The following is a 63,378-nucleotide window of genomic DNA, read 5'->3' as shown; positions in this document are numbered from 1 at the left end:
AGTTTAAACAATTAAACACTGTTGAGTGTACAAGTATTTCACCAATTATTGGTAACCATTATTAATAATTTACTAGAATGGTAAATTTCTCTATTATCTTGTCCTGTAAATCTTTCTACTCAGGTAAAAGTGACACGTTTTTTAAATAGCAAAGAAGTTAAAAACTAACAGTTTTTTATTGAAAATAATATACTTATTATATTTTTATTAATATTTTTAAAAAAAATAAAAGTTAAGTTAATTATGAATCATGTAGGTAAACAACAAAATTTCTACATAATACATTCAGTCAATTCCTACCATGCTGGATTTGCTGGAGGTCAGCATCATTCAAAAAACAAACCACTTATGGGTGAGAATGATGTGAATGCTTGGACCATTCTTCCTTCGTTATTCATCAATTCTGATATCATCTCTTTCTACAATGGTCAATACGCAATAGTTCTTTCAATCATAAACAGGTTTACCACAGAGCTATACGAAAGAATGGCCAATTAAGAAAGAAACAAAAAAGAGCAATAGTTGTAGTAAATAATTTTGTATTATTCCTCGCTAGCTAATGGAATATGATAGTATTTGCATTGAAGTCTCTTTGCTATGATGACTTGTCCTAGCCAATTTACATTTCTTTGTTTTTTTTTCTTTTTAAGAATTAGTCATGTCATATTGAATAATTTTAATTTTGATTATATATGGTTAGATTGTGATCAAGATTTAATATTTTTTTATCATATAAAAAGAAATTTTTTAATGTCTAAACGGGTGTGTATATGTAAGGAGTGTATTTAGTGAGAATAGTTTTTATAGTAAATGTGAAAAATTTATAAATTTAGATCATGTAATTATATATTGAATAATTAAAATTAAAATCAGTAGTAACAAGATCAGTTGAAAATGTATATGTATTTTTTTAATAATGATTATTTAAATATGATTTAATAATTTATATTCACTCTTTTTTATTTTTTTTTACAAAATAAAATATTCTTGCACGATTAATTTTCCATGCAAATCAATTAATAAAAAGGATAATTTTAAAATTTAAACCATATTATATTTAAGTATACGCTAAAAAAGATTTATGAATGAATTAATTTTATATTAAAATAAAATTACAAAACATATTTCACCATAATTATAGTTAGATGAATAGTTAGACACACCTATAAAAATGAATTTATTAAATTTATTATATTCAAATAAGTATAGCCAATAATTATTTTATCATAGTTATGCTTTAAGACTACCTTGTATTGATCTATTTTGTTTTATGTATTCAGCAATTATTTAACATCATTTCATAAATTTCAAGTTAATTGAAAGTTTTGATTGTGTTGTGCAATATCTTGTTCTAAACTTAATTTCCAATAATATTTAAACTATTAATTAAATCAAACATTACTAGAATGACAGTAAAATATGAAACTAATTTTGGAGTAAAAAGAAAGAATATGAAAATTAAACAAAAAGACCTTAATTTTAAATATAAAGCATGTTATTATTATTATTGTTATTATTTGATACTAGAATACTCGAAATTATACTGTTTAATTTGAAATTCAATTTGATTATACAGTGTTAATTATTTATATATTTAAATTTAAATATCTTTTAAAATAATTATTTTATTGATTCAAATTATTGAAGCAGCTAATAGTTGTTTGGTTCAAATATATGATCTGATTAATTTATAATAATGCTAAAGTTGATTGATTTGATTGTGTTGTTTTTTCTTGTATAAAATCTAATCAGCCTTTTTGTTTTATTGGGTGAGTAATCTAATCAGCCTATATCAACATGCAACAAATATTAATTAAATGACTCAAATTATTGTAAGGATATCAATTAATCGATTCAAATATGTTTTTCGCAATATTTAAATAATGTTGAAATTAGAGTTGCTAAAAATAATTAAGATTAAAATTATAAAATTATTTTAGAACAGAAATAAAATAAAGGTGACAACTAAGTTATTTTGAGAGTAAATTTAACAAAACTCAAGAATTACTCTCTTTAATAACTTTTTGTGCACATTGAATTTTTTTAATAAAATAATCAATAACATGACATATTTATATTCGTCATGTTAAATTTTAGATAAATCAACGTTTGTAAATATATAATTTTATGATCACTATTTATTTATATTTTAAAAATATATAGTTGACATTAAAATAAAATTGTTTGACAAACTAATAATTTTTTATTTATATTATTTTTTGTAATCTTAAATTTACTTTCTTTTAAAATTTAACAGTTGAATAAGAAATTGTTATCTGAGTAACTTAATTCATGTCTACACGATTATTATAATGATATCATGCTATATGATTTATGATGAATATATTTTATTTTATATAATTGAAAAAGTGTCTAGTATGAATAGTTTTTGTACTGGATAGGGTGTGTGATAAAAAAATGTTATTAATATCTCTCTTTCAGAAATTAAATATGGTAGCCAATAAGTCACGTTCCCCTGCAAAAAAATGAAAAAATAATTGGGAATCCTTAATAGAAAGTGGTCTCTTGTTGAATAGTTAACGTTCCTGAGGGACCTTCTTAATAGTATTGAGTCAATTGACAAACCAACAAAGCTTAATTCCATAGATTATAACATATCAACCAAACCCAATTGAAAAAGCGTTTGCATATGCATAGCGACCTAAAAACAGTTATATTCACGTTGCGTGCCGCTATGTGTATTATTATACAGTATTTTTAAGTGACACAACTGAAAACAAGTTTGATATGACACAAAGGTGTCCTAACGAGGACAACGCCAAGAGGAAAATAAATGAAAATATTTTTTGTATTAGTGAAATGGGATATATCTAGGTGTCTTTTATTTAAAATATATAATTTAAAATAAATAAAAATTAATTATATTAAATATTACATATAATATTATTTTTTACTAAAATTACAGTCACCATTTCCATAATTGTTGGCAAATCATAGTCACTTCAATCATGAAATACACATAAATAATGACATGACTATTGCCACAAACTCATCCTAGTTAACATGAAGAAACTTTGCAGTTAGTGTTTTTTTTTACACTTTCGTTGTGAAAAATACACTAACTGCAGAACGCAATTACAGAAGAGAATCCTAATTTCTATTAGATTAGCAACTAAGCTACAATTCTATACCATAGAATATTATGTCCTGTCAGCTTCAACTACCCAGCAAGCTAAATTAAACCACATAAACAAAACACCAAAACAAAAAGCACGGTTGATTTGCTTTGCCTCTCACTGCCGAAAGAATTTTGGAAGACAAGGAAAATTCAGTTTTTGAGAGTGGATTCGCAAAATAATCCGGCTAAAAAAAATATTGGGCAAAAAAAAGTTTAATAATAATCCAATTTTTTAAAAAACGCTTCTTAATTATAAACTGACCTTCAATAACTAGTTTATTTTTTTTTTAAACTCTACCACTCATGGCACCTATTAATAGGAATGAAAATAGGGTAGACTATACTAGAATTTGTATAAACAGATGGCCTGTTTAATAATTTTGAAACTTAAGAGTCTAACCTATTATCTGTAATAAACTTTTTATTAAGCTTAGTTAACATTTTGAAAAGCCTAATTTGGTCTATTAACTATTTTAATAATCTATTTTATATCGAGATATTTAATAGGTTATTAAGTGTTAAACTATTAAATTATCTAAAGAAGTATCTCTTTTTAAAAGTCATAAGATTTATATCTAAATAAATTATTTAAAAAATAACTTAACACTTTAAATATATATAATAAAATTACATATTTTTATTTATCACGGTCAAACTACATATTTAATTTAAATAAGTAAATTATTACACATACAAAAAATATAATAAAATTAACATCAATTTATAAATCATTAAGCACATCTAGTAGCATAAAATCTTACCATTAAATTAACAAACACAATATAACTAAATAAGTTTTAGATCTAAAATTAGCAAATGCAACAAACAAAAATCTAAAATGCACAAATAAAAATAAATTTTTATAGTAAATGGAAAGATATGTCATTAGATTTTTTAAGAAATCTCTTCATGTTATTCATCAACCTTTAAAATAAAAAAAATATTATAAGAATGAAAATACTTTAAAAATAGTTTCTTATCAAATTATACTTGTAACGAATTCAATTGAATTTTTATATATTATTATAAAATAATTTTATATAAAATTATTTAATATATTATTATAAATTTTATGAATTATAAATAGGTCATTTTAATATGTTTAATAAAAAAAATTTTAGACTTAAATCTAATTTATGTAATTAATTAAATTTTTAAAAAAATTTAAATTAAGTTTATTAATTAAATAGATTAGAACAGATTAAACTTTAAATAAGTTAGAACGTAAGCTCCTAATAGACGGCCTGAACAGTTTTCATCCTTAATAAGATCTAACACGACACTTCAAAGCTACTGTACCTCCATCACAGTCCACCCCATAAAGCAACATAACACTCGAAAAAGAACATCAAGTGATAACTCGTATAACTAGAGTTATTTAGGGTATAAATATACTATATTTAGAAAAAAATTAAAAACTCTTTTAAAAAGAGAAATCAAACCTACTCTTAATCATTTATTTTATATACTATTTTGTTTATTAAACTTCATTTTTTTTCCAACAATAATGTGATTGTGAGCTTAATTTGTACAAATTTACTTTTGTAATTTTTTTTAAACATCAATGCTTATTTTTGGATATTTTTAGCTACTTTTATAAGTTAAATTAGGATTAAAAGGCTAGGAGATAAATATAAGAACATGCAAGAATAATGGAAGTCTAATAGAAATCAAAGAATTAAAGTGTAAAATGATTAAAAAAAAAAACAAAAACAAAAAAGAATGAACAAAGCTCAATATTAATAAAAGTAACATCTTATGTCATAGCATTTGTTAAGATGATAAATTATAATATTAGTGGATTAACGATACATAAGTGAGTTGTGACTTTAAATTACTTAAAACATTTAAATAAATAAACTAATATTTATAGCTAATTTTGTTTCTTTAATCTTAGACCAATTTATATTCAAAATCTTAATACGATATCATGTATAAATATAAAAAATTAAATAAAAATGAAAAAGGTCTAAAATTAAAAAAAAGATTTAATCTAATTTTATTTTAAAAAATAGACTCATGACATTAAAAATAAAAAAATAAAAAAAAACACAAATTTAAGTAATAAAAAAGTCAAAACTTAAACTATAAAAGTTAAAAAAAATATTAAAATATAAGTTATAGTTAAGAAAAGTTATTTAAACTTAAAAAGTATATAAATAAAAAGGATCACAAATTTAAATTATAAATATTCTAAGACATGTGTTTTAGCATGAATGGCATGAGCACGCTAAATCTTAAAAAGAAGTTTGTAAGAGTTGTACTAATTCATTCTTTTTAAATTAGAATTAGATTGTTAAATATACATTTTATGGCAAGAGAAAAGAAACAAGAAGAAAAGGAGAGGGATAGAAATAAAAAAGAATTATAATTTGTTTTCGTATTATTTGAATAAAAAAATAAGAAAACACAAAATAAAAATGAAGAATGAAGATAACAAATGTGTGAAATGTCTATTATGTTTTTGCATGATGCAAATAAAATAAAATCATGTTTTAAAGCTGTTAAAATATATTTAAGTAAATTTGACACATAATTGTTAGAAAATAAACCAAGTTTAGTTTATGATAACTCAACATTACTTATCAAATAAATACAAGGTTAAGAAATTTAAGTTGAACACTAAACCTTGACATGTGAAGATTCATGAAGTTTTTAGAAGATAAAAGATGGTCAAATATTGTGGCTCTAATTAGCAAATGTTTAATTCAAAATTGAATTTTGAATAACCAAGTTCATTGTCAAACTTAACTTTTACCATGTATACTTAGCAATTAAGTTATGTAATTTTATGTATTATTTTAATTATTTAGTTTGGCTATATAAAGAGCATGGCATATGTATCATGGTGTTGTGAAAAAATTGAATGAATGAAATCTTGAGTATTTGTGAATTTGTGATATCAAATTGGTATGAGAGCTTGAGAGTGTTGAGAGTTTGAATGCAAATATTTTTAAAAGAAGAGTGAGTGTGTGAGGAACAAGAGGGTTCTCATTTTTTTTTACAAATTCTACAAGAGTCAGTTTGTGAGAGAGAGATATGTCAAATTAAAATATTATTTGGTCCAGTCCCAAATAAGATGGGAAGATTGATTATAGTTATCCGGCACTTTTGATGTCCACCTAATTAAAAGCTCACAATATCTGGAGCTTTGTTGATCTGAGATTAGAAGCAGAAGCTAATGTAACTGCTCAAAGAAGGGACCAGTTGGCGTTATCACAAATTTATCAAGGAGTTGATTATTCAGTTTTTGGCAAAATAGCAAATGCCAAAACTGCTAAAGAAGCATGGGACATTTTGAAGCTATCATATAAAGGATTTGAGAAGGCTCAAAAATCCAAATTTCAATCTCTACGTAGAGAATATAAAAGATATGAAATGTCTAATTTAGAAACTGTTGAACAATATTTTTCACGTGTCACAGATCTCGTGAACAAAATGAGAATGTATGGAGATGACATCTCAGATAGTAAGGTGGTAGAGAAAATTCTTTGTACCATGCCAATAAAGTTTGATCATGTGGTGACTACAATAATAGAGTCTTATGATACAGACACGATGACTATAGCAGAGTTGCAGAGAAGCATAGAGAACCATGTGAGCAGAATATTGGAGAAGTCAGAAAAAGTAAATGAAGAAGCCTTGAAGAGTCAGGTGAATCTCAACAACAATGTTGAGTCTAATCAAAATGCTGAAAGTAGAGGTCGTGGTAATTTTAGAGGGAGAGGTCATGGCAATTTTAACTAAAGAAAAGACAACAATTTTATGCCACCAAGTCAAGGAAGAGGAAATAATTTTGGGACTATTAGCCAAGGAAGAGGAAGAAGGGGCTATTATCAAGAAAGATGAGAGTTTTGATAACCTACAAAGTTTATTTTTGGCAACTAATAATTTTGCAAAAGATGAGAACATCTGGTATTTAGATACTGGATGCAGTAATGTGAGAAGAAGGAGTTATTTTACTCTCTACATGAAACGGTCAAATCTATCGTGAAATTCAGAAATAATTCAAATATTTCAATATTAGGAAAAGGCCAAGTTGCTATCAGACTAAAAAATGGTTCTCATAACTCTATTTCATATGTATTCTATGCAATCTTCATCATAATCTATTGAGCATGGGACAACTATCAGATAAAGGGTACAATATGCAAATCTATCGAGGCTATTGTAAGTTGATAGACAAAAATGGAAGATTTGTTACTAAGGTACAAATGACACTGAATCGTCTATTCCCTTTGAAAATTTAGCATGAAAAATTTTCTTGTTTGAACTCTATGATTCCAAATGATGATTGGTTGTGGCACATGCATTTTGGTCACTTTCATTTTTTCTGGATTAAATTATTTGTCAAAGAAAGAATATTTTTCTGGTTTACCTATTGTAAATATTTCCAATAGTGTATGTGAGACTTGTCAATTAGAAAAGAAACACAGAGAATCATTTCTTACAGGAAAATCTTAGAGAGCGAGAAAGTTGCTAGAAATTGTCCACTCAGATTTGTGTATAGTCGAGATACCAATATATGGTAGTAGTAAATACTTTATTACTTTCATTGATGATTTTAGTAAAAAAAACCTTGGTATATTTTCTAAAGCAGAAATCAGAAGCTTGTGATGCGTTTAAGTCTTTTAAGGCATTTGTGAAAAAAATAAAATAGTTGTAGAATTAAAGCATTGAGAACAGATAGAGGCCAAAAATACATTACTTGTACAAATTTCTTTCAGCAGCATGGAATACAACAACAACTGACAACTAGATACATGTCTCAACAAAATGGTATTGCAGAAAAGGAAAAACAGAACAATCATAGATATGGTCAGATGTATGCTGAAGGTTAAACAATTACTTAAAGAATTTTGGGTAGAAGCAGTTACCATTGCTGTTTATATTTTGAACAGGTGTCCAACAAAGAGTGTTGATGGTAAGAATCCTGAAGAAGCTTAGAGTGGAAGGAAGCCCTCAATTTACCACTTCAAAGTTTTTGGGTATATTGCATATGCTCATGTACTAGGTAAACTCAAGAAGAAATTAGATGACAAAGGAGAAAAGTGCATTTTTCATTAGGCACAAACTCTAATGCATATAAATTTTTTAATCTAGAGATAAAGAAGGTGATAATTAGCAGAGATGTGACATTTGATGAAGAAAAAATATGGAATTAGTCCTCAAAGTTCCAAAAAGAGTCAATGATAATTCCTGATGATCATGAAGAAGTTGAAGGACAACCAGATCCAACTTCAAATATGCCAGAATCTTCTAGTAGACCATAAAAACAAAGAAGATTACTAGACAGATTAGAAGATTACGTTGTTGGTGGAGGCAACGATTCATTTGATGAAGAGGTTATAAATTTTGCTTTGTTAGCAGATTGTGAATCATTGACATTTGAAGAAGCTGCAGAAGATCCAAATTGGAGAAAGGCCATGGATGAGGAGATTTATGCTATTAAAAAGAATAAAACATGGGAGCTGACAGATTTACCTATAAATAAAAGGCCAATTGGAGTGAAGTGGGTTTATAAAATAAAGTACAAGCCCAATAGAGAGATAGATCGATTTAACACAAGATTGGTGCCCAAAGGATACAAGCAAAAGCCTGGTATTGATTATTTTGAGGTATTTGCTCCTATTGCAAGGTTAGATACTATTCATATGATTATTTCTCTCTTAGCTCAAAATAATTGGGAAATATATTAAATGGGTGTTAAATCTGTCTTTCTAAATGGGAATTTGGAAGAAGTATATGTTGAGCAGCCTGCAGGTTATGTGATTGAAGAAAAGGAAGATAAAGTTTATAAATTAAAGAAAGCAATGTATGGATTGAAATAGACACCAAGAGCTTAGTACAAGAATATTGACAGTTATTTTTAGTACGTTATATGTCAAATTTATTAATCCCAGAGAAGTACTCATTGTGTGTCTTTATGTTGATGATATAATTTTTACTGGCAACAATTCAAAGATGCTTGCAGAATTTAGGGAGGCTACGATAAGATGTTTTAAGATGACAAATTTGAACTTGATGTCCTATTTTCTTGGCATTCAAGTCATTCAGAAAAATGAAGAAATTTTCATTTTTCAAAAGAAATATACTGCTGATATTTTGAAGAAATTCAGAATGGAGAACTCAAAACCAATTGCTACACTGATAGAAGAAAAGTTGAAGCTAACAAATAAAAATGGAGGCAAGAAATTTGATTCAACCTACTATAAGAGTTTGATTGGAAGTCTAAGATATTTGACTACAACTAGACCAAATATAATTTTTAGAGTTGGATTACTTAGTAGATTTATGGAAGAACTCAAAACCAATTTCTACACTGATAGAAGAAAAATTGAAGCTAACAAATAAAAATGAAGGCAAGAAAATTGATTCAACCTACTATAAGAGTTTGATTGGAAGTCTAAGATATTTGACTACAACCAGACTAAATATAGAAGAGCCACGTGATTTTTATTTGAAAGGAGTAAAGAGAATTTTACAATATATCATAGGTACTATAATTGATGAAATTTTTTATGCCGATGATAGTAATGTAAAACTTGTTGGCTATATAAACAGTGATTGGGCAGGAGATATGGAGACAAGAAAAAGCACATCAGGAAACGTGTTTCATTTTGGTAGTGGCATAATATCATGGTCTTCAAAAAAATAACCAATGATTACACTCTCTATAGCTAAAGCAGAATACATAGCAGCAGCTAGTTGTGCTACACAGACAGTATGGTTAAGAAGAATTCTTGAAGCGATACACAAAAAATAGAATAAATTTTTTTTATAACAAGTCTGTAATTGTACTATGTAAAAATCCAGATTTTCATAGGCAATCCAAACATATTGATATTCGATTTCACAAGATCTGAGAGGTAGTAGCTGAGAAAGAAATGGTGATTAAGTATTGTCCTACTAAAAATCAAATTGCAAATATTTTTATGAAACCTTGAAAGCTAAGCTATTTTACAAGTTGAAGAAATTGCTTAGAATGATCAATTCTACAAACTTGGTTTAAGGGGGAATATGTTAGAAAATAAACCAAGTTTAGTTTATGACAACTCAACATTACTTATCAAATAATTACAAGGTTAAGAAATTCAAGTTGAACACTAAAACTTGACATGTGAAGATTCATGAAGTTTTTAGAAGATAAAAGATGGTCAAATATTATGGCTCTAATTAGCAAATATTTAATTCCAAATTGAATTTTGAATAACCAAGTTTCTTGTCAAACTTAACTTTTACCATGTATGCTTAGCAATTAAGTTATGTAATTTTATGTATTATTTTAATCATTTAGTTTGGCTATATAAAGAGCATAGCATATGTATTATGGTGTTGTTAAAAAATTGAATGATTGAAATCTTGAGTATTTGTAAATTTGTGATATCAATACCCTAAGAGAGAGTTTGATAGTTGTAATATTTTTTTAAAAAAAAAATAACACACCGCACTACAGTAGTATCCAAGATTGTGTTTACATAATAATAAACAGATATCATGTTTAAATACATATTGTGTTTATATATTTTAATAAATATTATTGTGTAATAATAAAAAATGCATCGAAAAAGCTTTTTGATTTTGGTGAATGGTTCCATGGCAAAATGGCTCCACAACAATAGTCATCATCATAGGATTCAGGTCCTTTCCAGTTGTGAAGAGAACTTGACATTTAGTTTAATTTTTGTTTAAGCAAAAATGAAAAAAATAACAAAAAATTTTATACGCAATTTGCTTAAGCCAGTTTTGTTGGCTTAAGTGAATTTTGTATCACTTCACCCAACTTTATGCTCTTTCTCTCCTCCTCTATACTTAACACTCCTTCTCCAACCTTCATATTCAACTCTCCTCCTCCTTTCATACCCAACTCCCTCTTCTCTCACCCCCATCCCATATCTAACTCTCCTCTTTTTCACTCAATGAGGACATGTTTGAAGCTCTATAAAAGTATGCAAAGGGAGTTATTGAGCCAAGGAACTTGAGCAACCAAAAAAAAAAAAGGACTAGAAAATGAAGCATCACTAAAACCAAATAAGTCTCGAAGGTCAGATAAGGGCAGTATTTCATTAAAAAAGTATTTGGAGTCACAATATATGTTTCTCACTAAAGAAGATGAGCCAAAAGGATTCAAAGAAGTATTATTTCATCCAAAAAAGGAAAAAATGCCAATAGGCTATGTAGGATGAGATGAATTATTTACAGAAGAATCAGACATATTACTTAGTTAAGATACCTAAAAGAAGGAAAATACTAAAGCTTTGTTTGAGAGTTTGAAAGGGGAGGGAAGGGTCGGGTTTGAAGGGAGAAGGAAGGAAAGGAAGGGAGGAGGAAGGAGGTTAAACCTCTTTCTTGTTTGGATGTTTAATATTAAGAAGAGAGGGTGATGGAGGGTGTTTAATTATATAAATAATATTATATTTTATATTTATATTTATATTTTTACAAAAAAAATTATTTTTCTTTCTCTGAAAATTAATAATTTTAAAATTACTATTTTATTTTTATAAATATTTTTAAAAAATCATTACTTGAAAATAACATTTTTTTTAAAAAAGTTAGAATCCTATTTATGAAAGAGTACTAGATAGTGGGAGAGACAAAACCTTCCAAAATGGGAGAAATAAAAAAATAAAGGTTAGGAGGGTTTAGAAAATCCTTAGAACCTTTCTCTTCTAATTAAGCAACTCTCAAATAATGATTAATCTCTTCTAACCCCTCCCCTCCCCTCCCCTCCCCTCCCCTCCCAAACACAAGTCCTAAACAACAGAGGAAAGGTCATGAAACACAAGATGTAACTGGTGGTTAAAGGATTTCTCTGAAAGAAAGAAATCAATTTTGATGAAATCTTCTCGTCTATGGTAAAGATGGCATTCGTACATATCATTCTTGGATTGACTGCTAGTCTAGACTTAAACTTAGAACAAATTGATGTGAAGATTGGATTTTTTTTTTTTATGGTGATAAGCAAGCTCTAAGACAATGGTATAAGAAATTTGACTCTTTTATAATGAGTCAAGATTACAAGAGAAAAATTGCAAACTAGTGTGTCTGTTTCTAAAAGTTTCCTAAAGGAGACTTTGTTTTATTACTATTATATGTGGACATGTTGATAGTTGGTAAGGATGCAACAAAGATAAAACATTTGAAGGGAAAACTTTTCAAGTCTTTTTATATTAAAGACTTAAGACCAGCATAACAGATTCTTGGTATGCACATTTATAGGGACAGGAAAATATGAAAGTTATGGTTATCCTAAGAGGAGTATGTTGAACAAGTGATTCAAAGGTTCAATATAGAGAATACCAAGCCTGTAAGTCAGTCATTGACTAATCACTTTAGGCCAAGCAAAAAGCCATGTTCCTCTTCTAAAGAAGAAATAGTAAGGATGCAACAAAGATAAAATATTTGAAGGAAAAACTTTTCAAGTCTTTTTATATGAAAGACTTAGAACCAACACAACAGATTCTTGGTATGCACATTTATAAGGACAAGAAAATATGAAAGTTGTGGTTATCCTAAGAGGAGTATGTTAAACAAGTGATTTAAAGGTTCAATATAAAAAATACCAAGCCAGTAAGTTTGTCATTGACTAATCACTTCAGGTCAAACAAAAAGTCATGTTCTTGTTCTAAAGAGGAAATGGATGAAATTATAGCAATTCCTTACTCTTCCGCGGTTGGAAGCTTGATATATGCAATGGTGTGCATAAGGTCTAATATAGCTCATGTTGTTGAAGTAATAACTCAATCCCTGTTAAATCCTGAAAAGGATAATTGAGAGATAGTTAAGTGGATTCTTAGATATCTTAGGGGCACATCTAAGACATGTCTATGTTACGAGAGAGTTGATTCAATCTTAGAAGGTTATACAAATATTAACATGACTAGAGATCTTAATAGTAGAAAATCTACATCAGGATACATATACACTTTTGCAGGGGAAATTGTATCTTGACAACAAGATTGCAAAAGTGTGTTGTTTTATCCACAATAAAGGCATAGTATATATAGCAGCAGCTGAAGTTAGAAAAGGAATATTATGATTGAAGTGTTTTGTTAAAGACCTTATGATCAAACAAAATGAGTACATTATATATTGTGATAACCAAAGTACTTTGAATTTGAGTAAAGATTCAATTTATCATTTTTATAATGGATCAACAAAGAGTTGAGTTTGGTGAAAATTTACAATGATAAATATGTAAAATAGTAGTGTCATATATGAGAGAATTTTATAATAAATTTTTAATGATAGAATTCATTATTTTTTCTCAATTTTATTTATTTATTATTCTATTTTCTCAACAGGAACTTCAGATGTTGTGTTGGCATATGCACTGTGTTAAATTCAGAGTTCCACTTTTGGCAAGTGGGTTACTTTAACTTTTGGAATCGGATTTATAGCTGTTTTTAGTGGGATGAAGCTAACGGGTTCTAATAAAAAGAAAGAAGCCACATAAGGAAAGAGAGAAAAAAAGCAGCAAAATGCTCATAAAACTTTGTGAATGATGCCCAAAATAATAAGTTCCAGGGCTCCTAAATTAGACCAGGTTTCTTTTTTAAAATTCTCTCTCTCTCTCTCTCTCTCTCTCTCTCTCTCTATATATATATATATATATATATATATATCACAATTTATTTTGAATTTAAAATTTTTATTTTTATTTAACTTTTTAAAAAAAATTAATTTAATTTAATAATTACCATACAATGCCAAAAAAATTAATCAATTATTTAATAAATTTTAAAATGTACATGGAATAAAAAGTAAGAACTGAAGACTATAAACAAGTTTCAATTATACGTTACATGAAAATTATTATCAATAGCTCTATTATAATTTTATATTAGATTAAATCATTATTTGATAAAATGTTTATTTATATAAATTTTATATCTATCTAAAATAATTAAAAAAATTAATTTATTAAAAACTTAAATTAAGATTTCAATTAAAACAGTAATTTATTATAATAATTTTAGATTTAGAGGTTAAATTTGTCCGTTCACATGAACTTTTTATTAATATTAATGTGTTCTAAGATTTTTTAGATTTCCTGTCACTTTAATCTTTATAATTCTGAAATAAATAAATAATATTTTTAAAGATTATTAACTAAAATTTTAATATATTAATTTAATATGTTCAAATATACTAATACTAATAAATATATTTTTACTAAGTAATAAAAAAATCAAAAATAGAAATTCTTCAAACTATAAACTGATTATACCAATTTATAATAAAAAATTTAAAAGTTTATATCACTAATAAAAAATAATTCTAAATCATTATATATATCAACTGAAACTAATTTTGTTTATCTAACACTTCTTTATTTAGATTGACCGAGTAGAGATAAAATTAAAGATGAAATGTTTTGAGACAACTTAATTGTATCTTTAAAATTCATCTCTAGTACGTTCTTTTTTATATATTCTCAAAATCAGAGACAAAGTGCACTAAATATAAACAATATCCCCCTCAAATATATTAAATGTTTATTTTTTTTTGTTTTTAAATGTTTATTTTATTTTAACTTATAATTTTGTCTCTGTATTATAAAATCTGTCTTTAATTTCATCTTTAATAAAGATACAAATATTTTTGTCTCTAAATAACATTTTCGAGTATTAATATTTATTCAACAAAATTCAAATTTTATTTTAATAAATAATTTGTATTTAAATGTTAGAGCATATTATTAAATTAAACTTTTAAGTTTTATACTCCATTAAAAATTAATTATTGCCTTTTTTAACATGTTTTTCAATTAAAAGATATTTTTAAAAAATATCAAACAAATGGATCTTAAATCTCATTAATAAACCAATAATTAAATTATACGATTGTTGTGATAGAATAAAAAAATAAATAAATTAGGCAACGAGTCAGTCAATGTAGCATATATTCAAAGACACTTAAAAAAATTTGTATTACATAATAGATGAGTAAGATAGAAGTGTCTATCTTTTTAACTTTTTAAAATTTCACATATTCATAACTTATCGCAACAATTCATAACTTATATTACATCAAACTTGTAAAAGCTAAACAATTTTAACTTACTACTATTTTACTACTTACATAATCTTTATTAAAACGAAAGACTTTTCTCTTTAGTTCTTTGAACTATGTACCATCCTTCACATCATTAAAAGTAATATTATATCTGTCATATAACGTAATATTAACAAACTATTTAATTGATTTTAATAAAGAGTATAACATAATAATAGTTTGGTCGTTATCATTAATTTTAACTCTGAAGATCTAAAATAATTTGGTTAAAATTGTCAAGACAATCACTAATATGTTCTTTTTGTTAAAGTAACAAACAATTGTTCTTTAATGTCTAAGGCTGCCCAAAATTGTTTTCATATTTCATTTTCACATAGTGAAATCACTTGATACATTAAATTTTTCAATATCAAATTTATATGAAGACATTGTGATCATCAAAATTGACCATAAAAAAAATGATAATTTTGATATCAATTATTATAAGTAATAAGAAGAAGTGGAATACACAGATATGAATATGGTTTAATCAATGTTTATGTCTAAAAGCAATTTGAGAGAAATTTTTATTACTATAATTTGTGAATACAATACACTACTCACTACATTAGGAAAAAAAATATTTTTTTTTTCACTTTTTCAATGCTCGTGTGTAATCTCATAACTTACCCTGACTACCTATACTCTCTTTTATTACTCATCATTAATAATGGTTCAAATTCAAGAGATAACAAAAAAAAATCGAATCATAAAGTGGACAAATACTTTAATCGCTAAATTTGAGAAAGAAGAATATTTCTTTAAACTCAACAAGCAATCTTATAATTATCCTTGATTTAATAAAAAAAAATCCCGTCGCCTTATTAAATTATTTGAAGATATTTGAATTTATATTTACTGACTTAAAAGGAATATTATACGATAGAATAAAAGAAATATTCTAATAAAATAATGTTTGGTGAGCATTCTAAGAGGTGTTTATACTCGGTGAGAAAGAGGAATAAAAAAGAAAAAAATAATAGAAATACAGATAATGTGATATGATAACAAAAAGACAGAAGAAGTGTTGAACTAGTGTTGATCCTTACACTTTGTATCCTTGTAGAGCTACAGTCACATTGTTGGTGGTAGAGCTGAAAGATATAATCTGCAAGGATCAAAAGATTGGATGTGTTTTTTTGGTCAATAAAAGCTTGGATTTGAGTCCAAGAAGAGGTAGTTGTCATTTGTTTGGAACACCTTCAACCCCACTAACATTTGTTTTGTGGTTCAACTAAAAAACGTTGTTTGTCTTCTATTTCTTTCGACACATTCTAAATGTTGCTATATATAAGTATCCCGCAAATGATTTATAGAACGCACGCTCAAAAAATTGGAAGATACGAATACCAACAAACAGAGTTAATATTGTCACTTAAAAAGATGCTAGAGTATTATATAGTTGACACTGATTACCATTTTCCAAAGAAAATTGATTCATTGACACCAATTTTTTTCACACCCTTTCACACATCAAATATCACAATAACGAAGGAAGAAGAAAAAATAAAAAATAAAAAATAAAAATGCTTTTGACAGAGTATATAACAAGCGGAAATAAAAACAATTTATGTAAAAATATCAAGTACATTCTTTTAAAAACTAAAATTTATAAGATGACATAATACCATGGAGTAAATTTTCTATATTTATATAATACATACTACTTTACTTTTATTTTTTATTTTAAAAAACTAAATTAACAACCACTTCTAACCATGAACCCGAACAAAACTAGCAAGCACTAATAACCAATGCTTGGTATCAGTACAAGTTTTATTATGTGATATAACGGAGCTTCCGCAGTTATTTTAAAATAGCACAAGAGCTTGTCCCTTTAATATATTTAATTACATACCAAATTTAAGAAAAATACTAATCAGTGCCATAGAGAACTAGTTAAAGAATTTTAATATATATATATATATATACTTAAACTGGTATAAGTCTAAAAATTATTAGACTCAATCTGAACTTTTTATTTAACTTACATCCAACCATTAATAAAGTAGTAAACTATAACCTGTTAAATAAAAAATTCAGATTAGATATAAGAATTTTTACTTGCACCGTGTGTGTAGTTGAAAAGCATTAAAAATGCACTTAATTTTTTATGTATTTTAATGTATTCTAACAATTTCTGATATATTGACTGTTCAACGAGTGCCGCATTGGTTAACAACCCCCTAAATTTATTCTTGAAATTATCATTTCACTATATTGAATAAATGGATGATGGACTCTACACGCACAAGGGATCCTTATCCATGAATCTCTACATATACCCTGCCTTCATGAAAACACGATGATTCTTAGCCTATGGTGCAAGGCCAAACTTCCACCTGATGTGCTATACGTTTGAGGGACTGTAATTTAACTCTAATTACAAGTAACTCAATGCCGCTGGAAAAATGTTCTCTACTTGTGTGCGTATGATCGAAGTTCGGGTTTCTGAGTGAAAAGTAACAAGAAATTGTATTAAAGAATAACAATGCAAAGCCCGGAGTGTGGAAGAATATAGACAAAGAAATTCACAGGCTATAATTTTTTTTCACTAGCAGAATTCAATACCACGTTTGACTAAGATAGTAGAATGAAGAACCAAAAGACAGTAAATGTAACAATAGCTGAAAAATAGGTATCTCCAATAATTGGTCAAATTGAGATTGCAATAGATAGCATAACAACATCTACCTGAAATGGCCACAGGAGTGACATTAATAAATTATTTTTAACAACCAGGAAGCCGTAATCTTGGGTAGCACATACGATCATATACACGCATTTATTTATGTACAATAAATATATATATATTAACAGCTTGATATAGAAGAACACAATAACACATCATGATCAGCAAATGATTTAAGGAACAAGGGAGAAAACAAACAACCCTAGAACCTTGCATACTTCGAAACAAACTAATATTCTTGGAGAAATCGATCTTCATTTTGCTGAAATAAATGCAGGAAGATTTCCCTTGCGTGAGATATAAGCAGAGAGATGCCATCACTTCTTAACCTGAAAATTTCCATGCTAAGCTAACTTATGTCTATGCAATCTGAAATAATTCTAACCATTGCACCGAGACAAAAAGTAAATGGTAAGAGCTCATATGGCGTGGAAAATTTTGAACATAAAATATTTTCATCCCTAAGTGGATTACATTTACTGGTTTCATACGATAAAATTTTGCAGGGAGACATCTAATAAAGGAATATAGAAAAAATATACAGGTGATCAATTCTAAGCAAAAAACTTCATTCCAGTTATTTACATCAATGAAAACTTAACTATTTTAAAAGATTTAAAATATTAGTAGGAGGATAGCTTCTCCGGAACCAAACCCACATTTACAAGATGAACAACATGTCTTCCATCTGTTTGTTTTCTTTAAAATTACTCTTCCAAAAGTTTTCTTTAATGTTTGATATTTAGGCTCCTCATTTCAGTGCATGTTTCTTATCTATTTAAGATACTATCTTTTTTTGTATACTGGGACTTGGCCATTGCTATCTTTCTCATAGATCCAATATTATCTTAGCTATTACTTGTTCGTCAATATTATTAGAATTTGAGTATAAGTCCGATCTAAGAGTATGGGAGAGAGCGGACTTGAACATATTTGTCTAAAAAGTGTTGATAATTTAAACTCATGGCCCTCTTCCTTATATACCCTTCAACTTATTGCTAACCCACTAATGTAGGCTTTTGTTATCACAGTCTGAAGGTCTGAATGATTTTAAAATCTTACTTTGTTCTCCAAATCTGATTCTGCAAGCAGGCTTCGGCCCTGGGAATCAGACTCTTGTTCAAGTTCCCTGCAGGAGAGATGTGACCACCATAAAATCATATATACCAAAACAAAATCATGCATAAATTGAATCTAATAATATTGACCAAAAAGCCAATCAAAACAGAGGTATCATATGAATAACAATAATAATATTGAAAAGTTACCTTTCAGTTATGATCATTTGTTGATGAGACAAAGATGTGCTCAACCCAGGAGCAGCAGAATCAGAAACTTCTGACCTTGTGGGTTCATGTTCGCTCATTCCCTGCAAAGAGGTTTGCTTCAATTCCACTACTCATGTAACAATAGTTAACAACTTAGGCAATACCATAGGTGTTTTTGGTGTTGTTGTCCAATTAAAATTAGAATTTTACCTAAAAAATGCATAGCACCTTTAATGTCAACCTTTATGGCATGGATTACCAATGTAAAATTCTAATTTTAATTCGAGAACAGCATAAAAAACACCTATAATGCTGCAACTACGTTTTTTCCTACAATATATTATAACACTATGTATCAGCAACAGCATAAACTCACAGTAGAATTATCTTTCATCCATCCAGGGACTTTATCCGAAAGAAGGCTGATATACTGCTCCATTGCAACCTCTGGACTCATGTTCCCCAGTTTTTGCCAAGCATTCCTTGAACAACGGAATCAGTACTGTGGATCACTCATACAAAGCAGCTCTCAACCCTGTTATTGTAACTAGCAATCAAGCTATACCTTGTAACTAGTACAGCACCATCGCATGTGTTGTTGTTTACACTTATTTAACAAGTTAGATAGTTTGACACATTTTTTCCCTCTTGAATGATAATCCATGCATCTTTTATGTTAGCAAGACAAAGATAGTTTTACAATTCATCTCGGTGACAGGTTCATTATCTGTACAAATTTCGTGGATACTACGTCTTGGAGAAAGCCTAATGCATGAGAACAACCTAGAGACTATTTTTGCTAACATCACAGCCAAAGTGCTATTTGTGGATATCCTTTATTTCACACTTACAAAAAGGTTTAGTTCGTAAGGTTATTGTTACAATAGAAAGATTTTATCAGAAAAAAATATTATTATATCAAAATTTTAAAAAAATTATTGTACTTGTTTTTAGAAATAAGGGTTCTGTATTGTTAATGAGAATTCTCCAAGTATTAGTTAAAAAATTAACAAATATTTTTTTTTAAATTATGGTAGAGACACAATGTAGCATTAAATATTATATTTTTCATTTAAAAATTAGTTTTTATTGCTTAATTAGTGTTTTAAAATTTTAAATTGATTAGGATTCTCTTATAAATAATTAAAAACAACTCACAAGGACTATTATTAACAAAAAAAAAAATCCATCTTTTTTTTAGCCTAAACATATTTTTAGCAGTGACTGGACTAATTTCCAAATTTACAGTTTAATACTAATTTCCATGCCTCCTCCATTGTTAAATATAATGGAAATAATAAAGCATTTTTTAATAAAGAAAGTAAAACTCTATGACTAATAATGGCAATGCCCTCATAGCCGGGTCACCCAAATCCTTATAATTGCTTCAAAAAAAACCACAAAGGTAGAGTAAAGAACAAGGTAACGCAAGTTAGGGAATTCAATTCAACAAAGCATACATAATAAGAAGCATAAATTGGCAACTCTACAAAAAGGCAGTTAGAAATTGATACCACTTGGCACGTGCAGAGAGTTTGAGAGGCATTGGTTGAGGTTCACGGCAAGGCCCTTCAGTAGCAACTTTGTGAAGGCCATACAACTCCATTTGCACATTGCTTCCAACACTCCCCAACCCATTTTCCTCTCCAACAAATTCCGTAGCCGCCACAAACACCTTTTCCAACTCACTCCTCTCAATCCCTTCCCAATCATCGTCATCATCATCGTCGTCGTCGTCGTCGTCGGCATTATCTTTCATGCCACTCTCTACAACGGAAACCTCCATCTCAATGGACGGTTCTACGCAGATTTCGTCAACGCTCCTTGCGTTCCTCTGTTCCGAAGAACCGTCAAACTCCTGTGTTCCTTCATCGGGCTCAGCGACTTTCTCTTTAACGGCAATGGCTGGGTCTGACTTCACCGGAGACACGACAACAACGTTGGCATCAGATTCAACCGTGTCGTGTTCTATGTTGTGTTCAGCTGCTATATACGTTGCAACTCGAACCGGACTAATAAAATCGACCCTGCTCTCGCTCGGAGCGGTCTGAACCGTCAACTTTTCCCCAAGAAGAACCGGACCAACCGGTTCGTCGTGCGCATGATGTTTTGTCGCGGAGTGGGTGTCGGTCATGGCCAAGGAAACAAGTTTTGCAACAAGGAAGGACAGAAGAATCGCCAGAGAAGCGGTCACAAAAAGATCACTCGCGGTTACAAGCTCCATCATGTTTTTTCTTTTTTCTTTCTTGTTGTGTGTGTGTGGGAAATATCAAGTGATGCTGAGGAAAGGTTTAAGCAAAGGATTAGGGTTGGAATTATAGGGTGGCTGGTTTAGAAAAAGAGAAAACAAAAATTAATGAGAGAATTTAGGAAGGAAATGATAAAGAGGAAGAGATGAGCGAAGAAAAGAGGAAAGGATAATCTGCGCAGCGGAGCAAAGCATATTCCGCGGTCATTTTACTTTATGCTTTGGCTATCCAATTTTGTATATGACAAAAATGAAAAATCTATAATTTTTCGTTTTTTGGGGGTAACTTTTTGGGTTTGGGTAGGGTAGCGTGGGTCCAATTGTAGCGGAGATAACGGTGAAAGGGTCACCAACGTGTGTTACAGAAAAGCGCAAAAAAGATGCATATTCATGACCACGTCGACCTTGCTGACTCACCATGATCGTTATCCGGCTCCAACAACACCCACGAGTATAGGTCTTTTTCACCACCATTATCACATGTTTAGGTTTACTCTTTTATTATTATCAACATTTACTGTGTTGTTGATCAATTGACATAATAGTTTGATATACTACAAGATACCACACAATGTAAACTCGGTTTTAAACAACTCCGTGTAATTTGTGGCAAATGAAATGGCTAATGCTAAAACAGCAATGCCACATGTTAAGAAACTTTTCTGTACAAACTGCACGAATTGCCACTTGTCTAGTTGTTTATATATGAGTAATTAAATAATCAAATAACAAAAATAGAAATTTCGGGGATTAGACAGAAATCATGAACACGGTTCTCGTTGCCTTTTCATATGTTTTCATTCGTATCGATTGGCATTTTCCATGCTAAAATTTAAGCTTTAGCCAATAATTTTGGTAAAATAGTTTACGTGTATACAGCTCATTAAACATCTCCGTTTGACCATTACTTGTCAAATCTTACTATGCGAAAATCCACGATGCAACGTCATCCACAAAAAATAAGATCTTGGATTGTTTGACGATTGGTTTGGTCAAATTCTGGGAGATTAAAATAGCATTTTGAATGTTGTTTAAAAGAAAAAGAATTAGGATCACTGCAAGTAATAAAAGCGTTCCTCAAGCACGCAAGTTGGAACTTGAAAGACCTGGCTAAAGAATAATGCCACTTTCGATAGGCTGCATTAACATCTATTCCAAGCAACCACTAGGCTCAATATTAGATGAACAGCAAAATTAAACACCGATGGAGCAAGGTGTGAAGTTGTGTTAGTAGCATCACTGTAGTTAAGAGCCTGCCCAGTAAGAGGTTTATGTTTAATTGCACTAGTATCCAAAATTGCCATGAGTATATAAAAAGAATTCATACAATGGATCCAAGTTCAAATTTAACAGGTTAACTATCAAAACTGGCGATTTCCGACATGAGGAAACATTTCAATTTCAGCCGGTAAGGGTAAGATAATAAGCTCAGCTATAAAAATTAGAAGACCAAGATCACCCAATACTTTGTGTAACCTTATTCAACTGTAGCACCAGAATGAATTTTCTCATACAAGCGATGTATGAGTGGTGATTTAGACATCTGGAATTCCCTCTCCAGAACTGCAATCACATCCTTAACAGAGATGCTTCGAGCTACCCTAGTTTGAGGTGCAAAGGCATGATTTATCCCAAGTTTTCTAGCAGCCACTGTTGCAAGAATAAAACAAACCAAACAGCTATGAAAAAGTAGCACAACCAATGAAAAAAAAGTAGAAATTAAATTGATTCAAACCAAAAACCAACATCGCATTTCTGTAACTCCTTATAGAATGTTATTTGAAGCCAATTGTTGGCAACATTAATAAAACAGTATTCTACACATGATACAGTCAGAAGCATGATACAGTCCCGTCGGCTACAAAGAAGTATGAAGAGGACGATATCTACATTTAGATATTCAAGGGAACATTTTCAAGAAAAAATACAATATACTAAGCAAAACATATTAGCTTTTATTTGTTCTGTGAGATATTTTGAGAGTAAACTTCCTTCTACTATCTCCTAATTTTTTTATCCATAAATTACGATGTAGCATTGTGGATGTCAGGTTGGTGAATGACTATCTAAAATTGATTGCAATCTTGCAGTTGAATTATTTGACAACGGAAATGACACGAAAACAGCTTAAAACAAACTAACCTGAAGTTGCAAAATTGGTTGGGTTTTTATTCTCCCCTTCTTGATTATCCTTCATACTTCTTCCAGATGTTGGTAAAGATTTGCGGTTAACATCTTTATCTGTTTGAGAACCAGATGATATGTCCATCCCCCCTTCCCGTTTCTGCTTGGCTTGCTCAGCCATAAGTTGCCACTTTGACAGCATGTCATCTCCCCCATAAGCAGCACGGGCAGCAACATTTGCAGCATTTGTCCTTATCTTGTCATCCTCTTCCTTGTTCACCTGCAGCATATCATAAATCAAAGAAAAGATTTGATAGAGGTGAAATATAAGAATGATATATAAATACCTTGATCAATTTAGTACGACCCTCATCCTTCTCCTTGTCACCATCAACTCCAGCATTGCCATCAACCTATATTTAAAAATATAATTTTAGATGATAAACAATAATCTTGTCAGTAACTCACAAAATCCCAGTATTTGGAACTCACATCATTAAGTTTCCGAATCTTCTCTGCTTCAGCCTGTTTTTTCTCCCACTCTTCCCTTACTTTCCTATTTATTGTCATGATTTGCTGTTGAACATCTGAGGTGACAACAGTCTGATGTCTTGTTTTCTCAAAATCAACCCTCTAGTCGGAAATTTCTTGTATAAATTTTTATACAGATATAAAAATATGATTTAGTTTAAGCAGCTAGAGAAAAAAGCAGACCTGTTTTGATATTCTAATCAGGTCACTTATCAGTCCACGCATCCTTTCCTCCACACACTGAACATTTACTTTCAGTCATAAGATTAAATGCAAACCTAATCCAATGTAAAGTGAAAATTTGCATGAACCTCACCAGTGACAAGCATCGCTCCACATCATTGCTCATACCCTTCAAGCCACACTTGGCCACTGCCAGATTAACCATGTAAAGCAGCTGTAAGGATTTGTAGGCCTAGTACATATCCCGATAAGCTCAAAAGGAAAGAACTAAATCAGATGGACAGAGGTATGACATGAATAGAACACTAACTAATGTCAATCAATTTTTTTTGCAATGGAACTTTCTGCAAAATCAGCCTTTCCTCCTCTTCTTGCACAGCTTTTCGAGAAGCTTCTGACACACGACTTTCTTCTTTGGGACCTGAAAATAAATGTTCTTCCTCTTCCTGTAAAGGAAAGAAACGTTAGGAAACGGCTTCAGATTTTGAAACACAGAGAGTAAACATTCCCTACTTATTGAGCCATCTAGCTTGGTTCAACATGACACAGTAACATACCCTAAGATCAACTCCACTAACAGCAGTGACATCGTTAAGCTGTTCGATGCTTTGTTCAGTAGATCCTCCAGATGTTTTTTGTTTTTTACTGTAGGATAACGGCACATATGTATATATCAGAGTGAGTAAAAGAATAAGAAGTTAAACCATAAATAAGGAAATCATGATCCAGTAGAGTAAGACATGTATTACCTCGGAGGAGGAGGTGAGGAACCAAGTGCTTCAAGTGGTTTCTTTTGGGCAAGAGCAGGCTTTTTAAGAGGTGTCCTTGCAACAATTCCAGAAGCATTTGATGACATCTGAGAGCATAGCTGATCAAATTCAGAAGTGGGGCTAAGAAAATTAGGCAACAATATATCTGAAAATATCATTACAATCATGGGGCACACTCTCTGCACAGAATGATATTTTGATATTTATGAAAAGAAATGCATAGAAAAGAAAGATGAAGTCCGTATTTCCCAATCATCAGTTCTAATAAACAAAAAGGTAGGAGCCAAAGAACATGAAACCAAAAATAAGAACAATGTAATGTGCTTGTTATTTTTCATTGCAGCTTGCAATACATCCTCGATTTACCTCGTAATCTTGCATAAGAAAACTGGCAGATCAAAGGTTACTTATTCACACACATGTCAAGAAAGAGCAATATTGCAAACAATAGGTTCAAGAGTCAAAATTCAATGCTAGTTAAATTGGGAATTCAAGTAAGAAGGGAAGAAAATGAGCCAAGCAACTTACAAGTGGCACCATGACTCAACTCAATTTTGGTTCAATAAGTTGAGCTCATGAGCAAATAAATTGAGCATGAGCTAGAGTATGTGGCTCATTTAAAATATGAGCTAAGCATGAACCACTTAGTGCTCATCTCATTTGTTCATGAACCAGCATAATGTACATATCTTCAAAACTTATACTTTCTCGGGTCTGTTTCATAAGAATTTTTTCAGATTTTTGTTGGTCCTTAATATAAGACTAAGTTTTTAAAAAGTTTAAAGAACATTTATTATTTTTTACATATTTGTTTTTCATTATTGAACTTTTTTAACCTTTTAACAATTAATGCAATGATAAAATTTGACTTTAATAAATGGTAAACTTGAAATGCTACAATTATTTTTTCAAAAATTAATCCATTAACTATTTTTAACAACTTTTCTTGAGCCTGAAGTGTGAACAATGCACAATCACACCCTACCTAGTCACTTGATCATAATTCATAAAGGATTTAATACCATGGCATGAACCAACTATTTCAAAATCTAAAGTTGTTGGGTGAAAGCACGTGATTGATTTTAAAATCCAACAATATTAAATATTATTTTTTTATTCATGAGTGTTGGTTGCAATAAGGTAATATATTATATATATTGAAAAAAATTTATGCAATCCAGAAGTCCTTCAAAACCAATTTGGCTCATTAAATGTTATAGGTTCACTAGTCTTAACCCAGTTGAGCTCATTGAGCCAGCTCAAGTAGCTCTTAACTCTAACTTCAGCCAAGACCATGAACTGAGTGAAAAAGAATTAGTAGAGCTTGAGCTTGTCTTATCTCAGGTTGAAATATTTAGTCATTTTCCATCCTACATGCACAGACAATGTATCTTCCAAAAACATCAATTTTAGTGCTGTCTTCCAGACAAAAGAACCATCAGCAGATAAGTAACATAAACTGAAGCCCAAATGAACACCACCACCTATAAAAGTGAATTATTAAAACACCTCTAGGATGAAACTAATGAAATTAACTAAAAGCTTCCTAATCCTAACAAATCTTAACTTACTATTGAGTAAAGATCAAAAGCACCCACAATTGTAGTTAATTAACACAAAAAAAACAAAAAGTAGGGTGAGATTTGATCTTTAAAGCTGTTTTGCTCAACACTGGTACATCCTGAGTCAATTTATTGATGCCACTAAGAGTCTAAAAAAGCAGTTTGAATTTTGAAGTGCAAGAAAAACTCGGGCTTCACCCTTTATAGAGGTGTTATATTATATCTACAACTTACATGAAGAATATAGTTGCATTATATGTGTACTAGTCACAATTTATAAGAAAGGAAAATGCAGAATGGAGATGATTTTTATCACAGTTCTTCTTTTCTTATCATTAAGTGTGATTTAAAAATTGGGGTTTCAGTTTTTCCGGATGGGGATTTCAATCTTTGTTTCATAGGGATACTCCGAGCCCACTTTATAATCAGTTTGGTTATTAGTATTACATTTTTAATAGGGATGCATACGTTTGTGAAAAGGGCTAAAATATCTCTTTTGACAACTGGGTGGAAACCACCTGCATCATTATTAACAACAATGAATTTCAGCTGTTTTTGTCTGTTCTTGGCATACTTCATTCTACATTCAACAGTAAATAAGCCACCCCAATAAAAAATCAGTGGGGTGGGGGGATTGAGTACTATTTATGCTAACTCAAAACTTAATAACAAAAGGTTTATAGAACTATTAGTGAAAAAAGATTCTTTGTTAAAAACAACATAACAAAAATGAAATTTCCTGAATGCATATCACTGAGAGGACTAATGCTTCATAAATGGTTTAATTATAATTTGGTCCCTACATTGGACATTATTTTTCAATTTAGTCCCTACATGAAAAAACTTGCATTGTGGTCCTTGTATGAAAAATCATTTACAGATCAGTCTTACTGTTAAATTAGATCCTTATACTTGACACAGTTTTTTACTTTTAATTCCTATATGTGCACTTCATTTTGGTCCCTCCATTAAAAAATTCTACATTTAAGCCCTACACATGACATATCTTTTTCCATTTTGGACCCTGCATGAAAAATAAACTAACATTTTTATAACTACAATAAACGGTGGGGACCAACAATTTGTAAAATGTTTTTCATATAAGAACCAAAATGTAGATCTTTTCATATAGGAAGTAATATTACAATTAAACCTTCATAAATTTACATTTAAATATATTAAACATAACATACTAGTAAAGGATGCATTGTGCCCATGAAAACAAAAGCATATTTGGATACTACTTCATCTACAAAATTTAGCTGTTTGTATCTTATGGACAATATCACATACAATAGTCTCAAACTTACCGAGACACTAGGGTCTAGTTGGGTCGTTACAGAAGGGGAAGCAGAACTGTGTGGCAGCAAGCCAGTAGCTGTTGTAGGTGGCAAGCTTGTGGATGCTGGAAGACCTCTCGAAAACTCATCCTTCACAGTTCCTTGACTAGTACCACCCTGTTCAATCTGTGGAGAATTAACAGAAGCCATCCCTTGCAGTTTAGACAAATTATGCCTATGTTGCTGCTCAGTAGACAAGTCACTAGGTTCCTTTTTAACATAAGAACCAGATGACAACAATCCCAGATTTTGTTCTTTTTTTGTTGATGGTTGCCAAGCATTTGTAGTTTGTTGAGATGCAGTATTGTTAACAGCAGAAGACACAGATCCACCCGGCAGTCTCTTCAGATCATTGAAAGAATTCTGCTGTTCAAGTTTTGGCATACCAATTACATTCAAACCCTGCGTTGCCCCACCTAAGTGATTTGAACCAATACTTTGATGTGGAAATTGACTCATATGTGAATCATGAAGATGTGGTCTCATAGATGAAGTGGAAATACTAGTTGTCCCAGAAAAAGGGTAATAGTTACCACTACTATTTCCATATGCTGATGAAAAATGTAGATGTTGTTGCTGTTGTTTATTAAGCCCTTGTATGTGAACTGATGATCTTTCTGTTTCTTGACCAACAACATTAGAACTGGAAGATGACAATTGGCTTGGTTGCAATCCTTGAGATTCTATTTTAACATCAAATTCCTGAGATTTTCTAGTACTGCTCTCCATGGTTTGGCCAGCTAAAGAAGTGATACGGGATTGGTCAACAGCAGCATTCATACTTCTCTGATGCATCTGCGCTAAAGCATGGGGATCATTCAATTGTCTTGAACCTGAACTAAAAGTTGGCATCCTTACAGGGTGTCGCTGCCCAGCAGGCAAGGGATTGGGCCTTGTCTATCATAGTAGAAAAAGATCAACCTTAGCATGTTCTCTTCCTAAGTTCCTAACTGGCTTATTAAAAAGATCCACAACACAAACCATGTTCTCTTCCTACCTGTGATTGCATTTGCACTTCTGCCAATGCTAATCTAAGCATCTGGTCCCCTACGATACCTTTCACAAGTCGCACAAAACTGTCTTTTGGTATTTCATATTTCTAGAAAAAGAACAATAAAAATGACAACGCAATATTAGTAATAGTAGCATAAGATATATGTTCATAAGCTGGTCCTAGTCTGTCACCACCCACCTTAAACTTATCAAATAAGGTTTCAAGCTGCATGGCCCTGTCTTTGGCAAGTTGAGGAGTCAAGATGCGTAGCAACTGGGCAAAGTGTACCCCTTTACTATGATTTATTTGGCTACTTGGCTGCTCAGTGACTGTAGCTTGTTGATTACTTATCTGCTGCAACTTCGCATACTGAGATTCACTGCTGGGATTATGAGTTTTGACTACCTCATTATTAAGGACAGGATCTTTTCCGGAATTCTGAATTCCAATAGCGTGAGAATTTGGGGGGCAAACTTGTGCAGCTGGTGCTTGACGACATTCATCTTGAGATTGTTTCTGTGACAAACGAGGATTATTTACATCCTGAGAAGAAACATGTTGCTTCCGCTCCATCTCAGATGAAGGTTGCTCTTGCTGTTGTGTAGTTTTAGATTCTTGATTTTGAATATCTGTTCGGCTGTCATGGCTAGAAGTAGGCCACTGTGGTAAAGATTGACTTGATGTATTATTGCTCCCTTGAGACAAAACTGTAGCAAGTATAGCAGCATAAAGCATGAGCACTTGAGATTTGAGAAATCACAAAGCAAATATTTCACATGACTGGTGAGCATTACTCCCTATTTTCTTTTTCTGTTGTTCCTGCTTCCATGAGTGTAAGAGATTCCCAACAGTGATTCTGTTCCTTATATGAAGCACTCTTATAATAGACCATGTGCAAAATATGGGTAAGGGAGGACTTATTTAGGCTATAAGAAACTTGCCTATCCAGCAACAAACATGAGAAGCAATGCGACTATAAAGACTATCCATCCTTTCTGAAGAAATTCAAGATCCTGTATTGATAATTGGGGAATTGTCCCTTTTATCTATTGTCCAGTATTTCATCTAAGGACTTATTCTAGAGGAATAAGTTTACATCAGACTCTACTTTGAGTCCTTACTTATTTAACATAGTCTTAGGTGTATTTATGAGTGATATATATAAAAATTATCCCTAAGTGCATGTTATTTGCAAATAATATAATCCTAGTTGAGAAAATAAAAGTAGTTAACTTTAAACTTGAGCTATGGAGGCATATTTTGGAATCTAAAGATTTTCGTTTGAGTATAAATAAAACAGAATATATGCATAGCAATTTTAGCAAAAGAAAAAACCAAGAGAAGGGTCACGTATTGGGAGTTAAAATTGGAAATGACATATTACCACAAGTCTTCAAGTTTAGATACTAGTGATTGAATTTACAGAATGATAAAAAAAACTTATGAATATGTTATTGATAAAATACAAGTTGGGTGATTAAAATAAAGAAAGATATCAAGAGTTATTTTTTATCGTAATATAGTAAAAGAACCAATCAAACTTAAAGAAAAGTTTTATTATACTGTTATACAACTAATTATCTTATATAATAGTGAATGTTAGGTTTTAAATGAACATAAGGTAAAAAGTAAGAGTAGCAAAAATAAGATGTTAAAATGAATAAATAATCACACGAAAAAAGACAAATAATTAGAGTAACACCTATAATAAAAAGGATTATAGAAAATTGATTAAGGTGTTTTAAACATATGCAAAGAAAATCACTGAAGACACCAGTTAAGAGAATGAATGACATAAATTTTAGTTTAATGAAAATGAATGAAAGAAGAACCAAAAGAACTTTTGAAGAAATTATTAAAAGATATATTGTGATCAATAATATATCAAAGAATTTGGCTTTTGATTGAATTCAACAGTGTCATGTGATTTACATAGTCAACTTCACTTAGTAGGATAAAATTTAATTGTTGTTATTATTGTATCTGTGGTCAAGTATTTGGACTCCAATCAATTGGTATTAGTGCTTTAGATCAGAGTGCAGTGCAGACTGAAAGGAGGATATCAAGAAGAGATTTAGGAAAAGCAATGATAATTGGTAATAAGGAATATATAAACTCAGAAGATGAGGGCAATGTGAGAAACAGGAAGAATGCAGATTTAGGCTGCAACCAACCTCCTATCTTATGTATTAAAGATTACATAAAGCAAGTGAGAAAATGGTTAGAAGGAATGAAATGGGAAGAGGAGTGGCATCCACAAATTTGAGGTATTGGTAGGGAGGGGTTAGCCAGGTAGGTACCTAACTAGCCTACAGCTGTGTTTTTCTTTTCCTGTTTAAGAGTGATCTATACACTATACACTATATTCCTTCTGTTATGAAGTCGATTTATAGCCTGTAACTCTATTTTCATTTTCCTGCTTGAGAAAGATCTATTTATCACATTCACCCTGCTTATGATGTCATTTAATTTCACTAACAGAGAGTAATTTTCAGTTCTAATTATCAGTTCTAGCAACAATGTTGGCAAGAAAATTAACAGTCCACAATAGCTCAAGAAATCTAATCACAGATATTTTGTTGTGGAAAGGACATCATGATAATTTCATATTGAAATTAGAAATTATTTTAGTTCATATATTTAATAGCAGAACATCTCTTCAACCTTCGTAACTGCTACTGGTCAAATATCATTCAAAGAAACAAAGAATAAGCGGGAAAATCAACTTGAGACATTGTTAATTAACTTTTTCATCAACAACCAAAATGCTTCAGCGTTCAAACATCGAGATCAGACAAAGTTTCTAAAGATCATTTATTTTTTACGTAACTCAACATTGGTTGAAGAAGCAGTGAATTTGAATAGATTAATAAAAAATAACAACAAAGAAATCAAACAATACTGGAATGAGAGAGAGAGAGAGGGTATAGAACAGAAATAATGAATAAAAGTGAGAGACACCTGTGTCAGAACCAGAAAGCTGAGAAGCAGATAAATCTCCTCCTATATCTCTGTTTAAGGCAGCCTGGAAGGCTTCCACATCCACCCCTGAGTGCATTGTTTCATCCTGCGTAAATTCAAACATAAGCTAAGCCCCAATTCAGTAAAACCAATTTTTTTTTCCTGAAAGAAAATGATGAAAGAAGACAGGAGTAAACCTCGTCATCTTCTAGAAGCTTCACAATAGACGGGTCCATTACAATTTCACCGCACTTGTTATCTTGCTTGCTCTATTTAACGAAAATGAGATCCTAAATTTTCTTTACACCATATCTTAGCTGGTAAGCAGAAGAACTGAAATGGTGACTCCACCATATGCATTCAGCTACAAGCATTTTGACCACGTGTTCAACCAAACCATTTACAACCAAATAATAGAATTCAACCAATTCCACTTTAAAATCAAGGGATTCCATAATGTCATGTTAGGGTGGTGACTAGGGTCAATTCACAAGCTTGTAAGCATGTTAAACATATACATAAAAAAAATACACGTTAATTCATCAAACACATGGAGTACGAGACCTAGCAAGTATTGGTATATTACTACGCAAAAAAGTTTATGATCATTGTTTCAGGCTACGTATAAATCGAATCCGAGAAAGAACGACAATCGTATAGTTTTATGAGTATGATTAACTATGCATTTAAAAATTACGGACCAAAATCATATTTTAAAGATTTACAGTTTGGAATTCTTATTGGGACACAGAAAATTAAGAAGAAATATGAATGAAATAGGTTGAGTAACGCAACGGACCCAAACAAGAGAGAGTAATAGGTGGTGTTGAGGTTTGAAGAGCAAGCATACAGGAACTACAACAATGTCCAATCTCAATATTTTTCCGAACACGATTCCAGGACAAAACACAAGGGATGATCAAGAGAGTTTCGTTTTTGGACGGAAAGAATGTCCCTCAAAAAACATGAGAAAAATCAAATCAAGGTTTTTTCTTTCTCTATTTTTGTTAAGTTGGTTTCTCATTCTTCTTCATTTTTTTATTTTTTCTAAGACAAAATATATGTAATAAACAATGAGATTCTATTTAGGCCTTTCTCATTGGGCTTGTTATTTGCTTAGCTCCCATTTTTATAACCTGCCTTATTTATTAGCCCTTTGACAGTGAGTGCGGTGTATTGTTGGGCTATTCTTTTGGGTCTTTGTTGGCCCGCAGTTGGGTGTTTGCAACAAAAATTAAATTGGAAAAAAAGAAGGGATCAGCCCGTTCAGTGCATCAATTTTACAATGCTCCAAATAATGTTGCCCCAGCGTTGTAGGATGAGTTTGGATCTAATTGTTCTCGAAGAGATATAAAGTGAGAAAATAAATGTTTATTTAATTTTTATTTAAAATTTAATAATATGTAATAAATGTTTAGATTTATATTAACCGTAAATGTATGTTTAGTTTTTTATTAAACTTAGTTTGAATAATCGATTTAATTAAGTATTTATTTAATATTTTTAAAATAATAATTTATATAATAAAGTGAGTTATAAAACCTGTTGAGATAAATTAAAAATAATTTGTTTTGATAAAGTATATATTAAGTTGCTTATTGAAATAAGTTTAAAATAGTGGTAAGTTATTTATAAGTTTTAATTTAATTTATAATCTTGAGTTTGAATGTTCATGAATACAACTCAATTAAATATTTTAAAAAATTGTCGATTGTTTTCAATTAAAAAAAATATCAATAGTTTAAATAAAAATAAAAATAAACTCGAGCAGCTTTTTTATGATTTTAATTTTTTTTAGTAGATCCTTTGTAAATTTTATGACTTTTTCTTTAGTCCAAAATAATATATAATCGATAATCAATAATCAAAATAATAAAACAATATTGCTTGGACCGATTATTAATATATTAGTAATCATGAACTGATATATTGATAAAAATTATTAAATTTTATAATAATCAATATATTTTTTATTAATTTTAAAAATATAATGTAATTTTTATATTTTAATTATAATCCTTCATAATAAACTCTAACGGTTAACGTATATTCTCGTATTTTTACATTAAGCAGTATTCTCTTTTATATAATTGAGAATACTTTTATATTAATATAAACTGTGTAACCAAAAAAATAATTGTTGATATAGATTTTGAAACTTTATGATAATAAACAATATATTATACTAATATTTAATGTCTTTACAATATATATTAATATTTTTATTATCAAGATTATTTATTGACATAATATATCATATTATTAATATAAATTATAATATTTATATTAACATTTAAGTTTCGTGAAAAATAAATTATCTAATAAAGGTCAATGTAATGCTGAAGTGTTAGTAAATGATATTTTTCCTATTGCCTGTAGTCTCTACGGCTTTACCTAACATTCTTTTTTCATGTTTCCAATGAAATTATTTAACATATATATGAATGGTTTGATTTATTGTTGGTTCTTCGTTTTCATCTTAAATTAAATTTTAAATTCAAATAAAAATGATGATGCCGTGAACACTGAAATTCTCAGAATTAAGACACAAAGGCAACTTGTTATCCTTCTTTTCTTTTTGCAACTTTTTGAAGAATAATTGTAATAAAGATAAAACTTAAGTATAGTTTGTTTAAGTATTATTGATATTATACATCAATCAAAATTAGAGTTTTAAATAATAATTTATGATAACATTAAATATAATTCTTTTATTCAAACAAAACTCTAAATTTAATTGATAAAAAAAAAAAAAACCTTACAAAAAAGTCCATTATTGTGCCCTTCTAACAATGCCCTTTCCGTGTCGTTGTTCAGTTAATTCTTCTACTGCGCCATCCTTCCTCTGATGCTTTATTTTCTTGTTTCTTACGCAATGCTATCCTCAATTTTGATTCTAGAAATTTGTGTCTATAATGCATGTATCCTTCTATAATACACATGTCTTTAAGAAATTGAGTTAGATCAAGAAATTGTAGAAAACTAGCTTCAATTTTTATTTATGTCCTTAGTTTTAAATGCATGGAATTCTTATCACATATTCATAGGATACTAAGGCATGAAATCAAACAAAAGTTTAATCCCTTGAAGTTGAGGTACACTGCTTTATACATCATTAAAATTTTTGGTCATGTTATAAAGTGGGAATCAAATCAAGTATGAATTGAGTCTCACATAAAATGAGATATGAACAAATCATGTACTCATTACCTCAAAGTTTTGGAGTTACATTATAATGTCCTACTCATTGTAAGGCTCCTTACTTAAATATAAAAGTCATTTCTAAGAAAGATAAGTGTAAATATATTAATTCATTTATAAAAATAAGTTTTCAACACAACTTTATTTTGTTATTATCTATGAAAATGAAAAGAAACTTTTTTGTTTTTTTTTTTTTTAAATATGAAAACAAACTTTACTATCCTTACCGTATATTGACTTTTATTATCTCGCAACCCACATTACTCTCGCACTATTGTTCTAAGCCTTTGCAAGCAAATGCATAAAATGGATAATTTGCGAACGGAAGAAATTGGAGTTAATGAAGAAAGAATAAAGGAATCTCAATTCATAAAACAAGTCTCTATCAATACTTGGTGACATTATTCCACCCCCTCTGCATTCAAGTCAATTCACATACCTTACATGTGTTTTTGTTTCATCTTTCATCTCTAACATCCTTTGAGTGTTATGGTTATTTGTATCATGAATACTTTTTTTTTTTACTGTATGTTGAGATAGGAACTCAAAGCTCATTCATGTACTCCAAAGTTGCTTAAGTGAGTAATTGTTTCATAACATTATGGTATTTTGAAATACTCTTTTATGATTATTTTTTTTAATTTAAATTGAGAGATTAAAGTGTAAGATAAAACTTAAGAATTAGTGATATTGTTTACTTATTAAATTTAGAGTTTTATCTGGACTATATTTGGATTTCATATTTAAGAGGAGAGGTAAAAAAAACACAAGGTAAGGAAGGAAATATTTAGAGACAAAAGGGTGAAATGATTTTCCCGTATTGAATGAATAAAGAACGGAGGTATATATACAACCTATGAAAGAAAAGAAGACAAAAGGAAATAACAGAAATGATACGCCTCAGCAAATTTTAGATCCTAGTTACAGAATACAATCATGAATAAAAACAAAATAGAGAGAAAAACAAAAGCCTTTGCAGCTATACAAAAAATAAGGATGAGATAGTATAATAGGTTTTGGGATTAATGGTAATCTTCTATTTAATTGTGATTTTATTCTTCTTTTAACCCCCACAAGCTGGAGGTTCAAAGATATCATGAAGTTCAAGCTTGAAAAGATTTGACTAAAATAGTTTTAGGGGAAGCACCTTAATGAACATATCTACGAGCTGGTGGGAAGAGGAAATCAAAAGGAGGTTCATCAGTCCAGAAAGAAGGTTTTCTCGAACTAGATGGCAATTAATTTCCAAGTGTTTAGTCCGCTCATGAAACACTGGATTTGCAACAATGTGTAAAGTGCACTTTGACTATCACAGTATAATGCAACATGTTTTGAATGAGGAACTCGTAAGTCTCGAAGTAAGTAAAACAACCATTGAAGTTTGCAAGTGGCTAAAGCGAGTGCTCTATATTTAGCCTCTGCATATGATCTAGAGACTGTAGATTGCTTCTTTGTTTTCCATAAAACCAGAGAACTACCAATGAAGAAGCGATATCCAATGATAGATTGGCAGGTGTCAACATAGGTGGCCCAGTTACATCACTAAAACCAGACAGTTGGAAGGAAGAATTTATTCTGAAGAATAATCCCGTCCCAGGAGTAGCCTTCAAATATCGAATAACTCTCAAAGTAGCTTGAAAAAGAGATTGAGCGTGAGTAACCATGAATTAACTGAGTTTTTGGGTTACAAAAATGATTTCTATATGAGTACTGGTTAGGTATATCAAACATCCAACTAACCATCTATATGATAAGGGATCAGCAAGAGCTTCACTAGAATCATGATGGAGGTGAAGAGAGGTGTCCATTGGTGTGGAACATGGCTTGGAGCTTAGAAGGCCTGCATTTTTAATCAAGTCTAAGCAATACTTTCTTTGATACAATGAAATACCAAATGATGAATGAGCAACCTCAATCCCTAAGAAATATTTTAGTTTGTCTGGGTCCCTTATATGAAAAGTGGAACTCTAAAGGTGTTTGACTCTATCAATTTTAGCAATTGAGTTACCAACCAAAACGATATCATCAACATAAATGATCAAGGCAGTGATAGTATAACCTGTTACCTTAGTGAAAAGGTTGTGATCAACGTGAGCCTACTTGAATTTATCATGCTTCAACAGATTGGATAGCTACACGAACCATTAGCAGGTGGCTTGTTTTAAGCCATAGAGTGACCATTTCAGTTTGCAACATTGAGATGGATGATAGCCATGGACACCCTGAGGAATGATCATTACACACCCTCTGGGAGATTCTCATATAGGAAAGCATTGCTAACATCGAGTTGTTGCAAATGCCAATGATTAATGGAAGCTATCGCTAAAACAACACGAATCGTGCTCATCTTGACTACAGGAGAGAAGATTTTGAGGTAATCAATGCCATTGATTTGAGGGTAGCCTTTAGCCACCAAACGTGCCTTATAGCGCTCAATTGATCGATCTGGACTACGCTTAATCTTATATGTCCACTTACAACCGATCAACCTCACATTTGACGACGTTTGGACAATGTCCCATGTCTGATTACAAACCAAAGCTTGAATCTCGAATTTCATGGCCTCCTGCCAACAACGGTGCTTTGCGGCTTCGCAAAAAGTGGTGGGTTCTCGCTCAGAAGATAGACTCATCAAAAAACGAGTGTGAGAAGGAGATATACGTGAATAATTAACAATAGCTTAGACAGGATATGATAACCTTGGAGAAGATTGGTTTGATTACGCTGAACCATGCATTGGAACGCTAGGGCACGCGTTGCACTTGTAGCCATCAAGGTAAGTCGGACGATGGTGAGGGTGATTTAAGCGGCAGGTGGGTTAGGGTTTTGATGGTGGCGTCAATGATTGAGATGAGGATGGCATAGATGTTGAGCTGCTGTGTGCAGATGGAGGTATAGGAGAGGTAGGAGATGATGGGATGAAAGGTTATGGAATAAATAGGTCATTCTCTAAAGGTGGGGATAGTGTTGAGTTAGGCTGAGTGTTAGAGGGGATGGAGTGATAAAAAAAAATTGTGTTAGGAAAATTATTGGCTGGTAATGGGCTTTGGTTATTAGATAGGTCATTCAAAGAAATTTTAGTAAATGGAAAAATCATCTCATTGAATAAAATATTACGAGACACAAAAATTTCTCTAGAATTTAAATCCCTTGGTCTCAGTTTGAAAATCCAAAAAAATATCACATCTAGCACGAACATCAATTTTTTACGAGAAGGATGTATGGATACATAATATAAAAACAAAAAAACCTTTAACATGAAAAAATCTGAGTTCTTTTTATGTAACAATTTATAAGGGGTTTGATTTTTAATAATGGGTGATGGAATGCAATTTATAAGATAAACAATGTGTTTAATAGCATATGACCAAAAATGTTTTGGAAGTTGAGATTGAAACATAAGAGCTCTAATGACATTAAGAATATGTTGATGTTTTCTTTCAACACGACCATTTTGTTGAGGCGTATAGACACAACTAGTTTGATAAAGTATTCCTAGAATTTAAAAAAAATCTTGTTGGAAAAATTTAGGGTCATTATCGAATCTAACACATTCAATTGTAATTTGAAATTGATTTTCAATTAAAATGATGAAAATTTGAACTTGTGTTCAAACTTCCCCTTTTAATTTTAGAAGCACTATTTGCCAGGCCAGCATTATTATAAATGAATTATTCTGATTAAGTTATGTCGCATATACTTGGACTGTATGAAATTTTATATACTAGAATGTAAAATGAGTAAGTTGTGCAGTCACTATATGGAAGTTGTGAGTTACAATGCAGTTTGATTGATCGTTGAGTAAGATTAATAGCGAGAGTTTTGATTAAATGTCAAACATCTTATAAAAAATATTACTCCTTTTAAGTGGTAATGTGTATGCTTGGAATAAGAGAGCTGTATAATTGCGGGATAGGTAACAATTTATTCGTAGTGATGAGTGAAGGTGTTATTGAAAATAGTTAGCAGTACGGATTAAGAATTGAGTGTTAAGTGTGTTGTGTGTGTGATAACCTAAGAATTATAACCAAAGACTTGTATTGTCTCATTTTAGGAAGAATTAAAAGTCCTGGATGTTGAGTGTCTTGCTCAAGTGAGGTAGTTCTCGCATAAGCGAAACTGAGTCGTGCAAAATGGAACATTCTGGAGTACTCTCGCTCAAGCGAGAAGAGATAAGATTTCTCCTCCAATTGTCCCCTCGCTTAAGCGAGAAGGAATCTCGCTTAGGCGAGCGGCAACTTCACTCAAGCAAGGAGTAACAGAAAAATTGGGTAGCTCTCTGAACCCAATTTCGCTCAAGCGAGAACGCTGCTCGCTCAGGCGAGATGCATCTCACTCAAGCGAGGTGTACCTCGCTCATATGAGAATAGCAAAAATCTGAGAGGTTTCATTGTCTGATTATTTTACCCAAGCGAGGATGAGCTCCCCTAGGCGAGAGGGAGATCTCGCTTAAGCGAGTGCTCGCAGATCTAGAGGGGATTTAAGGAGCCTCAGTACCAGAAACGCTCATTTTATCACCATAAAACTTTTCTCTCTCATTTTCTCTCTATTCCCTCACTTCCTCTCCTTAGAAAGAATCTTCTTAAAGTTGAATTTCTTCTCGAACAAAGTGAGGTCGTCTATCTCATCAAGATCTAGGTGAGTTTTTGAAGCTCAATTCTGGTCTTTATTCTTGTTTCTTGCTCTCTCTCTTTCTCGAGAGATTTATACCTTATCATATTGAGTAAATCTAAACCATTTGAGCCGTATTTTGTCTCATACGCTTGATCTATCTCCTCGAGCTCATTAGGAGCAAAATCTTGGAACTCATTCCAGGCAAGGGGAGCTTACCCTAGTTGGCTTTATATATCTACTTAACATTGAAATGTGTGAATACTCATATAAAGATGTTGTTTTGGCTAAGGATAAGTTGATGAATGAGCAAAACCTTAGGGTAGAACTCAAAGTAAACATGATTGAGCGATTTGATTGTTGTTGATATGTGTGATGTACCTGATATGTTTGTGATGTAGTCTTATATTGTTTTATTCTATGGTATAGTATTTATTAAGTTGAGAAAATCGTTGAAAATAGTTGTATATTATGTCGAGATCGACTGATGAATATTATGAATGAGGTGTTTTAATATTTATTATGTGATAGTATTGAAATTGTATGAAAAAGTGGTAGGCCAATATGCTAAGTGGTAGGCCCATGGGCTGAGTGGTAGGAAAATGTACCAAATGGTAAGTTTCTCCTGAATTCACTAATGTTGTGATGTCGAATGGAGTTGAATTGTTGTTATAATTATTGTGTAGAGATTTAATAACGTTGTTGTTATTGTTGAAGTTGTTGTTATTATTGTGATTGATATTATAGTTCTTGTTGTCATCGTAGTAGTTGTCAGCATTCAGTGAGTTAATAAAAGAAGTTGTATTGCTGAGTAAGGTGATGGGGAGTTACTGAATAATAAGTTAATCTAATAATTGTGCTGGTAATTTACATAATTTAATGATTATGACTATGTTTTATAAGCTCACCCCTGCTATTTTGTCTTTGTTGGTATATATGTGTGTCTAGTAATGATCGTACTGTGGTACATGAGCAGATGAAACAAATTCTATAACTACTTCTCATACAGGAAGGTCTGACTGAGGAAGGCATGGGGTCAAGAGTTTTGTGAAGGTTGTAATTTTATCTTGTTAGTCTAGGTCTGGGTAGTGGGTCTAGACTACTTAGTTACATTCTTCAATGATGTAATTATTATTATTCAAAAACTTGTATTTTGAGCTCCTTGTAAAGTAACCTTTGTATATATAAATTCTTAAGTTATATGAAAATGTCTTCAGAGTATTGTTATCCTATTGATTGAAATATTAAAATTCAAATAAAAAAAAAATTATACCCCTATTCTATATGTATATTATCCTATAATTAAATAAATGTAGAATGTCATTGAACCTTTATAAAAAAAAAAAGAGTCATAACACTATCCATGTATAACGACTAAAATCATCGACAATAGTTAAAAAAATATTTGTGACCATGAATGGATTGAGAAAAAAGACCCCAAATATCTATATGAACCAAATCAAAAATTTTGGAAGTCCTATGAATACTTGAAGAATATGACAATTTTTTTTGTTTAGCTAAGTGAAAAATATCACAATTTTCTTCAACATGTTTAAAAATAAAAAAGAAAAGTAGAATGATGAACATTGAGACATTTTCTGGAAAGGTCACCTAGTTTAAAATGCCAAAGGTTAGTATTAGTAATAGGTGAGGTGGAGAAGTTATTGATGAAAGAAACTTTGGGAAGGTCTTGGTTCACAACCTTGTTGATCTCCAAGTGGTACAATCCATGCTTCAATTTAGCCAAACCAATCATCTTTAAAGACTTCATTTTCTGTATTTAACAATGAGAATTGAAAAAAGTAAGAGTGTATTTTAATGAAGACAAAAGCTTGGAGATTGCAATAAGGTTAAATTTAATATTTGGAACATAGAGAACATCATGGATAATGAAGTGTTGCAATAACTGGACAGTTCTTGAAATATGAGCAACAACCATAGAACCATTGGGTAAGTTAATATATATACATGTTTTATTTTTGAGAAGCTTAAAAAATTATTAAAGAAACATTTAATGTGATCTATAGCCCCAAAGTCAATAAATTAAAGGGTACAATCAATTGTGTGAGTGATAGGAGCCGGCTGCACATAAGACAAAAAATGTGGGTTAGTAGTGATGCAAAAGACAAAATTGGTACCAAAACGCATTTCATGAAGGTCATTAGAATTGGGCTTGGACACTTGAGAAATATTGGCATGTTTGGGCTGAGAAAAAGCCGCTGACGGGCTAGCATCAACATTCAATTAATGGTTTGGCTAAAGCCCAACCCATTGGAAGCATTTGTCTTGACTAACCAAAGAAGAAGCGCGTGAGTCCCTTTCTTGTGCGGCACTATTAACGGCAGTAGAAGAGAAGAAGTTGTCGTAATTGTGGAACCTTGAAGGAGCTAGCTGCCCCTGATGTTGGCCACCAGCCACTTTGCACCCAAGTGCCTCAGTTACAAGAAGGAGCAACCACCTATGAATTGAAGTCTGGTTTGATACATTTGTTGCCCAAATTTCATGGACTGGCAGGAGAAAATCTGCAAAAGCACTTAATGGAGTTCCATATAGTCTGCTCTACCATGCGGCCAACAGATATACCTGAAGACTTTGTGAAGATGAAGACATTTCCATTCTCACTGTGTGACATAGCCAAAGATTAGCTTTACTTGCAGCCAACACCAATTACTACCTCGAATGAAATGAAGAGGAGATTCTTAGATAAGTTCTTTCCTGCCTCCAGAATTGCAGCAATCAAAAAAGAAATAAGTGGGATTAGGCAACTGCAAGGAGAGACCTTGTATGATTATTGAGAGAGGTTTAACAGACGTTGTGCAACCTGTTCGAATCACCAAATCAATGAGTAATCGTTGTTCTAATATTTTTATGAAGGTTTACTTCCTATGGAGAGAAGCATGATTGATGCGGCTAGTGGAGCTTTGATGGACAAGACCCCTGTAGCTGCAAGGTATTTAATTTCCAATATGGCAGAGAACTCATAGCAGTTCGATTCTAGGAGTGTGACCAAATCTATGCATGAAACAACAACTAGTAATGTGACTGCAATTGATAATCAGAGGCTGGAAAATAAGCTTACAGAGTTAACTTCATTGGTGAGGCAACTAGCAATGGGACAGACAGCGCCACAGACACCACAGACATGTGGTGTATGTTCAGGTGATCATTATACAGATGTTTATCCTCAGCTGTAAGAAACATTCAGTGCACCTTCTCATGTGCTAGCAAGTATATATCCTCCAATCAGCACGATCCATATGTCCAAATTGAAGTCCAGGAAATCTACAAAAAAAAGTTATGGCCGAAATAGTGGACAAATGTGAGAATAGCAAAAATATGAAATATAAAGTAAAGATAACAAGTATTCATGAAAACTCAAATTTAATGCAAAAAATACAAAAACATGTTTAATGAAATAAATAAAGAAGGAAAGATATTTTGAAAGATGCAATAAGGCTATAAATGTGAGTACAAAATATGAATCATCATTGTCTGAGGTAACATGGGTGGCCAAGAGGATACTCGTGCTTAAAGTAACAGACGTCCACTGTGTGTCTGGTATAGCCACAGTAAATGCACTTTTTGTTAAAACTAGCAGTTCGAGTATTGCCTCCTAGTAGTCTGTCGGGTCCTTGACTACTGTATCCCTTTCCATACAACGACTGTCCAGCGTTAACGAAGGCATTTGGTTCATCAATGGTGGATGATGAAGAATGTTAACGCTCTTGTTAAGTTATGAAAAAAAAAACACGGTTAATAAACGACAACGAGTCCATCAAAAGTATTTGGGAGTAAGTAACAGAGAAATTGTCATCTAAGCCTTTCAAAAAACATATTATAAAGTCTTGTTGATGATAGAGTTCTGCGGAGCAAGTGCAATCAGGGAAGGGGTGAAAATTATCAAGCTCCTCCCATAGTGACTTTAGCGCTATATAGTAATTATAGACCAAACGGAAACTTTGTTGATGACCGTATATTTCTTCTTGGAGCTCTACTATGTGGAGTAGATCACTTTGGGAAAATCGTTCTTGGAGGTCTGTCCATATGTCTATGGCGCGATAAAAAAGATGACGCTCTGCATAATTGGTGGTGACAAAGAGTTCAACTGTCAAGAGGTGAAAATGGTGTTACAACGTTCCCACAACGGATAAATGGGATCAGTGGCAGCTGGGACAGGTATTGTGCCATTCAAAAAATCCATCTTGTTTTTAGAGACTAAGGCCATTTTGATGGAGTGAGACCAAGGGTGATAGTTACTGCCAATTAAAGCTGGGGTGACAGAGACAGAGGATGTGTTTTCACTAGGATGGATATGATAAGAACTAGATGGGTCAAGACAAGGATTAGAGGTAGCGTGACAGCATCAGGATTGCTTGTGTGGGTGACAGCATCAGGATTGCTTGTGTGGAAATCGTCTGACATTTTGACAGAGGAAGTAATTAGCAGAGCTCCAATGAGAAGCTCTAATACCATAAAAGAAAACACAAGGCAAGAAAGGAAAAACTTAGAGACAAAAGGATGAAATGATTTTCTAGTATTGAATAAATAAAGAATGGAGGTATATATACAACCTATGAAAGAAAAGAAAACAAAAGGAAATAACAGAAATGATACACCTCAGCAAATTCTAGATCCTAGTAATAGAATACAGCTTTGAATAAAAACAAAATAAAGAAAAAAACAAAGGGCTTTGTAGCTGTAAAAAAATAAGGATGAGACTGTACAATAGGTTTTGGGATTAATGGTAATTTTCTATTTAATTGTGATTTTTCTTCTTCTTTTAAGAGGGAAAGGAAATAGATGAGTTAGCAAAGTTTAACTCTTTTTTAGAAGTTAATTAAGTAAGAAAAGGAGGATTAGTGAGTTTTTCTAAAAGTATTTGCTAAACTTAAAAGAATATTTTATATTTTTTTAGATCAATAATTATGAGTTCTCTAATACCACGAAGATGTTAATGAAAAATTAAACCACTAATCCTACTATCTATTAACAAAATTAAGATAATTTTTCTACGTGTAAAAAATTGTATTATACCCCTTCAATTACAAATAGTACAGAAAATTTTAACTTTTCTAAAATTAAAAAAAAATTATTAATTTTTTGAGCTCACCTCTTTAAAAGTTTCTCTTTCTCCCATTATCCAATACTTTTTTATGATTATGATTTTTTTTAAAAAATATATGTTAATTTCTACAATGAAAGTTCTTTAAAAGTTTTATAAAAAAATAATTTTAAAAATATTAATTTTTAGAAAAAAATATTTAATTTTTTATTTTTTAAATAAATATGAATAAATATTATTATTATTTAATGATTAAAATCTTTTACAATCTCACTCAATATTAAACATTCTAATAAAAGAAAGATTTAATTCTCTTAACCCTTTAAACATTTTTCTTTCAGCTTTTTTTTCTAAATATTTTAATAAAGCCTTAAAAAATCTATATTAATATTAAAAGTAATTTTTATTGAAATAAAATCATGATTTGAATCAATAAATAATACTAATAACACTTACAAAATCATGAGTTTTTAAATTGATCTGACCATACTTTTCTTGAGAGCTCTTTTGCAATCATATGACATCATGGCTAGAAACATTATTAAAATAAATAAAGAGCCTTTGCAATGGTAGTTTTTTTTTTTCTTTTTATCGCCAACTTGATCATATCTTTTGTTCCATTGTTTTTAGTTTATTTGTAATGGATATGGAGTTACGTTACTGTTATAATGGAAGGACATAATGGTTGTGGTCCAAGTACTGTACCTACAGTAGTATTTTATAAATGTTTCTTCTGGCAAAAGAATTAATTAGGTATATATGCTAGGAACAGTTAAAGCAATATTTAAACTCTTAGGGTATTGAGTTGTATTTTCTTATGTTTATATTCATTTGTAAACCCCAAATCATACAGGGAGAGAGGGGGGACTTGTAAGCAATGGTCCCTCTTTCATGAGCTTGTAATATCCATTCAGTTCAGTAGCTGTCAACAGTGTTTGACTGAAAGAGAGTGGATAGAGAGGAAAAGAAGGAGGAACTTGTAAATAAGAAAGTGCTATCATGTATCAAATAATTATCTTAATTTTATATTAATAGACAATAAAATTAGTAATTTATTTTAAAAATATAAAATGTTTTTTAATCTTTAAAATACTAAATAAATTACAATTTTTAATTTAAATACTAAAAAACAAGAAGGCTAACATGTATTAGATAAATTATAACTATTAATTTTTTAAAATATATATATATATATATAATATTTTTCCAAGCTGATATGTATCATAACAAATATTAAAATAATTTTTTTATGTTTAGTTTCATTTGCAAAGATGAGGAGAGGTATAAAATTTTTTCTCATCTAACTTTGACTTTTATCTAAAAGTGAAAAAAAAAAAAAAAAAGGAAAGATAAATATTTTAAAAAATATTTTTTTTAGTTCTAATGACTCTTGCGTAAACGTTTAATTATGTTACCCTTCTAGTGCACGCCCTAAATTATTTATAAATGAACGTACCAACTTAGTATTTAAAGGTTAAAATTATAGAATAAATATTCACCTTACAAAGAATGAAATATTTTATGAAATCGTATTAATATCTCAATCATTGAAGGTAGTGTATACTATTTTATATAAAATTATTCTAATATCCAGATTAAATAAAAAGTGAGAATTGTATGAATTTATTTAAATTTCATATAATATGAGCAGCGAGAAGATGTTGAACGTGAATATTCTCCCCCCAATAATTTCTTAAAATAGATACGTGTAACATTTGTAGCATCTTTCTAGACAAGTGTCACATGTTTTCACTCAATATTTGTCTTATTTTTAGAGACATTCTTCCCAAGTTCAGAAGTGTGATCACTTGTGTTGCTTAATTCACGTAGATCTCAAAAATGAGTTTCTAAAATCTCGATCCAGCAGAAAAATAAATTAGTTCTTATATTTTAAATTCTAAAAATGTTTGTTAATCTAAGTTTTTGAAACCAAATTTAAGCATTTAAATGCAATATCTTTTTATTAAAAAATTATATTTATTATATTAAAATTATAAAAATTTAATAATTTTTTAATAAAATTTTGACAAAATTAACACTTTCTTTATATAATTTTTAAGTAAATTTTGATATTATCCTCTAACTTTTTACTTTTTTTTTATAAGAATATTTTAAATAAGTACTTTTATATTAGAAACTTAACTCCATTAAAAATTCTTGTGCCACATATTGTATTATACGAATTCATTTTTTTTGTCAAAATTTATCTTTATTTTCATTTTTTTTTCTCATTTCTTTTTTTGTCTTCAGCACTAGATAAAATAAGTATCTAGATCAAATTTTCAAAAAAATTCACAAAAAAGGGTTATCATATCTCTATTAGTTTTATCCATTTTATACAGACTTAGATTAAAAAGGAGTATTATAAAACAAGAAAGAGACTAAGTTTAACTAAAAGCTCGGAGACTTGTCATATTTCTTCCACAGCTTAGTCAAGTCTTCCTAAATGGCTTGAAGATTAGCATCAAAGGAGAAGTGGCTTGTACTTTTTTAGGATCCTTGGTGTCAAAAGTTGAAAAAGTTGAGCTTAACAAAATACTTCGGAGCTTGCTATCAATTTTGTTCTAAATTAACTTTTTTTCTACATCATCACATGTTCTCAGAAGAAAAGAAAGAAGTGGAGGAGACACAATTAAAAAATAAAATGACTATTTAAAAATAATATAATTATATTTTAAAATAATTTATTAATTATTATTATTATTTTATTATTCTAATTTAATTATTATTACTAATATTTATAATTATATATCACGTTTATGAGATTATTTTCATTATTATTTATATTTTCAGTTATATATAATATTTATGTGAGCAATTACACAAGTTAAATTATTTATATATTTTGAGAAAATTGAATAAAAGAGGATTGACTTTTTTAAATATAATTTTCCTAGTTTACAAGTTTCAGATCTTATTAATTTTTGAGAGCTTTGTTTTTTCAGACAAAAAAAGTCTGTTATATCTTAAAGAATTTTTAACTACACTAAAATAATTTTTAAAGACAATATTCTACCTTAAAACTAAATTATTGATCAGTTACTTTGAAACAATTTTGATAACAATGATAAATAGTGAATTGAATTTTTAATAAAATTAGCCTTTAAACCAAAAGAAAATTATTCAAAACTTTTTTATAAATTAGATAAAATTGAAACTTACCTTAACTAAACCATTCCTTGTGCCTTAGATATATCACATTATTTTCTTAGAATATAATAAAAAATATATTAAATGAAATAAAATACTGAAAAATATACAAAAGCATTTTAAAAGACATATATATAAAACTTTTAATTTGTTATTAAATATGATATAAATTAATTCATATAAATTTAAAATATTACTTTGTTGTATTAAATTTGAAGATAATATATTATATAAAATCAATAAATATATTTATATTATTACTGATTTAATCACAGTTAAACTAATAAATTAGCATCTTTACTAGATAATTATTAATCAAATTTAAAAACTGAAAATAATAATAAAGTAAATATCAATTCTTAAAATTAGTTTTAAATGTATAAAGTATAAAATTTATTAAAATATATTTTTTTACATTTTTAACGTACAAAATATTTTTTTAAAAATATTATTTTTATATTTAAATTTTAAAAATTTAAACTTTGTTAAGGATATAAATAAAAACTTTATAAATAATTTTTATTTTAAAATTAATTGAAAACATATTATAAACTATAAAAAATATTGTTACATTTTTAATAAAAAAACTGTTTTTAATTATTTAAAACTTAGATTGAATTTAATTTATAGTTAAAATAAGTACTTCTTTTGGTCTTAAATACAAGATTCATTTAGAGAGTTTGTCATAATATTTTTTTATGACATACTATACACATTATTGACTATAATAATTATTTTTTTACATGAATATCATTCGTAGAGACATAATAATTCTTTATATTAAAATAGTAAAATAATAGATTCAACAATTTTAAATAAATATTAATCAACATCCTAAAAATAAGAACACTCATTAAGAATTTAAATGTATATAATTTTAAAGTTTTAAATACTATTTTTTTATTTGATTCTTATAAAAAAATAAATTTATTTGTAAATAAAAAATAATTTTAGAATAATTTCATATATATATATATATATATATATATATATATATTAGGAATAATTTTTAAATATAAAATTTAAAACATATATATATATATAATGTTTTAAAAAAAATTACCGAAATATGAAATTTAAAAATTGATATAGGTAATGATACAACAACGAAAAGTTACTAAGTTTTAAAAATATTTTTCAAAAAAAATATTAAAAAATTATAAAAAATAAAAAATTATATATGAAAATTTTAAAAAAATAATTTAAAAATAAAAAACTACCAATTTTGTAATTTTTTCCAAAATATCATATTTTTATAATTTTTCATTTTTTCCCGTATAAAAAAAGTGACCTTATATATTACTTTGATCCATGTACATAATATAATTTTCATTGTGATTCTTATCTATAACACAATTTTTATTTCAACTTTTGTATGAAAAAAAATTATAAGAATAAAAAAAAGTGTGTTTCACAAAGGGATGAAATGAAAATTTAAAAAAGCCACTGTCAAATAATTGAAACATGTTATAATAATTCATAAATAAACTATAAAAAATAATTTAATAACTTTAAGCAATATCATTATAGTTTAATGTTATTATGAAGATATTATTATGAGTAATAACGTAATACAAGAATTATAAAAAAATATGTTTTTTATAAAAATTAAAATATTATTAATGTATTTTCATCCGTAATGTTTAATATAATTAAAAAAATAATATAATTTTTTGTCTTAATTTCTTAATTATATCATTAACTCATGATTTCAAGAATAATTTTAAAAAAATATTTAAACGGTTGATAAATTTAATATTATTATATTATAATTAAAAAATTCAATTGAAAATTTTCAATATTTAATTTGTTCACGGTATCCATGTGTCAAATGGTAAGTACAAGTAATAAAGGATTAACATGGAAGTTTCATTGCCATTCATTGCGATGGCTGTGGCGACGTTATTGCCCTCGTTAGAGCTGCAATGGGAAATGAAGAGGCTGATGAGGCTTTAATGACTGCACTAAAGGATGGAGTGGTATGCTACCCCCAAAGCCCTGACACAAAGCAACTTAACAAGTTTAATAATAAAATAATGCACAACACATAAAACACACATCAAAAGTTTGATTTTGTTTGGGAGGCTCAAATTCATCTTTTTCTTTTCTTTCAAACAATCTTCTTCTTCTTTTCTTTCAAACCTATTATTATTTTCACGCGTTTTAAGCTAGACTTTGGTTCCACGTATCTGCTGTGACCAGAACCCACTTCTTGCATGCTTCCTTGTTTCAAGAAGATTTATCATAACTTTGTTGTAGTTTAGTGTGTTAACAGACTCGTGTACAAGACATTGTCTACTCACTGAAGTTTTGTTGTAACTGATCAGCGATAATTGACACCATGAAAGTTTCTGGCTTTTGTGTTTTGCTCTTGGTTGCAGGGACAGCTTTGACCTTCTTTAACTTGTTGAGTCCCACCGGTGCTTCCTGGTTTCCTGGTAAATATTTTCTTTTTTCATTATTATTGATATTATTTTTTGTAATCTTTGTTACATTTGAGAAAATTAGATCCATGATGTTATCATCATTAATTATATAAGAACAAATTCATTGGTTTAAATATATGTTTTGAATTTTGTTTTTTCTCAGATTTTTTATTTATTTATATTTACTTCATCTTTGAAAGCGGCAAGAGCATGCATGCATTGGTAATTCGCAAGTGATCGTTTCAAATCTACGTTTGTTTGGACGAGGAGAAAGTATAAAAGACAAAAAAAAAATAGATAAACTACTAATAATCTTTTTTTCTTTCTTCGTTTTCTTTTTTCTCTACCAAAGCCTTGGTCAATTTTTTTTTTTTCATTTTGTTTGCTCTGATCTTATAAATAGTTCATGTTCTACTTCTGGTAGTAAACACTAAGTTGGGACTTGAAACCCATACCTAATACAGTTCGCATTTTTATATACGCTGTGTATATCATGCATTCGATAGCTACACTAATTGGTTGAGTTATTAGTGGGATTACTCAATAAATTAGAAGACAACCTTCATGAATAGAAGTTGTATCTATCACCATTCATACTAGTTGGTAAAAGAGACCAAGAGTTCCTCTCAATTTCGTGTCCAAATTTGATATTATGAGTGGTATAGTTCAATCAAAATATTGCATGCATTAATTAAATTTCTGGCTTAGCCGCATCTTATCGTTTCAAATGTCTTTGACTAAACGAGAGTAGATTTAATTCTTAACAATGAGAAACTTTCATGTATTTAATCCACTCTACTTTTTTTAATTACCAGATTTGGTTGCTACCAACTGTGGTGACAAAACAACGCTAATTCCAGTAAGCAGGAAACTGAAGGCATGTCTGCTTTTAATAATCCTTCTACTTTAGCTATGACATTCGACCAACCAAATTATTACTAGATGGAAATTTACTTCGGTTAAACTGTATCTTATAAGTGTTCTGCTCTATGAAATTTCAGGAAAATGGCAGTAGTATTAGAAGCAATATTAAGAAGAAGGGTAATATAGGTGAAGTGACTCTGAATGATTACAATCCCATTGATCCAGTACCAAGTTCATCAAAGGCTGCTGTGAATCCAGGCCCTATTGAGCATGGAACTCCTACTAATCCATATGTTATTCCAAAACCTCCTCCTCCTAGTCATCCCAGGCCTGGAGATTATAATTAATCTGCTGTTTCTCTTCAAGCATGCCAGTGACTATGCTCAAAAGAGAATGCTATTCACACACTCTTATGAACTCTCTTTTTAACGTATTTTTCTATTATATTGGGCCAAAAAAGATTGTTCATAAGTGTGTTTGGGTAGCATTTTTTTTAAAATGCTCGAATGAAGACTCTGAACTTTAGTTTACACGTTGTTTAGTCAGCTTTTTGCACTTTGTCATGCTCATATTCTGTATGCCAGGCAATGTAATCCTTGTTTTTTTCATGTGCTAGTTGTGAAGAAAAAAATGTGCCTTTTGGCATACTATGTGGTGGCCAATGTACGTACTTAAAAGGACCATGCGGATCCCTATGTATGCTTGTTAAGTTAGTTTTATAAGTGTGTGTGCAACTTCAGCAATGATTATCTTTTTCTTTTCTTTTGATCCTTCTTTCTTAAGGTATGGATTTAATTTAATTTTAATTGTTGATCACTATTATTACAAATGAAACCGTATATTCTCAAATTGAATGGTACTGTTTACTTCTCATTGAAATTGGGGTAGATGGTCCCAAAAGTAATGCATGGAAGCATATAGGAGTATACTTTAAAAACTGGCGAATCTGGTATAGCTACCCATCTTTGATGACACTACTTTTATATGGAACTCTGTCACCAGGGTCTGGTTGCTTTATTTTGTTGCACCAGAATATCGAGTAGACAACGAAGGCTTTAAGTGATTCTGCTGAACATAAAATGATTTTGGGTTTCCGCATAGCAGCTTTAGTTTTTACATCAGTGCTTAGCATATATGGTATCAAAACTTGTTCTTCAACTGAATCATCATATACCAGCCAATCCTCTGTGCCTCTAGCAAAAAATTCTAATTCTACTCAATTTTTTTTATCAGATGTCTACCACATCGTGTACGGAAGTTCAATAAAGTTTAAGGGAATGGTTATTGCAGAAGTAGTCCAATATCTTCTTACTAATCTTTCAAATATTAATGACAATTATCAACGTCTTAAGACTTAAGAGTAGTCATTAAAGAATGTAATAATGTATTCTTTTTGTGAATTTTAATGTGATAAAATTTAGATGCAACTTTTTAAGTACTATTTATACTACTTTTTAATCAAAATTGGAAAATGGTGCAAAAATATTTAAAGAATTTTACTTATTTTTACTAACATTGCCGCTGTCACATCGCTTATAAGTTTCAATGAAAAAGCTTATATGATAAGCTTCAAATAGCTGTAAATAAATCAAATGCCTTACGTGTAATTATAAGGATAATAATTTCCTAATAGGATTCTCAGTGATTAAATGCTTGTTGCTGTTGAAGATAACCACCACCACCAATCCATTGAAGTCCAAAATTGACTAAGAAAAAATAGCAAACTTGGGCTAGATTTGTTGAGTCACTTAAAATTTAAGATAAAATTATGGCCGCTCATATAGTTTGATCACCGAAAAAATTCATCAACGAGGATTACTACTATTAGAAGTAAAGAGGTCCTTCAATCCACGTCCCACCAATGGTGCCTTTTTTCTTTTCTCATTCGCTTTTCTTGACTCCCTAATAATACCGCTCAGGTCTTGGTGACTTGGTCTTCTAAAGATGTAACAGCTGTAGGGTGTTGAGCTCAAATGCGGAATAACTTGGACGTGTAAATTAAAATTCTGACGTAAACTGGCGAGCAATAATTCAGACCTAATAAATAGATCTAGCAGCGCAGCGGTGTAACTTGTAAAGTGTGCACTGAAATACTTCCCAGGAAAGAGAGGTGGATCACAACGGATCACTTAAATACCAGGTCTTTCCTTAGCCAGAATCTTTCCAGTTACAACACTAATACAAATACACACTTCTCCAGCAATCCAACAATCAGCCACGGAAGGATAACAAAAATAATTCTTTTCTGATGTGGAAGATCAGACTAAACTGCAACCACAGAGCATACTAAGAATTATTTTTAACTGAATAAAATAAGCAGATAAAGAACACCACTATTTAACGTGGAAAAACCTCCAATGTGGAGGAAAAACCACGGGACAAACTCCGAAAAATATTCCACTATATCTCAGGATATTTACAATATCCTTTCAACACTCTATCACACAAGAGGTGTAAAATATAGTGTACACAGTGAGACCCACTCCTATTCAAATATTACAAATTTTGTAATACCAAGAAGAAATAGAGATGATACCCACCCCAGTGTATTTTTCTCACACTCTTAGGATTTACTCAACACTCTATTTTTTTTTTTCTCTCACAAACACTCACAATGCTTGATGAAATCTTGTGTGTGTTGCTGCTTGTGCTTCCTTCAATTTCATTTCACGGCTATTTATAGCCAAATAAAGTTACTATTCATTTAATAAAATATTATTAATTGTTTATGAAGTCAAAAAAGGGGGCACCGAAATTGAAAATGTGCTGGACCTCACAATTCTCCCCCTCCAGCACAAAGGTGCACTCTTGGAATCTTCACATGCGATCTATGCCAATCAGCTTGGCACACTGTTGATGTTTTTCTCGTGCAACAACTTTCGTCATCATATCAGCAGGATTTTTATCCGTATGAATCTTATCTACCTTGAATTCTTGTTCTTCCACTGCCTGACGCAGCCAATGATATCTGATATCAATGTGCTTCGTACGAGAGTGATACATCGCATTCTTACTTAAATCCAATGCGCTTTGGCTATCACAATGGATAACGTACCTTTTCTGCTCAATTCCCAGTTGTTGAAGAAACCTCTTCAACCAAAGCATTTCCTTTCCTGCTTCAGTCATGGCAACATACTCAGCTTCAGTAGTTGACAAGGCCACACATTTCTGCAATTTGGATTGCCAAGATATAGCTCCCCCTGCAAAGGTAAACACAAGTCCTGAAGTAGATTTTCTACTATCCAGGTCACCTGCCATATCTGCATCTGTGTATCCTTCAAGAACTGGGTTAGGTATTCCAAAGCTCAAGCACATATTAGAACTACCTTTCAGATATCTCAAGATCCACTTCACTGCTTCCCAATGCTCTTTTCCAGGATTGGAAAGATACCTGCTAACAACTCCGACCGCATGAGCTATATCCGGCCTCGTACAAACCATGGCATACATCAAACTCCCGACTGCTGAGGAGTATGGAATACCCGCCATAGCTTCTTTTTCTTCTTGACTTGTGGGACAACTTCTTTTGCTGAGTTTGAAGTGATTTGCCAACGGTGTACTAACTGGTTTAGCCGTCTTCATGTTGAATCTGTCCAGAATCCGATTCACATACCGTTCCTGCGATAACCACAACCTTCTGGATTTTCGGTCTCGCATGATCTGCATGCCCAAAATTTGTTTTGCAGGGCCCAGATCTTTCATATCAAAAAACTTTGACAATTCTTTCTTCAAATCACCAATCAGCTTCACATCCTGTCCCACTATCAACATATCATCTACATACAACAGAAGGATAATGAATTTATCACCTGGACATGTCTTGACAAATACACAATGATCTGCATCAGTCTTGGCATATCCATAACTCGTCATGAACGAGTCAAATTTCTTATACCACTGTCTTGGAGCCTGTTTCAATCCATACAAGCTCTTCTTCAATCTGCAAACCATGTGTTTCTTTCCAGTTTCCTCAAAACCTTCTGGTTGCTCCATGTAGATTTCTTCATCAAGGTCTCCATGAAGAAACGCAGTCTTCACATCTAGTTGTTCAAGCTCCAGATCCAAGCTAGCTACCAATCCGAGTATAACTCGAATAGAGCTCATCTTCACAACTGGAGAGAAAATTTCATCAAAATCTATTCCTCGCTTTTGTCCAAAACCTTTTACAACTAAGCGAGCCTTGTACTTCAACAGCTTGTCACCATCTTTCTTAAGCTTGAACACCCACTTATTTTTCAAGGCTTTTCTGCCTTTAGGGAGCTTGACTAACTCATAAGTATCATTATTCACCAGAGAATCCATTTCTTCTTGCATGGCTTTCATCCACTGGGATTTATCCTTATGAGTCTGAACTTCTTCAAAGTTTTCTGGCTCCCCCTCTTCAGTGATGGTAATATACGTCGAACTAGGGTACTTTGTAGATGGCTGGTGTGGTCTTCTTGATTTCCGAGGCTGAGGTGGAGCTTCTGGGTTTTCTTGCTCAACACCTTCATCATCACCATCTTCTATTGCTGGCTCATTATCAACCCTAAGTTCTTCATCACACTCTCCCCCTACTGTGGCATTTTTAGGAGGAACAACTGGTGTAAGATCAACCTTACCACCTGGTTCTCTGATTTTTGGTGAAGCAGAATCCGACATAGTTTCTTGCTCATGGAACACTACATCTCTGCTTCTAATAACTTTCCTATTTTCTGGATCCCATAACCTGTAGCCAAATTCCTCATCTCCATAGCCCAGAAATATGCAAGGAATGGCTCTATCATCAAGTTTTTGTCTCTGTTCCTTATTCACATGAGCAAAAGCTTTGCATCCAAACACTTTCAAATGAGAGTATTTAACATCATGTCCGGACCATACTCTCTCAGGGATATCAAAGCCCAAAGGAACAGATGGAGATCGATTAATCAGGTAGCTTGCCGTTAGAACAGCTTCACCCCAGAATGGCTTAGGCAGTTTTGCCATTCTTAACATGCATCTTACTTTCTCCATAATGGTTCTGTTGATTCGTTCGGCCACACCATTATGTTGTGGGGTTCCAGGTACCGTCTTCTCATGCCTGATGCCATGCTCAGCACAATAATTCTTGAATTCATGGGAAGTATATTCACCCCCATTATCCGTGCGAAGACACTTCAAAGGTTTACCAGCCTGTCTCTCTACCATTGCATGAAACCTTTTAAAGCATTGAAAAACTTGGTCCTTCGTTCTTAAGAAGTACACCCACAATTTTCGTGAAGCATCATCGATAAACGTCACGTAATATCTGCTACCACCAAGACTCTCCACTTCCATGGGTCCACATACATCAGAATGAACCATCTCCAAAATATTCTCTTTCAGCTTTGACGTTTTGCTGAAAGACACTCTATGATGCTTGCCGAATAAACAGTGATCACAAGGATTCAACTTTGTATTTTTGGCAAACGGGATAAGGGACTTTCTTGCCAAAATCTGCAATCCTTTTTCACTTATATGAGCCAATATTTTGTGCCACAAATTTGGCGAAGCATCATCCTCGACTGCATTCAATCCTCCCTTGATCAGCTTTACTTGAGTTTTATACAACGTTGAATTTACTGTGCCTCTAGCAACCAACAACGATCCTTTGGTAAGCCTCCACTTGCCGTTACCAAAATGGCTGTCGTAATCAGCTAGATCCAAAGCATGCACAGAGATCAAATTCAGACGTAGATCTAGCACATGACGCACATCTTTTAGTGTTATTGTGCATCCTGTATTGGTTTGAATGCACACATCACCAATTCCCACAATATCTGCGATACTGCTATTGCCCATCTTTACTTTACCAAAGTCTCCTGCTTTGTACACAGTAAAGAATTCCTTGTGAGAAGTTGCATGATAAGATGCTGCTGAGTCAATGACCCATTCATCACATGAGTCTGTAACTTGACACTCTTCTTCTTCTTCAACAGAGAGTACTACCACATCCCCAGTTGTCACAAGGGATGCAGTATTTTCATCGTCATCCGATCTAGAGTTTCGTCGGTCTTTCTTCTCTCTGTTCTTCCAGGCTTTACAGTTTCTTTTTATGTGCCCTTCTTCACCGCAGTGGTAACACTTGAATTTTCTTCTGGGCTGAGACTGTGACTTATCTCTGGATTTGTTACTTCGTCCTCTGCTCTTACTTCTCCCCCTGTTCTCTGTGACAAGGGCATGAGAACTGCTTGCCCCAGAGTCTTTTCTCCTTGTTTCTTCATTAAACATGCTGTCTTTGACTTGAGACAAAGTCAGTTTTCCTTCAGGAGCAAAGTTGCTTAATGACACCACCAGAGTCTCCCAGCTGTCTGGTAAAGAACTCAAAAGTAACAGCGCCTGCAATTCTTCATCAAGTTTTATCTCCATGGTAACTAGCTGGTTTACCATGTGTTAGAAATCATTCAAGTGTTCTGCAACTGATCTTCCATCTTGATATTTTAAATTCACCAGCTTCCGAATAACAAAAGCTTTGTTTTGTGCAGTCTTCCTCTGATACATTTGTTCAATTTTGTTCCACAGAGTCTGGGCATTCGTCTCTGTGGCAACATGGTGGAATATGCTGATATCCACCCACTGCCTAATTAAACTGACGGCCTTCCGGTGTATCTTTTTCCAATCCTCATCCTTCACGTCTTCTGGCTTTTGATCTCCCTTTTCCACAGGATCATACAGGTCCTTGTAGAAAAGTATGTCCTCCATTTTCGGCTTCCAAATAGAGTAGTTTGTTGCTGTTAGCTTCACCATGGTATCTACGTTCTCTTCCATTTAATTTACACTCGGTGATACAGAGCCCAACTTAAGCTCTGATACCACTTGTTGAGCTCAAATGCGGAATAACTTGGACGTGTAAATTAAAATTCTGACGTAAACTGGCGAGCAATAATTCAGACCTAATAAATAGATCTAGCAGCGCAGCGGTGTAACTTGTAAAGTGTGCACTGAAATACTTCCCAGGAAAGAGAGGTGGATCACAACGGATCACTTAAATACCAGGTCTTTCCTTAGCCAGAATCTTTCCAGTTACAACACTAATACAAATACACACTTCTCCAGCAATCCAACAATCAGCCACGGAAGGATAACAAAAATAATTCTTTTCTGATGTGGAAGATCAGACTAAACTGCAACCACAGAGCATACTAAGAATTATTTTTAACTGAATAAAATAAGCAGATAAAGAACACCACTATTTAACGTGGAAAAACCTCCAATGTGGAGGAAAAACCACGGGACAAACTCCGAAAAATATTCCACTATATCTCAGGATATTTACAATATCCTTTCAACACTCTATCACACAAGAGGTGTAAAATATAGTGTACACAGTGAGACCCACTCCTATTCAAATATTACAAATTTTGTAATACCAAGAAGAAATAGAGATGATACCCACCCCAGTGTATTTTTCTCACACTCTTAGGATTTACTCAACACTCTATTTTTTTTTTCTCTCACAAACACTCACAATGCTTGATGAAATCTTGTGTGTGTTGCTGCTTGTGCTTCCTTCAATTTCATTTCACGGCTATTTATAGCCAAATAAAGTTACTATTCATTTAATAAAATATTATTAATTGTTTATGAAGTCAAAAAAGGGGGCACCGAAATTGAAAATGTGCTGGACCTCACATAGGGAACTCGCGTTCTTTCAAACCCAACCGTGCCGTCTCAATAATCCAACTCATATCAATGGGACCAAGCAAAGCATATATCATTTATTAGAACCCTTTCAATGTGAGGTGCCATGTTTAAACAAGTGCGAAAACATTATTTAGTAAGGTTAATGAAAAGTTAACTTTCAGAAACTCATTATTATTGTTTGAAGTGTTTCTCAAGTGATGATGCTTTCGGAGCTCCTAACTAGTGTAATTTTGTGGTATGAGTTTGGTTAATTTAACTAATCATAAAGTTAATATCACACACTTTTAAGTGGACCTCTTAACCAACTATTCCGCATATATGACTTTTCTTTCCCTTGTGATCTTATACTCATTTTCTTAAGATGTTCTCAACCCTTACTCTTAGTCAAATTTGTTAAGTTTCTCTTGAGTAAATTATAGTCATATTATGCTTTCAAGCTGACAGACTGAAATGATGAAAACGATGCTTAAATAATAATATATACTTAAATCGGTGAGACTTTTGGCGAAGTGTATAATATTAGAACTTGACAGTCTTTTCGTTTTTGTTACTTACTAATATTATATGTTGATTAGAATATACCGATAGCAACCTTGGGTTTCTTAGTCTATATCTACCTGATATTACTATATTACTAATTTATCCACATTGCAACAGCGTTTGTGTTAATTGGAAAATCATGGCTGCAATATTAGTTGGCAGTTTAGAAATTTCCTCATCCTTTGTCCTATTCTTGCAACATTCTCTGGTGATTGAGGAAATGAACACTTCAAGTGTACGAAAACTTTTTGTACGAAATTTTGACGAATGCACACATTATTGGATAAACAGTTAAATTTACAAAAAAAAAAAAATCAAGGTGCGTGGCGTAAATCATGGCACGTAATTTTTAATAACATTTTCGTTAAGGTAGCATATAATCAAATAGAGCCGAATATATGATTATAGCCACCATATTAAATGGTAAACAGTTATAAGCAAGTTTTGAATTTTGTTTTCCCGGAATATTTTTGTTCTTCCATCGAATTGTCTCCACCTTTAAGCCGGAGTTATTTATATGGGCTAATATTTTTCAGAGGTAATAGAAAATAGGGATACATTTGAAACATTTGAGACAAAATTTTAAAAGTTAAATTGGGTCATTATAAGTTCAAAGGGTATATAACTTACATCATTGATGAAATAAGGCCGAAATTTGTAAAAAGCATGCACATATAAACGAAATGTGTAACATGGACCCGTAGCACCAGTATTTTAGCGTGTGTAGTTTATCAGTAAGAACTCGTGAATGAATAGTGGTTTAAGAAATACGGAGGACCTACCCCTGAATTCAACCAGACAAGCACTACTAAAGCAAAGGGAAAGATATAAAGAGAAGAGGATGAACAAAGACATGCAGTACTAGTACAGGGGGGAGCATCCTGAAAAGTGATGCTTCTTGCTTAGCTTGCAAAATCATATCAAAGAAGCGTTGTCCGTTCTTTTTGTGGTAGAAAGGGTGCTTATTTATCTAATGCCAATTGCATGACTCGCATTTGCAACAAAACAGTAGTAACACCATCATTAGCATTCTCATTAGACAAATAGCCTCAATTTAGTTCGCAGTTAGAGTTTTATGGCTTAGTTTGCCATTCTTTATCCGTCTAAGCCGCACCCTGCTATATATTTTTCTGCACTTTGTTTTCCTGGCGCATGTTCTCTCTCACTCTCTGGACAACATCATTGTTTGTCACAAAATATTCTAGAAAGCTATCATCGTCTCTCATCAACCCACCTCCTGGAGGGGATGGCTAATTAATTAAGTTTACCCATTATTATTATTAACTTTACACCAACTCAAAGGAATAATTTGAAATATATAAAATAATATTATTTTTATTGAAAATATTATCATCATAAAAATTTAATTCTCAATAGAAAATATTTTCAAATACCTAAAATGAACCGCAAGGAATGAGACCATGTTAACAATCTTATGATTATTATCTTCACAAAAAGGAAAATGGCCAATAAAATGAATCCTTACTGACGCAGACAATCTCAAATTAACCGGAATTGTCATGGCTTAAGAAAGGTAGAATTAATCTTAACAAATTGTTATTTTTATGGATGATAAAACTTAATCCTTGCTGGTCGTTACAGGGAAAAGAAAAGAACCATAATGAAATGGAGTGCTCAGGAAGGAATTAGCTTTTCGTAGTGGTCCTATACGCGTTAAAAGTGAATGCATGCATGTGTAGCTGTCTATTCCATTTCTATTAAATTTTGGTTTGTTAATATTTTTGTGACTTTAAGTGCCTCCCATGCTCCCACTCCCAGATTCAATTGCATGCATATGGGTCTTCATTTTACCTGGTGCCAAGCACTAACTTGTCTATAACATATACCACAGGGATATCGTATTTCTTAAATGCTGAGCAATTGAGAGGTGGTGGTCACGCGTTAAGGTGGAAGTAAAGTTTTATTATCATGCTCCTATATTTATCGTCCCTTTAATTTATTAATTTTTATATATAAATTATTTTTTATTATTAATTGAATTTAAAAAGTTTTTTAAACAACAAATTTTTAAAAGAAAATAATAATAATAAACATTTAATAGTTACAATAAACGCATTCAAAGTGTAGTTAAGATACACAGGACAGAAAACAGTGTCTCTTGCACCTGCTATTAAGTGCGCTTAAAGTGGCTATCCCTGGCTTTATTTTGCAACCTCCAAAAACGATGCAATTAATTATCACTTTTGCAGCAAGAAACAAATTGTGGTAAAATCAAACTATCGATGTTTCATTGTTGGTACTTGGTAGTACAGAGTATTTCCGACCCCGACAACGCCAAATACTTTTTAGGATATGAAAAATATGTAATTGCCGCAACATGCCAATTATTTCCTACGTAGCCTAGCTAGCATTTCCGAGGGAGGAATATCAATATACCCAGAAATGAGATTCAAAATCTAATAACTAGTTAAGAGTTGGAATCTTTGATGTAATGTGTTTTGTAATTTAATTTCAGCTTGAGTACCAAGGGATTGAAAAGCCCAATTAATCCATGCAATTCTTTTACTATATGATCCTTGATCTTATTCCTTTGACAAATTTTTACCTGAATCGTTTAGAACCAGAAGGTGTATTTATGCAAGGGTTTAGCACTAGCTAAATAGTTGACTGATTAATAATAATTAATTGCAATTAAATCATATAAGATTGTAAATATGTTTAGCAGATCAGATATTATGTTGCATTGCGACTTGCCATGATAGAATGGCAAATCATTAATTGTATTCAATTTTCGCCGGTAATGTTTGTAGGATTTATTATGAGAAGGATTTTTGTACGCATTCAATTTAGGACCGTGAAATTTAGTAATGCAATACTATCCTGTATTATGTACTGTATATAAAATAAGATTCACTGAGTAATTTGTATGGATTATTTACTTATTTTAAGGTGGTATACTCTGAGCTTGAGAGCATCTCCAAGGATGATATGTATTATAAAGTTAGTTAATCTTTATTATAATAATCATTAAATGAGTTTCACTACGACACATTAGTTTTTTTCATAACTTAAACAATTGTTCTCTATATCGATTTAATTCTAATAAAATGAAAATAAAGCTATTGAGAAAGAAAAATAATCCCTTCTTAGTTAAGATAAATTAAAATATTCAAAGAAAAGTATAGCATGAAGCAGAAAGAGTATTTGTATAGTTTATTTGGAAAAGTGATCCTTAATACTATACTTTTATACATAATTAATATTTTAGTTATTTTAATTAAACTCAAGAACACACAATAATTGCAGCTTTAAATTTTTAAATATAATAAAAAATAATAAATTCTCAAATTAATTCATAAAGGTATATAAATCATATATAGTATTGAAGGCTAATTTGAGAATTTACTCAAAATATAAAAAATGGTTTAATTTTAAAATTATGCTCACCGTAGCCATCACTAGACAAAGAGACAAACAGGATTGAGGGAAATTTGTATATCCAAATTGGTAATTAATGGGGGGCAATTGCATTCTCATAATAATTAAAATAAGATGTGATTATCAACTAATCATCTACTGTAAGCTTCCGCTGGCATACAATGTTTGGGACGTGGTCTATCAGAGTTAAAAATATATAAAGGTTAAAAAAACTCAAAGTTAAAGCAACCTTTATCCAGCTAGATCCAAAACTCGATTAATTACTATAAAGTAGAGGTTGATTAGAGGCTATTTAAGCTCATTCAAACTTTTGTACCATGGTCCATTAGCATATGCTCAAAAGTGAAACGGCTAGACTTATAAAATTTTCCCGTTAACGACCAATTATAAAGTTTCAGCAGTGTCGTTTGCGTAACGTCTCTTCGAAGATTCATTCCCTGGGCGAAACGCAAATATCCAATTCCAACATCAAGGTTTTGTACTTTATACAGTTATACTCCTCTCTCTCTCTCTCTCTCTCTCTCTCTCTCTCTCACTCTCACTCGACGTCGTTTTCAACCGTTTACTATTTTTTTAATAAAAATTAAAAATGGCGTGTCAACAAAGCCTCCA

At 31.1% G+C, this 63,378-nt stretch overlaps 4 protein-coding genes across 4 annotated transcripts in view; 2 read left to right on the top strand and 2 right to left on the bottom strand.

Annotated features, from left to right (window-relative positions):
* Positions 1–17,943: 17,943 nt before the first annotated feature.
* On the bottom strand, positions 17,944–21,599 carry LOC113847126 (acyl-CoA-binding domain-containing protein 3-like). Its single transcript, XM_027476013.1, has 5 exons — positions 20,674–21,599; positions 19,536–19,641; positions 19,160–19,260; positions 18,954–19,020; positions 17,944–18,220 (listed from the first exon to the last, which is right to left on the bottom strand). Exons 1-5 carry the CDS (start codon positions 21,384–21,386, stop codon positions 18,209–18,211), a joined length of 999 nt encoding a protein of 332 aa, XP_027331814.1. The 5' UTR covers positions 21,387–21,599; the 3' UTR covers positions 17,944–18,208.
* Positions 21,600–22,684: 1,085 nt separating this feature from the next.
* On the bottom strand, positions 22,685–32,904 carry LOC113847014 (transcription initiation factor TFIID subunit 4b-like). The gene is made up of 15 exons (XM_027475837.1): positions 32,672–32,904; positions 32,070–32,236; positions 31,873–31,978; positions 29,110–29,618; positions 28,915–29,016; positions 27,888–28,814; positions 24,995–25,113; positions 24,803–24,890; positions 24,556–24,691; positions 24,379–24,434; positions 24,246–24,302; positions 24,024–24,164; positions 23,879–23,944; positions 23,550–23,811; positions 22,685–23,057 (listed from the first exon to the last, which is right to left on the bottom strand). The coding sequence occupies exons 2-15, from the start codon at positions 32,106–32,108 to the stop codon at positions 22,885–22,887; spliced, it is 2,781 nt and encodes a 926-aa protein (XP_027331638.1). The 5' UTR covers positions 32,109–32,236; positions 32,672–32,904; the 3' UTR covers positions 22,685–22,884.
* A 17,333-nt stretch (positions 32,905–50,237) lies between these two features.
* Positions 50,238–51,533, top strand: LOC113848409. The gene is made up of 3 exons (XM_027477898.1): positions 50,238–50,334; positions 51,138–51,199; positions 51,324–51,533. Exons 1-3 carry the CDS (start codon positions 50,238–50,240, stop codon positions 51,531–51,533), a joined length of 369 nt encoding a protein of 122 aa, XP_027333699.1.
* Positions 51,534–63,246: 11,713 nt separating this feature from the next.
* The window catches only part of LOC113846013 (QWRF motif-containing protein 2-like), a 6,692-nt gene continuing 6,560 nt past the window's right edge, over positions 63,247–63,378 (top strand). The window contains exon 1 of the mRNA XM_027473806.1: positions 63,247–63,378. This exon is cut by the window's right edge and continues 1,856 nt beyond it. The gene's annotated coding sequence lies outside the window, so the exon portion shown is untranslated.

The sequence above is a fragment of the Abrus precatorius genome, unplaced genomic scaffold, assembly GCF_003935025.1.
Source record: "Abrus precatorius isolate BTA unplaced genomic scaffold, Abrus_2018 Scaffold8, whole genome shotgun sequence".
In the NCBI taxonomy this organism is placed as follows: domain Eukaryota; kingdom Viridiplantae; phylum Streptophyta; class Magnoliopsida; order Fabales; family Fabaceae; genus Abrus; species Abrus precatorius.
Note: the sequence above shows the minus strand (reverse complement) of the source record. Positions and strands in the feature narration are given on the sequence as shown.

Coding starts and splice junctions, on each gene's coding strand:
- LOC113847126 (XM_027476013.1), bottom strand. CDS start 21,386: ATGATGGAGCTTGTAACCGCGAGTGATCTTTTTGTGACCGCTTCTCTG. Junction 19,261..19,535: donor GGATGAAAGATAATTCTACT/GTGAGTTTATGC, acceptor ACCTCTTTGCAG/GGAATGAGCGAACATGAACC. Junction 19,021..19,159: donor CAAATGATCATAACTGAAAG/GTAACTTTTCAA, acceptor TCTCTCCTGCAG/GGAACTTGAACAAGAGTCTG.
- LOC113847014 (XM_027475837.1), bottom strand. CDS start 32,108: ATGGACCCGTCTATTGTGAAGCTTCTAGAAGATGACGAG. Junction 29,619..31,872: donor GCTTTCTGGTTCTGACACAG/GTGTCTCTCACT, acceptor TACTTGCTACAG/TTTTGTCTCAAGGGAGCAAT. Junction 23,058..23,549: donor AACCAATTTTGCAACTTCAG/GTTAGTTTGTTT, acceptor TTCTTGCAACAG/TGGCTGCTAGAAAACTTGGG.
- LOC113848409 (XM_027477898.1), top strand. CDS start 50,238: ATGAAAGTTTCTGGCTTTTGTGTTTTGCTCTTGGTTGCAGGGACAGCT. Junction 50,335..51,137: donor CGGTGCTTCCTGGTTTCCTG/GTAAATATTTTC, acceptor TTTAATTACCAG/ATTTGGTTGCTACCAACTGT. Junction 51,200..51,323: donor CAGTAAGCAGGAAACTGAAG/GCATGTCTGCTT, acceptor ATGAAATTTCAG/GAAAATGGCAGTAGTATTAG.